At 42.6% G+C, this 72,089-nt stretch overlaps 1 protein-coding gene across 1 annotated transcript; it reads right to left on the bottom strand.

Moving 5' to 3' along the window:
• Nucleotides 1-40,035: 40,035 nt before the first annotated feature.
• On the bottom strand, nt 40,036-47,611 carry LOC134577288 (fish-egg lectin-like). The gene is made up of 4 exons (XM_063435981.1): nt 47,536-47,611; nt 43,325-43,552; nt 40,598-40,931; nt 40,036-40,219 (listed from the first exon to the last, which is right to left on the bottom strand). Exons 1-4 carry the CDS (start codon nt 47,582-47,584, stop codon nt 40,066-40,068), a joined length of 765 nt encoding a protein of 254 aa, XP_063292051.1. The 5' UTR covers nt 47,585-47,611; the 3' UTR covers nt 40,036-40,065.
• Between the last annotated feature and the right edge of the window lie 24,478 nt (nt 47,612-72,089).

Raw genomic sequence — 72,089 nt, 5'->3', positions numbered from 1 at the left:
GTTGCACCACAGACTGTCCAGGAGTTGGCAGATGCTTTAGTTCAGGTCTGGGAGGAGATCCCTCAGGAGACCATCCGCCACCTCATCAGGAGCATGCACAGGCATTGTAGGGAGGCACTGTGTACAGGCACATGGAGGCCACACACACTACTGAGCCTCATTTTGACATGTTTTAAGGACATTACATCAAAGTTGGATCAGCCTGTAGTGTGTTTTACCACTTTAATTTTGAGTTTGACTCCAAATCCAGACCTCCATGGGTTGAAAAATGTAATTTCCATTTTTTAATTTTTGTGTGATTTTGTTGTCAGCACATTCAACTGAAGTATTTCAGAAGAATATTTAATTCATTCAGATCTAGGATGTGTTATTTGTGTGTTCCCTTTATTTTTTTTGAGCAGTATATATATATATATATATATAAATTGTTTCATACTTACCATAATTTTCTTTTCCTGATAATTTTTCATGGCAGCATTTACTCATTGGTTAGCTCCTCCCCTCACAGCAGAAAGGACAGGAAATAGAACTCTGAAGTTGGGATAAATTGTTCCTCCCCCTTCCCATCAGGCAGTCTATGAAACTAGCTGCACAACTCTTATAGTAGATGAGTGGGAACGTAATGCTGCCATGAATAATTATCAGGAAAAACTATTTTCCATATTCCTGATCAATCATGGCAGCATTTACTCATGGGAAATACCCAAGCGATATATAGATAGAGACAGAGTTCAAATACAGCTAAAACTTGTAAAAATCATTATTGAGCTGCATAAACCTTAAAATACTTAAAAAGCCAAACAGTAATCAATAGACTATTGACATAAAATCTGTTCAGATAAGTAAATTTACTCTAGGGGCTGCTAGGTCAGACACCGCATGGTATTCAAAAGTCAGAAATATCCTGGAGAAACATAGAGCCATATAAGCATTAATGTCATGATAACCAAACCTATTGAAGAAACAAGGTTAGACTAATACAAGACAAACTCCTGTAAGAAAAAGACACCCGTCCTGTTATGGATAAAAAAAAAAAAAAATTGCTAAACTCCATCAAACCAAGACACGGTCTAGAATTGTAGACCTATAATGTCCTTCTCAAATATAAAATTAAATACTAAATGGATGGTGGTATCAAACATAACCTTGACAAAGACATTACTTCCAGAAATCAGACTGGAACAATCCATAACATTTTAGAAAGTGTTGGATGAAAACAGTAACCCCCTGTTTTATAGCAGGGTGAGAACTGAAAATCCTACTATTTTCTGGAGGTTTTTATTGAAGACAATTCACACCACTTTGTCTTTCTTAGTGAACTACTTACCTGTAGATACAGGAAACACAATAATATCTACCTGTAAGAGAAAGGCAGAGCCTAGTAGAGAAAGAAGAGAGTCTTATTAAAATACAGCAATAATGATAAATCAGACTCTAAACAATACCTCGCACTGTGAATGAATTGTTTGATACAATAATGAACCGTTCCAGGAGAGGAAGAAACCAATAACAGAAGTAGATATTACTAGGCAAAGTCGTGAAAAATCGCATCATTCAGATTAGTTAAAAAAATATCGGCATGAACCATAGAAATTGTGGCAACTACTAAATTTTAAGTAGGCAATGTAGGTCAACAACGCCAGGACCTACATGCAAAGTTAAAAATATTCTAATATAAATAGTATAGATTATGCCAAACAGTAGAATCAAATTGATTAGAGACTGTTGTGCAATGACAGTAGGAGATAGGCAATAGCCAGGACACCGATTAAAAGATGGTAACCAGAGGCACAGTATCCATTGTGGCAACAGACATGTAATAAGCAGGATAGTAGAAGATATTCAGTTGTCCTTATGAGAACAAGCAACCACATACTTACACTGGCCTTATACTCAGATAGTGATGAAGTACTTAAGGCAGTGCTTATGGTTATAATAAGATCATTCTGCAGTTTGTTTTATCTGCAAAGAGATCAGCACCAGTCCAAGCATATAATCCACAAGAATTACAACAATGCAATGTTAGGAATGACCATCGCAGATCACATATATACGGATCTAGGTACAGAGACCATGTGAAACATATCAGCCAAATGTTTGTCACAAACAAGCTACGATATTATATTATGCAGGATGACTCAACAGCTTAAAGCCATACATTGGTTGCGAAGTCCAGATAGTAGTACGTCCAAAAGAATCTCCATGAATATCAGAACAGAGGTCCGTAATGGGACTTCATGTTCAGCAATTTCCCTTATTGTTCTGGTAGCAGGTAAATTTTTGGTAGAATAGTCTGGTGACTGAAGGACCTTCCAATGTTATTTAAAATACTTGCAATAACCAGCATCAAAATTACATGGATCATATGAGCCCAAAATAATACCCCTTATTGTAGAAAGACAATTATAATGTTCACCTTCACAACAGGGGAATCTGTGGGAAAGTCTGATGCATAACCCCTTAAGAACAAAACAAATGCCAGCACTGACATTAAATGGATTGCCAAACTCAAGATACCCGAGGGATAAAATAGCAGAATTCTGAATATAACAAATAGCACATTCTTCAACTTATAAAGATTATGCGTTAAGGAAGTTAACTCAGTTCTAAAGAATATTCTAAACCCTCCAGAGCATGGAGTTAAAGTCTGAATAAAAATTATAAACCAGACCACGATTAGTGAATCTTTCAAAGTATAATTTTGTAAAAATAAAACATGATCTCTAAAGTTTTGACCAGGTGAAATAAAAGAACAATATCAATAGATTTAAAATCATAGTTAAATTAGATTAGAGATAGCAAAGCATACCAGAAAAAACAGGTAATTGCTTAAAAGTTACCAACTCATGGGAGCAATAAATAGCCCAATAAGTGTACCTGCAAACAGCAGGGTCTACTAAGCTGTGCATCCTAAATCAGGAATACATATTAAGGTTAAACACTGCCACCAAACATTCAGTATCCTGATCAGTGGTACCTGGCAAGATAAATACTTTGGTAACACAATATCTCATGGTGTTTACACATAAAGCACTATTAACGGTTATTGAATATTACCAGCCTCCATTTTGTAAATCTGGACTGCTTCTCTCCAGTGGGAGGGATACTCAGACAGGTTTAGTAACACCTGCAGTCCAACTAAAGTGGTTGATTACTAATCCTGAAACATACATGTGGGAGGAGAACACTAATGCAAAAGCAAAAAACAGCATGTTTCTCTTATCTCCTTCATGTAGAAAATTGAAGTAGAAAAAACAGTTTGTAATAGGTACTTACCCATCTTTGTTTTGGTGGAACTAGGCAAAATGACTCTGTTCAAACACAGATCTTAGATCCAATGCCTATATTAAATATACTAAGGAAGTGTATATATTGGAGTTGCACAATAACAGCAACTTGCATACAGAATGTAGCCCATGGTGCAGGGCAGCTAAAGGGAATGGGCCTTGACATTGCTAGGAGACATGCAAAGGAGGGGTGTAGAATAGCTGGAGGTGGGTTTTTGGGTTAGAGGAGTATATAAAGTGGCCATTTTTGGTCAGTGGCCATCTTAATTAATCCTCACTTACCTGTTTTTTGTAGGCTGTGTGGTGTCTCTGTCTTGTGTCTTGCAGGTGCTGCAGTTTGAAGAATGGAAGACTGGTGTTTGTGCTGCTTTCCAGCAGAGGGGTGTTTCCTGGCTCCAGGAGCATTTGGGAGAGGCCCTTTTCCCTTCTTCTCCTGTGTCCACGGCAATGGGTATTGTGTCCCCTGATCGCCCCGCGAGGAGAACCCGACCTTCGCAATGATTGAGCCCCAGCGCTGGCTCCACCGGGAGGACGAGGGTGAGCCCGTCCCTGGATCCGAGGCTGGAGGCTGCACGATTGGGCCGTGATCAGGTATCGGCGGGAGGTGGTGCACGTTTGGGCCATGAACAGGCAAACACGGCGGTTGGCATACGTTCAGGCTGCGAACAAGCAAGTACAGGATCTATAGAACATTCGGCTGTGAAGTCGGATCAGGCCACGAACAGGAAGGTCGAAAAACTTTTGCACGTATAGGCCGCGACCAGGAGGTCGGTTCGTGCCGTGGACAGGAAGGTGGGAAAACTGGTAGAGGCGGCCCTAGGAGAGAGCCTACGGAAGAAGACCTGAGTTGGGCAATGAGTAGGCGGGCTTCCACACCCTTTAGATCCCAATCACGGGTGGGCACGGAGCGCCGCACTCAGGAATATCAGGTCAGGCCCCCCAGGGGTGCTGGGCGACAAAAGTCATGCTATAGATCCGGACTGGCCACTACAGTTTGGGCAACGAGGCAGGAGAGTACGGGGTGGCGGCTGTGGAGGTTCCGGATGCGAATAGCAGTTCTGCCAGGGACATGGGGTTCTGGCAGCGGCGGCCGCAGGTGATTTAGGGACAGAGAGGGCGGAACTGGTCAGGGATATCCAGGATGCAACTAGGCAGTATGTTCACGTCTCCTTCGCAGGGCCGTTGGGGTGTCACCTTAAACCAGAAGTGAAGGAGAGGATATGGAAAGTTGAATTTCTGGAGATCTTTCCTCTTCTACATCTGGACGAATACTTGGACATGAAGGAAGAGGATAAGAAAGATGTCAAGAAGGAGGAAGTAGAGAAAAGGCAAATCGGAAAATACACCAAACTTTTGGGAATTGGTTAAGGGCTTTCTGCATTCTGGCGAGTGTTGTGGGGGAGAAATCCAATGAGTGATGCTCGCAACTGTTCTGCTACTTGGATGGGATTTGGGAGGCATACCGCACTTACGGAGGCTTGACATGGTGGCGGTACGATGAACAGTTTCAGCACACGCATTTGGCTATTCAGGGCATGTGGTGGGACTAGATGGACCTGCCGCTGTGGATGAAGCTTCTGATGGCACAGAAGGCGTCCCACTTTCAGCCCGGGGCTGGTGCGGGATCTTCCTCCACCTCGTCAGCTGTCCACATAAAAGGGTTCTGCTGGTCGTATAATGAAGGACAGTGTAATTGGGGTGCGGCATGCCGATTCAAATATGAGTGCTCCGGGTGTGGAGGCGCGCATGGTTACAACCGCTGCTTCAAGAAGGGTAAGTCCTCATCCACGGGAGATACTGGTTTGGGTGCACTAGCTGCTGCTGCGGCGATCACCAGTGAAGATTGTTCGATGCTACCATGGCTGAACAGCTACCATAACCAGGAGGATGCCATGTTGTTAAGGGACGGGTTCATGAGGAGGTTTGTGATTCCGTTTTGGCATCGGGAGGGGGTTCGTAACTTGCGGAGTCGGTGTGGGAGGAGCTATTTAAGAAAGGTGTAGTTAGGCAAGATGGTGGGGCCATTCAGGGAGCCCCTTTTGAGCGATTGGCGGATTTCACCATTGGAGAACGTGCCGAAAAGGAGCCCGGTAAGAACAGGCTTATTCATCATTTATCATACCCACATGGAGCTTTGGCGAATGATGATATTGACAAGGCCCTCTGCTCTGTGTCGTATGCATCATCCGACCAAGCGGTCGAGTTGGTTCGGCGCGCAGACAAGGGGGCATTGGTGACCAAGACGGAAGTGGAAGCAGCTTTTCGATTATTGCCCATCCACGCCGACTGTCATCATTTACTGGGCTGTTTTTTCAAGGGGCAGTATTTTGTCGATCTGTGTTTGCCGATGGGTTGTTCCATCTCGTGTGCGTACTTCGAGAAGTTCAGTACCTTTCTGGAGTGGGTGGGTCAAGTACGAGGCGGACACTAGATGTGTGGTCCATTACCTCGATGATTAATTTGTGTCGGGCCGGTGGGTTCGGAGGTGTGCGGCATAGGGTTGAGAACTTTGGAACGAGTCGCAAATGTCTTCGGGAATACCGCTGGCGGGCGACAACCTTATGCGGCACACCTCCGAACCCACTGACTATTTGCTTGAAGATAGATTCTGTCTTGAAGATGAAGATAGGTCCAGGGGGAATGTCGGTTGCCAGAGGACAAGTTGAGGGCGTTGCGGCAGGCAGTAGAGGAGGTCCGGGAAGCTAAGAAGGTTACTTTGCGGGCGCTTCAGTCTTTGGTGGGCTGGCTCAATTTTACATGTCGGGTGATCCCGGTAGAGAGGGTGTTCAACAGGTTCCTCTCTGTCAGGAATAGTATCAGACGCTAGAACTAAGGGTGACGTCTTACCGGACCTTAGACTGGCCGGACTTAATGTACCCGAGAATAGTCAGAAAACTAGCCAAGGTCAGGGACACAGAACAGGACACAGCGATAAGGAAAAGTCAAGGGTACCAGAAATCAGGGAAGTCAAAATGAAGCCAAAGTCAAAAACCAGAAAAACACAATCAGGAATACACTCTCCGATACCCAGCTAGTGGAAACCACAACAGTGCACTGACCAACAGGTCATTTGGGCTTAAATACTGGCTTCAATACCCTCTTGAGGCTGTAATTGGTTGTCTCTGGCCTCTGACCTCAAAACGTGCGTGCGTGTCTATGACGTGATGTTGCACGCACGTTGGTGCTATCTTTGATATGCTTTGTTCTCTCTTGCATGCAATTTAATGTTGTGTTTTGGGCACGTCACATGCCTGGGTTGTTGACCGTGTCGGCTGATTCGCTCTACCGTTTTCAGTGGTAACAGTTTTGGGCGGCAGCTCCGGGCGCTCAGGTGTAGGGAGTGCCTTGTCCGGCAGAAGTGTGGCAGCTCAGGACCTCTTGCTTAGCGGACTCACAAGGGGGTCATTGGCGCCGTCCACATGTGTGCTCTATGTTAAGGATTGGCAAGAATGGGATGCTGCAATGGTGTGTGCGAGAGGCCAGGACTCTGCTGCGGCTTGGTTCGACACGTTGTTATGGTTCATTTACAGGTTGTTTGCTTCTGGGGCATCTCCGTCTGCCATAGGGCACAACATGCTGGCCATGGCATTCTTATTTAAGCTTAATGGATGGGAGGCTTTAACCAAACATTTCCTAGTGCGTCAGACTGTCAAGGGGTTTTGGAAAGGCAGGTCATCGCAGGATTCGCGAATTTCCTTAGAAATTCTGCAACGTTTACTCGGCGAGCTCCCAGAGGTTTGTTTTTCGGAGTACGAGGTTTTGCTGTTTTCTGTAGTGTTTAGTTGGGCCTTTTTTGGGGTGTTTAGGATAAGTGAGTTGGTGAGCAGCAGCCGCCTGGGCGGAGGCAGGTTACAGTGTTTGGACGTGGAACTGTGGCAGAATCAGGTGGTGCTACATCTCCACCGGTCGAAAACGGACGCTTTTGCGGTACCGGATATGGCAGAATGTCCAGTGGGATGTACAATGGCTTTCTGGGCAGTTCGTTCCGGGATAGGGGGTTCATTTTTGTTGCATGCTGATGGTTCATCATTGTCGAAATTTCAGTTCCTTAGGGTTTTTCGGATGGCCTTTGTGTGGTTGGGCTTGGGACTGTTACAGTGCGGGACACATTCATTCAGGATTGGGGTTGCAACAGTTGCAGCTCATTTGGGTTTGGGGGATGAACTGGTCAAGAAGATCGGGAGGTTGGAATCGGTGAAATGCAGGTCATATGAGAGGCCCTACCATTTAGATTAAGTTTGGTTGCAATGATTATAATTGTTCTGTGTTGGTAACGTGTTTTTCTTCCACAGGTTGGATTGCGTGAGTGATATGACACTCATATGCTTACTGGGCACAACAGAGAGCTGCAGCTCGTCAAGGCATACAGCTGTGCTTTCTGTGCTTGATGGTGCAGATTAAGTGGTTTGGTTTCAGGGATTTTAGTTGGCAAGGAGTGTGCTTAGAACTGTTCAAAAGGATTGGTGAGGGTAGAGTTTTATGCCAGGGGGAATGATTTAGGTATGGTATCACAAAGGGCTTTGGACAGGTTGAGACGGTTGGTCCCTGACGTGGTGGTCATTTGGTTGGAGATGGTACCGCGATTGCAGTGGCGCTACACTAGAGACCACCAGGCATTGGCGAAAAGTAGGGGGAAGGTGAATAAAATAAAATCATGGCAACTTATGTTAGGCGTTTGGGGGGGTGGTTGTAAGGCATAGGGAGTTGGAACTCAGTTGGCGGATTATTACAGGCAAGATGGAGTACATTTGTCAAAAGTGGGTATGGATTTCTTGTTGTTAGGGTTTCAGGAAGGTTTGAAAAGAGCGGTTTTTTTTTTGGTGGGGGCGCTCAGGTAGCTCAAGGTGTCAAGCTCTGAGCTGTGGCGGGGGATGGATAGAGAAGTTAGGGTGTAGGTGGTTTGTCCTGATGTAAAATAGTTTGGTTCACTAAGAATAGTTAGGTTTGGAAGAGTATTTGTAGGTTCGAGCTTGTCGGCAGCTCCCAACCTGGTGTGTGTAGGCTGTATCTCTGAATGCCCCTACATGAAAGAAAACTGGAAATCATGCCCACGGTGACAATGGTTTTGTTATGCCCTCGGTGGCAATGTTTATATGTTAATTATATGTTAGAACATGGTTTTAATTATTGTGTTGTGTCTCATTGTCTGGGGTAGTATTGTTAATGGAGTTGGTGGAGGATATGGTATGTTAGAGGACCACTATAGTGTCTGGAAAACAAACTTGTTTTCCTGGCACGTTATAATCCTTAGCTTCTCCCCACCCTCAGGTACCCCTTGATGCTGGTGTCCTCTCCTCCCTCTCCGACATCGGCATTTCTTAATGCTTTCCTATGGAAGTTCTGCGTGTTCAATGCGATTTACGCATTAAGTGTCGGGGAAGCGCCTCTAGCGGCTGTCAGGAAGACAACCACTAGAGGCTGGATTAACCCTGTAATGTAAACATAGCAGTTTCTCTGAAACTGCTGTGTTTATATCTGAAGGGTTAAAACCTGGGCGACCTGGCACCCAGGCCACTTCATTGAGCTGAAGCGGTCTGGGTGACTATAGTGGTCCTTTAATACGTGACAATGACCTTAAATTATTATTATTATTATTATTTTCTATTAATATATTTCAGACATGTACCTGCCTCGCATATTTTTAGCTGCTGCTTCTGTATTTCAGGCCTTGGTACTCATGTCATCATAAATATCGCCTCACTATCTCCTTCTCCTCTTAGCCCTCAGGTCTCTTATCCTTTCCTAATCTTCTCCATTCTTTACTTCTTAAATTTATAGATGGTAAGAGACGAAATGAAACAGAAGGGATTAACTTAATTATTCATATACTATTAAACTCCCCAATCCTTCCCACCCAAATACCCCCCTACCCTGAATCTTAAATCCTATTGTAAATTCTTGTTTGTAATTCTGTCATTCCCTGCCTATCCTTGGAGAGAGAGAGCAGAAAATTCCCCAAATCACTAATTTACTTACAATACCTTGACGTGGCAGGTGAACCATTGGAAGGAAACTAAAGAGCCTTTATTTTGTGTTTGTATATGATTTTTGTATTACACAGCTATGTTACATTGCTGCCAGTCACCCCATGTTTGCTCTATTAAGAGTTTATAAGTATGTAGGGGCAGCACCCCTTCCTGTCTCAACAGAGAAATTTGCCTTTTAGCTGATTTCAACAAGGTGATTTGCATGTGTTATAGCCCTTTGTAGGGTTAATAAGTATGTAGGGGTTTATAAAACACCCCTTCATGCCTCATTAGAGACGTTTACCTTTGATACCAGCAAAGTTTATTGTATGTGTAGAAGCCATATAAAGGGTTTAATGTGAAAGGGTTTTTAAAATGCCACTTCCTGTCTCATTGGAGATTCTTGTCTGATATCAGCAAATCTAATGGCTAGAGTAGGACTCACCTTTTGGGCTTAAATGGCCGTTGGAATAAAACTAAAGAGCCTACATTTTGTTTAGGCCAGAGCGCAGGTAACTTTATCTTTCTTTTTACTATGTATTTTGAGCTGTCAGATACTAAGTCACTGCTGCTGTAAGAGTGGTGCTTTATTTTGTGTTTGTATAAAATACTAACAATGTTTTGGCAGTGTGTGTATATACTGTCTGGATGAGTACGTGTGGACACACATGCAGACTGCTAAATACGTACACACACACATAGACTGCTGAATACACACACACATGTACCTGCTCTCAGGACTCAGGTCCTTCTGCCAATCTTTCATATTCTTGTCCTGTAGCTCCTGCTGCTCCCACTCCTCCCATGCGGACTCTATTATTGGAGAGAGCAAGGACATGCAGTGACATCATATTTCAGCCCTCTCCACACAGCTCTTGCACCAACAAGTTTTCCTAGCATGGCCTTAGAGCACTGCACACACTGGTCGCCGGTGCAGATATTGCAGCACATTATCTTCAAAGAAAAATACCGGCAATTGTATTGTCAGTATTTTTGCAATACCGGCATTGGCCACAAGCACCAAATACCAGCTGTGCCGGTACAATACAGGCAAGGTGGCAACCCAATATACATAGAACGTGTACACATTTACTGAGGCTGTGCTTCACACTGAAATGATGTCCCTCATATCAGCTCACATACAGAGATAATATCAACAACACATATGTGGTGGACCGTCTGCCAATCGATGCTCCTAGCGCTTACCAAGGACCATCAGCACCGCACCCGACACCATAGCCACCGCAGACTCCACGAACTGCCATAGCTTTGTTGGGGTCTCGCCATCTTCCTCGCACCCTGGACAACCTCTGGACCCAGGACCGTGTGGGAAGGACCTCTCTTCCAGGAGGGTATAGCAGAGGGAAGGACCTCTCCTCCAGGAGAGTATAGCTGTATAGCTGAAGAGAGCTCTTACAAGCTATTACAAGACCTAGCAGTGAAATAGAAGACGAGGCTCCAAGTTGAGGGTAAGAAGGTCTGGTTTATTGAGTGCAAGGGCATTTCTTTTATACATATTTTCAGGCAAGAGGAACACCCCTTGGACCTGATGGTAAACTGGGACAAAAGGGACACAAACCAATAGGAACAATAATTAGTACAGTAACACTCTCACATACAGTCAGCAATCCCTCCCCTCTGCCTGTGATATAATTAAGCTAGCTAATGGAATAACCTAATTATCCAGAGGCAGAAAATAATCCCGAAACACCCCAAAACACAAACATATCCCCATAAATTATACATCCCTGTATTGCCCTGATGTGGGTGAGTGTTGTGGACAAAAATATTAACCCAATTTATGTTAGTAAAATGCCTATTTACTTAACCTAATAACAATCAGCAGTATTCAGTTCTATATGTGATTTACTTAAAATGGCCGCTAGGGAGTTTCCTTCGACATCGACTAACACCCTTATCAACAAGATGGCGCTGGAATCTGGGGGAGACCTCCAAAATACCAGTGACATCACACCCGGTAGGAAGAGCAATAAATGAACCACTTAACACCTAACCAATTATTGATGTATTATTTCATGTTATCTCTGACAAAGCATTTGATGTGATTTTGCTTTATAAGGGGCATGCCGGACCCTCTGAATAATAATTCCTCAAGCTTTTCATTAACCCGAAACCTGTGTCTGGTGTGAATTGCTTCAGGAGCGTGCATGCATTATTTCTTTAATTTGGCCGGGGGCAGATACACAAAATGATCAATTGATTGATTGATTTCCACTTCAGTGAGCAACATCTAAAAAAATCACCCAGATCAGAGCAGGGGTTCAAAAGTATTGTGAAAGTCATATTTTACCGACCGCATGCACATTTTAATGCCCAAAACAGTTCCAGAGAATTTGGCTGTGCGGTCAGTCTATTTACAATAGTTCAAATACTAAGTTCCGTTCGAATACTCAAAGTTAAAGTGACTTTCGAATAGTCGAACACACTTCGATTTCCGTCGAAGTGTTGAAGTCTGGAGAAGGTAAAGTTCAGTGGTGTTTGTGCCATCGCGTATCCGATTTGAGTTCCATGAACTCGACGACCAAACCCCGCTGAACGCGTTCGACTGAATTAAAATGGCTGCTGCCACGTGTTCGTATGTCGAATGGCGGCCACTTCGACTACTTCGGCACTTCCGCTGTATCCGAAGTGCCACTTCGAAAGTGCAAATCCTTCCCAATAGTGCCTTCACTGTCTTAAGGACTGTGGTGTTTAGGCATACTTTATACAGCCAGGATATCATTATCAGCACTCTTTTGGAACATGCATCCTTGCATTATCTGCTTTCATTTGCACAATGCATCATTGCCAGGGCCGTCTTTAATGCGGGGCAAAAGGGACAGCTGCCCCGGGCCGAGTCATTCCTAGAGGCCCAAAGCAGCTGCCCCTTGAGCCTGCCGGCCACCGTGGTGCATGTGGCCTGCGTGGTACTACCACCATGGGCCACACAATGAGGGGGGCCCACTGGGTGGCCCATTCTCTTAGGGCCACCTGATAGCAATGAGTCTGCTGGGGCCCAGTCAGCGCTGCGATGCAACATGAGGGAGGAAGAGAGGAGGAGCGCAGACTGGGAGAGAGCCCAACTCCCCACAGATTCAGACAGCCATAGGACCGCGGGTAAGTCACCCTCCTGCACCCAAAAGGTAGGAAACAGGAGGGTGACTAAAATTTTATATTTTCCATGTATTTCTGTTTGTGTGTGTATATATGTCTGTGTATCAGTTTGTGTGTGTATCTGACTTTGTGTGTATCTGTGTGTGTGTATCTGTGTGTGTGTATCTGTGTGTGTATCTGTATGTGTATATGCATGTGTCTGTGTATCTGTGTGTGTATCTGTGTGTCTGTATGTGTCTTTGTATGTGTATATGTACGTGTGAGTGTGTCTGTGTAACTGCATGTATATCAGGGTGTGTTTGTCTGTTTATCTGTGTGTAACATGTGTGTCTGCATGTTTGTCAGTGAGTGTCGCCAAACAAAAATGTAGAGGATATAGCTGGCTATCTATAGAACAAACAAAAATAATACAATAGTGTAATACAGTTAATATAAAATAATTTGCGCCAGATTTGACTGCACTCACAAGATTGAGAAGTAAAAGTCGCCTTAGGGTGCCTCCCCTTGGATAATTGGAGGATATATCAGAATTGCTTCTCCCTTTATGATGTCATCACCACGGAATGGAAGACTGGACTCAACAAATTTCAAGAACTATGAACTATGCTTTATTGTGCAAGTAAAAAAAAATACGAATTAAGGTTTTACGCGTTTCGTCTTTACAAAAGCCTTCCTCAGGGTACCAATATAACAAATAAATCCCACAGTGAGGATCAAAGCAGCGAGTCAGTGAATGTATCTGTATGTGTGACAGTGTGTATCTGTGTATGCACCTGTATGTCTGTGTATCTGTCTTTGTATTCAGTAAGCCTGCTCAAAGAAATGTGATTACATCTCCTCTACAGATATTTATTTTTATAATTATTTGATACAGTGAGCACTATATTTGCTATTTTTCTCCTTTCCCGGTCTGGAGTTGTTACCACTGGAAATATTTGGAGAAACTATCTACCACACTATCCTAGGAGTGGGGATCATTCCACTTCACGCTATACACAACAGAGCTGGGCATAGCTCTGGTAAATGTGAGTAGAATAATACCCATTCAGCATTATTTACATACCTCATATACTGAGGCATTGGAGTCTTTCCCCTTATGTCTTGCATGTACTCCTGGAACTACAAGAACCAAACGTCAAGAACATCTGATTTTATCAAGCGTGGTTGTTCTTTCTAATACTTTATTTTTTAATTTGTATCCACTTTTTTCTTTGCATTCTTTTGCACATGCATACAAAGACACCTACATACAAACAGACAGGCACACATACATACAGACAAGACACACATACATACAAACAGACAGGCACACATACATACAGACAGGCACACATACATACAAAGACACATACATACATAAAAACAGACAGGCACACACATACATACAGACACACACACACACACACAAGACCTACATACAGACAGATAGACAAACACAGACAGACACACACACACTCACACGACACACATGACATACACGACATACAAACAAAGACACATACATACAAACAGACAGACACATACATACAAACAAACACACACACACATAATATTTAAGCCACCCTCCTGTTTCACCAGCTCAGGTTGGTGGGAGTCAGAGTTGACGTGCAGTCACTTCCTCCCAGCAGTGATGATCTCATCACAGGAGGCCCGGTCACGCTGTTAAAGCGCCCAGCGCTGACCGGGCCCCCTGACAATCCATATCCATCGGGTGTCCCTGACAGCTTGGATGGAGCCCCGGTGGTTTGTCGTGCGGGCCGGGGCCGCAAATGATGATAGCGGGCACCTGGTCGCAGGGGTCTACAGGCTGGCTGGGCCCTCTGGAGTGACAGGCCCGGTCGCAGCTGCGACCCCTGCGACCGCGGTATGTACGCCAGTGTCAGTGTGTGTATTTTCTCTAGGTGAAAAATAGGTGTGGCTAAGTCTATGATCTATGTGTGTGTGTTTTCTTTATCTGTGTCTTTGGGTAGAAGGCGTGTTTGCATGATAGAATGTGGGAGGGAGGGGACCAGGGGGCCTAATCAACATTAAAGACAGCCCTGATTATTGCAATATCAGCACTTTTGGAACATGCATTATTGCATCATTGCATTTATAAACTTACCTAAATGCTCACCACACAAACCTCCTAAATGTGACCTAATGTAAGCAACTGGGAGGAACTGAAAGAACAGAAACCCAGGTGCCTATACTAGTTTTTCATTTAAATTACTAATGCACTCACATGAGAAGGGAAAACATACTAAACAGCCATAGTGACAGATAAACAGCTGCAGGCCCGAATTTGAGCGGCACATGGGGATTTTAACAACTGACAGCCTAAACGGTTTTAACTGAACCTATGCTAGAGCGTCCCTGGACGTCCTCACTGCTGTGTGAGGACCTTCAGCGTTGCTCAAATCCCCATAGGAAAGCATTGAAAATCGTTTTCCTATGGGGTGCGCTAATGCGCATGCGCGGCATTGCCGCGCATGCGCATTAGGTCTCCTCGGCCGGTGGGCGGGATCAGACTCGGAGTCAGAAGGAGGAGCGGTGGGGGAGAAGGAGGAGCGGCGGGGGGAGGAGCAGGCAGCAACGTGGGACATGGGTTTTCACCCCTTCAGCAACTGGCGATTGGGGGGTGGGAGGGAGAGGAATCCTGCAGTGCCAGGAAAATTGATCGTTTTCCTGGCACTGGATATTCCCTTTAAGCAGACTCCTTCCAAATTGCTGTGAAGGACAGGAAAAAAGTCTGCCTGATGGGAAGGTGGAGGATCTATATATACCAGTCTCAGAGTTCTATTTCCAGTCCTTTCTGCTATGAGGGGAGAAGCTAACCCATGAGTAAATGCTGCCATGATTGATCAGGAAATGTATCTACAGTTTAGTAGATATACACCCAATAAAATAACATGCATGCATTTGTTTATGCATTTCTTTTTCATTTGGGGTATATCTAAAAAACAACTTGCAAAAGCTGCAAGTTTCAAGAACTTGTCTTTTTATGGCTGTCCAATCACTGCTTACAAATGTTTTGATAACTTACATGGCCGCTGTCAGTCACCAGTCACCTCTTCCAGGTGAGACAATCTGAATGCAGTAAAATAGCTCAGTGCAGTGTTTAGCTCAGATTGATAGAGATATTCTCAGCTAGTGAGCCAGCTGTTTAGCTCAGGGTAGCTAATGGAAGCTCCTTGCAGAAGCTCCCGGCTCTGTGGAGGCTGTGACAGATGCCCACAGATCCCGGGTAAGTTGTCAAACTGTTCGACTTCTTACCCTGAAAGAGGACCAGGACACTCCTGAAGCCATAACACTACAGCACAATATTGTTTAGGATGTTTGAAGTGTTTCTTCAACTTTGCCATGCTTTTTTTGTTTTTTGTGTTTACTGGGAAAAGTGGAAGGGACATCTATGTTTTCCATAAGCAATCAAAGTCATTTGTTTGAGTAATCTGTAAAATGTTTGTAGCAGAAATGGTTGTTTGCATTTTGTGCAGATATTGCTTGACACAGAAAAGGAATAACTAACTGTGCACGCAATTGGTTTTTCAAAAATATCTACTCAACTTTTGCATGCTCCGTGCTCAACCCATGCATTTTTCTTCAAACTCTAAATAGGCCTAAAAGTATCTAATGATCTCAAAACAAATACACCTGTTTCTATAAGGCCCTGTTTGTTAGATAGTCTATTGAAACAAAGAGGTTCTTTGGTAATTGAAAACATGACACTTGTTCCACAGTCAGTTTTACCATACCAGTTAGCAAACATTCCTAAGCATGAAGTAATCCTTTTATTACAACTTAAGGAAAAAACGTTTTACATAAACATATCTTTACATTTGCAGTGACCTTTTAAGATATGTATATGTAAAACTAGGAAAGGACAGCGCTGGCTAGAGAAGGAACAAGTCCATCCGCCAGAGATGTAATGGTTGACAGATACTGTGGGGCTTAACCCCTAAATAAGTAGAGAAAAAATGGACTAATAGGTGGCAGATGTAAAAACAAACTGCCTCCCAAAAAGACCTAGTATCTAGATATAAAAAAAAGCTCCTCTGTGAGTGTCTAATATAGAAGTAGAACACAGAGAGCTTAAAAAACAAAAAAAACTCTTTAATAAACCCTCATAAGGGAGAAACTCAAAACAAAACAAACATAAATAAATAAAATAGGATTAGATCGATGGTTGTAGCAAATCTAAGATGGTAAGTCACTGCAGTAGATACAAAGTTAAATGCAGAGTTGCTGAAGTATTGTTACAATAACAGTGATCAGGCAAATTAGAGATAGTAGTAACAGGGTGCTAAACAGTCCTTAGATACACAATCTATAAATTGAAGGACAAATGCCCCAAATACCGAGAGAGTAGAGAAACAACCAAAAAAGCTATGCAGTAAACCAATAGATGCAGTAGCAAATGTAAATGCACCTAATCAAACCTATAGTACTATAGGAGATTTGGGGGAAGGAGTCCCTATCACAGTATTCGTCATAGGCTAATCTCTAATCCTCAATGTAATGAAGACACCAACGAAATCCTAAATTAAAATCATCCGCAGGAGGTAAACGCTCAACGCGCGTTTCGGCGAAACAGGTCGCCTTTCTCAAGAGCAGTTTGCACCGTGGATGGGCGCCTCTTTTTAAATGTGCTATAACTCCGCCCATAGGTGTGACGTAGGTAAGTGTCGGCAAATCATCAGGCTCCATGAAATTAGTGGGCGGAGGAACCGATACAACTCCGTAAGTGTAGAGGAAAATTAACCCTCACACACTGAGGGTCTAGCGAGGAATATTGCTCTCGCGTATAGACTGGATATAGTAAGACTGTGGCCAAACAAAAGTAGGTCACGCATATAAAGAGTATATCGGCTGAAAGTCTAACGGAGAGTATTTCTCACGCATATAGACTGGATATAGTGAAACTGTGACCAAGACAGAAAATAGGTCACACATATATAAATATCGGCACATAAATACCCAGATAAATAGAGAATATATCTTAAATTCAAAGTGAATGTGAACATATCTCGATCAGTATCATATAGTGCAGCACATACTGTCATTAAATATCACAAATTGCCAAATTACGGCCAAATAGGGGTAAAATTAACCCTAAGGGTGCCAGTCTATGATCTAAATAGTGCATTGAGCACATCTTAAAGAGGCAGCATATAATGTTGAAAAATAAAAATGAGTATAAACGAATAGATGGAACATATAAACATATGCCCCATCCTACAACTCCAAACAAAGAGGGAGGATAGTTATTGATTCATAGAGAATTTTTTGTAGTAAATTGTGATGACATAACCAGAAAATGGAGGAGTACTCCATTAGACGTATCAAGGCATAAAGGTAGTAATAAGGTGATGCTAGGCAATAAATAGTGTTGCCATATTGCAAGGACTATAAAGGTAGATATAAATATATAGAATAGACCTGCTAAGTGATAGAGAACAAAAAACAAAAAGTAAAGAACAAACAGCAAAAGGGGAAGGTTACTGATAGGAATATGCTGATAAACATTAAGGGAGAATATTTAGATAAAGGTAGCAAACGAGAAACCTTCATTGAGGCCTTTAGATTGGAGCTTTTTAAGTTGATAGATCCATGAGCTTTCCCTTTGTCTCAGGAATCTATCATAGTTGCCCCTGCGTTTGTCCCTTCTCACTAATTCCAGTCCACAGAATCGAAGACCTTGTGGATTGCCCGCATGGCATTCTTTTAAATGGCGACCAATGGGGGTATCGATGGGCAGTTTGGGAGATCTTACATGCTCCTTGATGCGCTCCTTAAAAGGTCTAAAGGTTTTCCCTACATACTGTAGTTTGCAGGCGCATGTAAGGAGGTAAACTATACCAGCGGTGTTGCAGTTAAAGAAGGATTTAATCCTAAAGGTCTTTTTTCCATCACTGTCCATGATGATCTTGGAGTCACGTCTGATAAATTTACATGCAACACAATGGCCACTTTGATACGATCCCACCGTAGGGGTATGAAGCCAGGTACGTACAGGTGGGAGATGAAAATGACTAGGAACTAGTAGGTTCCTAAGATTTTTGCCTCTGCGTGCGGTTATATCCACTCGTGGACCTAAAACCTTTTTAAGATGAATATCCTCCAACAGAAAAGGCCAAAATTTTTGAATATCTGATTTAACAGCCTCCCATTCTGAATCATATGTGGCAATCATTTGTGGAGTCTGTGGTTTTGTAGGGGTATCCAATTGTTTTGGAGACAAGAGGGTACCTCTATCTACCTCAAGGGCTCTCTTGTAGGCTTTTTTCAAGCATTTATTAGGATAGCCCTTTGATTTAAACTGTTGTTGAAGTATGTTGGCTTGAAATTTAAACTCTTCAATGTCACTACAGTTCCTACGGGCTCTAAGGTATTGCCCAGTTGGAATACCACGTTTAAGAGGTGGAGGATGGAAACTATCCCAACGAAGGAGACTGTTGGAGGAAGTAGGCTTTTTGTACCGAGTGGTAGTGATGGAATTGTCTTGAACCGTAATAGTGAGGTCTAAAAAATTGAGTTTATTTCCCCCAAACTCTGAGGTGAAATGTAAATTGCACTCATTGATATTAAGTGCAGATACAAAATTCTCAAACAGATCCCTGGTGCCCGTCCACAGGATCAAGATGTCATCTATATACCGGGCCCAATGATGAATAAAGGGCCTATATAGTGAAAGGGCATCGGATGCCACAACTACCTCCTCCCACCAACCTAAATGGAGGTTGGCATACGATGGGCCACAAGCCGTCCCCATCGCAGTGCCTTGTACCTGGTGATAAAATTTCTCATTGAAGAGGAAGTAGTTGTGGTGGAGAATGAACTCTAGCAACTCCAAAACGAAAGTAGAGTGGTCATTAAAGTCAGGGCTCCTTTTATCAAGATAAAATTTGGCGTGTTGAATCCCCACCTCATGTGGTATGGAAGAATATAGTGCCTCCACATCAAGGCGGACCGGACTAAGGTTTGCTTGGTGTCCTGTATATAGGAGGGTAGAGATTCAACAAATGGGCATAAAACTTTATCAAGATATATGCTACCATTCTGGGTAAGGTTGTCGACCCCAGAAACAATGGGACGTCCGGGAGGATTAGTCAGACTTTTATGGACTTCGGGCAAGCAGTAGAAGGTAGCTATCCTGGGATGCCTATTGAGAATAAACTCATATTCATCCCCGGATAGCACCCCTCCACTGCGGCCCCTGTCCAGAATTACCTTGTAGTCATATAAAAAGGTATTAGTAGGGTCCGTTCTAAGGAGGTGATATGTTTCCCTATCTTCAAGGATCTTTAGGGTCATTTTTATATAGTCAGATGAATCTAAAATGACTATATTCCCTCCTTTTTCAGCTGGTTTGATCATGATTGTGGTATCCAGTTTCAAAGACTGGAGGGCTTTATTCTCGGATTTTGTCAAGTTAATTTTGGGGAAAAAAAATCGAGATTCTTATAATCAATGTTCTCAATTGCGAATTTGACTGACTCTAGAAAGAACTCAATAATTTTGAAACTCCCCAGATTGGATGTAAACCGACTTTGGGGTTTCAAGTTTGTTTGGTAGGGAGTGATATTAGTGTCACTCTCATCCAAAAGAGATATTAGGGTCACGAGACAATCGTAGTCTTTGTCAAGAAGCCCCAAATCTTTAAGCTTTTTGTCAGTTCTAATTTGATGATATTTACACAACGCTAGTTTCCTAACGAACAAGTGCAGATCCTTGACTCACATGAACTTATTAAAAGCCGGAACCGGCACAAAGGACAGACCCTTAGAGAGCACACTTGTCTCATGAATAGACAGGGAATGAGTTGAAAGATTAATGATTTGCGGAGTATTATTTAAAATCGCCTTCTCCTTGTTACACTTCTCCCGCGGCCCATGTTGCGAGTGTGATAAGGTAGTTGACGTGGTAAGGGGTCGTCCAGATGGCCTATTTCTAAAAAATTCACGCCCTTCTTTAGAATACCCCTGGAGTTACCTTGATTGGGTGTGCTCAGATCAGAACTTGGAGGACAGGTTTGTGTTGACAGTTGCCTATTATCTGAATCATTGTCACATGAGTCGTACTCTGAAGTTAGAACATTCTCAGAGTTAGTCCTCATACGACATTTAAATGTACTATAGACACTGCCAGTTTCATAGTCCTTTAAATCTCTAATGAACTTTTGATGTTTTCTGGTGTAACGGACCGTTTCAGCATACGAGGGGTTAAATCGGTTTAGGCGATAATCCCCTTTTCCAAACAGGCACAGCTACTGCAGAACATCAAAACTCACGAACTGGATATAGATGAATAAGGTAGCACTCCAGCTGGAACCTCACGAATAGCTGCTAGCAGATGAATAGGAAAAGCAGACATCAGCTTACACTCCTTAGCAATCAATCTCCAACAGCATACAGTGAATCCCCCCAAGAACGAGACAAGGCTCCGTGTTGAGGGTCAAGCAGTGGTCTGTTTATTCAGGGCTACCTGCCCCTGTATTTATGCAGGTCTCCCACCTGGTGGACACTCCCCTAGGGGACCAGATGGAAGACTGAAACAGCAGACAGACATGTATCATTTTCGTACACACAGCCACAATACTTTCCCACAATGCATCTTGGTTTCCTCCTCCCTGCCCTGGAGATAATTAATGAAGTAATTCAATTATCTCCTAAGACAAAGGCCAGACTCCATTATGCACATGGTGACACAGAAACAGACTATCACTTTAAAATACATACAGACACATTTTATACACAAAACACAGACATGTAACATATCCCCAGATAGCTCAGGTCTGGGTGCACATTATTAGGTGAATGGCACCCAGACCACACAAATACATTTTAATTGCCATGGAGCCAAAGTCTTTAATTATACGAACAGGCTCTTGCTATCTGGGTTACTACAGTTCACATAAAACATAAAATACCGAATTTCCCTGCATTCACCAAATCCATACGAATTAGAACCAGGGGCTGGAGGTTCAGCGGTGCCTGCACGTAAAAGTGTCCGATTTTGGTGCATGAAAGCCGGGCAGAAAAGTGTTGGCTGCCCGGGGAGCTCCAGAACAGCGCCACCTAGCGGCCGCTAAGTGTAACAGCGGCCACACAGTTAACAGGCAATTAACCGCAGCTTCAGGGAGGTAAATTGGCAGCACACTCCAGCTTCTGGGTGGACAATTAACAACGCCAGCCGGCTTCCCACGGCTCTGGGGAGGTTGGTGAAAGGCTGTTTGTTCGGTAGATGAAATCTACCGAACTGCTGTGCAGAAAGGGAGAAATAAATCCTTCTGCACAGTAAAATTAACCCTTTAGCTGCCGGTCCATAATCCAAAGGCAGCAGGCGGGCAACCAGGCTCCTCCAATACAATGTGGCGAGATTGGTTTCGTCACATCTCTCCCCCTTTCCAAAAAGACTAACAGGGTACCTGACCTCCTGCCGGTCAGTGCCCTTGTTAGTCCAGCAGCCCACCCACAAAGCAGAAAAAACAGTACAGCCCACCCACAATAAATGGTTACTAGACCTGGGTAGAGGAGAATCTTGTCCATGTCCAGGTGCCTCACCACAGCTGTGTGGGGGACCGGTAGGCTGCCTTGGTGGGTTGCTGAGTGGGCAGAGACCAGCGGTACTCTGTCCTGGTGCCAGTACTACCACCGGAGTAGTCTGGTTGGAGCCTGGTTGCTGGAGACGGACTGTCTCCCCCTTGAATACACAGCTCTGTCGTGGGGGGGTAGGACCGACCGTCCCTACCCCCTGTGTGGTGAGTGCAGAGACCACGGTCCCATCTGCACCGGTGGGGGGTTTACAGTCTCCCCCTGGTACATTAAGCTGCCGCTGGGGAGAGGGGGTAACAAGCTCCTCTCCCGATAGAACACTCTGCCCATTAATGATCCGCCGCTGGGGAGAGGTGGTAACAAGCTCCTCTCCCATACATATTCCTAGTCTTTGCGGAGGGAGACCGACTGTCTCTCCTCCCAATACAGAGTCCTGCCGCTGGGGAAAGGAGACAGGGCTCTCTATTCCCTGCTGGATACTCTGCCACTGGAGAATGGAGACTGGGCTCCCAATTCCCGAAAACTCACGCTGCCGCTGGGGAGGGAGGACGCTGCTCTCCTCTCCCTGTATTCCACATTGCCCTCCTGGCATATCACTCTGCTGCTGGGGGGCAGGAACAACTACCTCTGCCCCCTGTAACTCAGCCTGCCGCTGGGGAGGGAGGCCACTGCTCTCCTCTCCCTGTACTTCACATTGCCCTCCTGGCATATCACTCTGCTGCTGGGGGGCAGGAACAACTACCTCTGCCCCCTGTAACTCAGCCTGCCGCTGGGGAGGGAGGACGCTGCTCTCCTCTCCCTGCACTTCACATTGCCCTCCTGGCATATCACTCTGCTGCTGGGGGGCAGGAACAACTACCTCTGCCCCCTGTAACTCAGCCTGCTGCTGGGGAGGGAGGACGCTGCTCTCCTCTCCCTGCACTTTACACTGCCGCTGGGGAATGGAGACTGGGCTCCCAATTCCCTGCAGGCTCGGTGGAGAGACCTCGGTCCCATCTCCACTGGCCACCTGGGGTTCTTCCCAGTAAAATTGTACAATATCTTCCCAGCTGAAGGGGTCTGGATCTGGGTCTGCGCTTCCCTGTTGAGCCTTCTCACTGGAGTGGAACAGATTTTGGTAGTCCTGTTCCAGCTCCATCTCTCGGGTTACTAGGTGGACCAGGTCTTGCTCAATTTCATGAGTGTCGTCCCAGTCATACCTGCTCTCCCTCCACTCAAAGAGATCACTGAACCGGGCTTGTGTGGGGCTCCCAAATTCAGGCTCTGAGAAAGACTCCCATAACAAGCCAGGACCATCAAACTCCTCTCCCTCTGGCGTGTCATGCTCGGCTGTCCAGGGCAGGTGCTGTGCAACATACCACCAAAGCGCCTGGTAGGCATCCTCCAGCCACATCTCCTGCCATACCCGGAGCTCCAGTTCTTTTACCCATTCCTCCCTGGGCTGCTCTCCCAGGAAGGACATCCGCAGGGCTAGTCGCTCCTGCAAACGCTGATCTTCCTTGGGAAGTCTCTAACCTCGTTGGTATTCCACAATGTCCAGTGCCTGGTACCAGATGCCTTTCCTTAATGCCTCCCGGTCATCCATGTCACCCTCATCGTACTCCACTGCTGGTTCCATGCTGTTGCTTTTAGGGTCGCTGTCCTGGGACATGCGTTGCCCTCAAATTGTAAAATCCAGAGTAATGGTGTCTCCTGTAGCTGTCCTTCTGGCTGTAGGAACGATCCCGCCGCTTGCCACCAATTGTAACGGACCGTTTCAGCATACGAGGGGTTAAATCGGTTTAGGCGATAATCCCCTTTTCCAAACAGGCACAGCTACTGCAGAACATCAAAACTCACGAACTGGATATAGATGAATAAGGTAGCACTCCAGCTGGAACCTCACGAATAGCTGCTAGCAGATGAATAGGAAAAGCAGACACCAGCTTACACTCCTTAGCAATCAATCTCCAACAGCATACAGTGAATCCCCCCAAGAACGAGACAAGGCTCCGTGTTGGGGGTCAAGCAGTGGTCTGTTTATTCAGGGCTACCTGCCCCTGTATTTATGCAGGTCTCCCACCTGGTGGACACTCCCCTAGGGGACCAGATGGAAGACTGAAACAGCAGACAGACATGTATCATTTTCGTACACACAGCCACAATACTTTCCCACAATGCATCTTGGTTTCCTCCTCCCTGCCCTGGAGATAATTAATGAAGTAATTCAATTATCTCCTAAGACAAAGGCCAGACTCCATTATGCACATGGTGACACAGAAACAGACTATCACTTTAAAATACATACAGACACATTTTATACACAAAACACAGACATGTAACATATCCCCAGATAGCTCAGGTCTGGGTGCACATTATTAGGTGAATGGCACCCAGACCACACAAATACATTTTAATTGCCATGGAGCCAAAGTCTTTAATTATACGAACAGGCTCCATGGCATTGCTATCTGGGTTACTACAGTTCACATAAAACATAAAATACAGAATTTCCCTGCATTCACCAAATCCATACGAATTAGAACCAGGGGCTGTAGGTTCAGCGGTGCCTGCACGTAAAAGTGTCCGATTTTGGTGCATGAAAGCCGGGCAGAAAAGTGTTGGCTGCCCGGGGAGCTCCAGAACAGTGCCACCTAGCGGCCGCTAAGTGTAACAGCGGCCACACAGTTAACAGGCAATTAACCGCAGCTTCAGGGAGGTAAATTGGCAGCACACTCCAGCTTCTGGGTGGACAATTAACAACGCCAGCCGGCTTCCCACGGCTCTGGGGAGGTTGGTGAACGGCTGTTTGTTCGGTAGATGAAATCTACCGAACTGCTGTGCAGAAAGGGAGAAATAAATCCTTCTGCACAGTAAAATTAACCCATTAGCTGCCGGTCCATAATCCAAAGGCAGCAGGCGGGCAACCAGGCTCCTCCAATACAATGTGGCGAGATTGGTTTCGTCACATCTGGTTTTTATTGATTGTTGGTATTTGTCAAGATTCTGTTTCAACTTTAATTCTAATTGATTGAACAAAGGGTCGTTTTGGAATCGATTGGTATTGCTCAGTTCAAGCTCAAGCTGTTTATCAGTTTCCTGAAGTTTGATTTTTTCAAATTTACAGATGATCTGCATGAATGTGTTAGAGCATAGACCCGCTGCCAATTCCCATTCTTTAACCATATCAGGATTATCAGAGTGAGAGGAGGGAATAGTATGAACTCTAAGACCTCGTGGGATCATATTTCTCTTTAAGTAGTTGTCAAGGGAGGAAATCTCCCAACTAGCCCTGATCTGTTGTCTATATGTTTTATTAAGTTTGTTAAAGCATTGGTTAATATCAGACAGAATGTCAATATTGGTCAGTTGGTCATTAGAAAAAACCTTGTCCGCGTCCTTGCACCACATAGTGCTGTCTGGTTTATTAGCCAAAAAGCCTGCCATAATTATAACTGGATATTGTCAAACACAAAAGCAACCTAGGTATTAAAACCTGAAAACGAAAATAGGAAAGGACAGCGCTGGCTAGAGAAGGAACAAGTCCATCCGCCAGAGATGTAATGGTTGACAGATACTGTGGGGCTTAACCCCTAAATAAGTAGAGAAAAAATGGACTAATAGGTGGCAGATGTAAAAACAAACTGCCTCCCAAAAAGACCTAGTATCTAGATATAAAAAAGCTCCTCTGTGAGTGTCTAATATAGAAGTAGAACACAGAGAGCTTAAAAAACAAAAAAACTCTTTAATAAACCCTCATAAGGGAGAAACTCAAAACAAAACAAACATAAATAAATAAAAATAGGATTAGATCGATGGTTGTAGCAAATCTAAGATGGTAAGTCACTGCAGTAGATACAAAGTTAAATGCAGAGTTGCTGAAGTATTGTTACAATAACAACTACAGCTTATTGAATTTGTTCTGGTGAGTAGAATCATTATCTTCAGGCTTTTTGCTATAAACACTGTCTTTTCAGAGAAAATGCAGTGTTTACATTACAGCCTAGTGATAACTTCCCTGGCTACTCCTCAGATGGCTGTTAGAGATCCTTCCTGGGTCATGGCTGCCTAAAATGCATCCAAACATTCAGTATCTCCTCCCTCTGCATGCAGACACTGAACTTTCGTCATAGAGATTCATTGATTCAATTCATCTCTATGAGGAGATGCTGATTGGCCAGGGCTGTGTTTCAATTGTGCTGGCTCTGCCTCTGATCTGCCTCCTTGTCAGTCTCAGCCAATCCTATAGGGAAGCATTGTGATTGGATCAGGCTACCACTTCTGATACCAGGCAGTGGGCAGGTCAAAGGAAACAGTGACAAAGCCAGAAGCTTCAGGCTTGAATACAATTAAGATTTTACTATATTCAGGGAGGCATGAGGGGGCCAGGGTGGCTAGATGGTGGTTTTAACCCTATACATGTTTGTGTTCCTGACCCTATGGTGCTCCTTTAAAAAGGCCGATTAAGTAGAAAGCGTAGCAGGGATTGTTCGGGTGTTATTATAAGTAGGAAGGAGGGAGGGGTGATGCAGGCCTCACCTTGCTGATGCTGCTTGCAAAGGTAGACTTATTGCATGTCAAATGCCATACAGAGCTACAAGAAGTAACTGACATGGTTAACAGAAGCAACAATTACTTCAGATTGAAACATTTGAATAAAGAATAAGCTCAGTACTCAGTCCCAGTCCCAGTTATACAGTTTATTAGTGATAAAAAGCACAGCGCTGTGTGTGAAGAATGTCTTCCATTTTCCTCCCTTCCTTGTTCTCCCTGGGATTCCATGGCTTAATATTTATCAATTATATATTAGACATTAAGGCTTTTGTGAGAGAGAGAAAGATAATATTAGGCAGGTCCAGATGCTATGCTACCCTGTGCTTTTTCCAAAATTGCTTCTTGCATCTCACTCCTGTGGGAACTGCAACCCTTGGGGCTATCAGCCAATGATGACCAATGAATAGAAAAGGTCAATAGCATGTCTTCCCTCGTGGGCAGCAGGCTCTGATGCCCAGATGGCAACTCAATGGGAGACCCCTGAAATTCCTTTGTTTTTAAAGAGACTAGGCATGTGCAAAACCTGCTGAAACCGGACAAATTTAAATTGTCCTAATTTTGTCCTAATTTATCTGCCTGTTTGTGGGTGTGCTTCACATCTCTATAGCCACTCCATTGAACCCAGTTGTCTAAGGTCAACTAAAACACCTACCGTATATACTCGAGTATAAGCCGACCCGAATATAAGCCGAGGCCCCTAATTTTACCCCAAAAAACTGGGAAAACGTATTGACTCGAGTATAAGACTAGGGTGGGAAATGCAGCAGCTACTGGTAAATTTCTAAATAAAATTAGATCCTAAAAAAATTACATGAATTGAATATTTATTTACAGTGTGTGTGTGTGAATGCAGTGTGTGTGTATGAATGCAGTGTGTGTGTATGAGTGCAGTGTGTGTATGAATGCAGTGTGTGTGTATGAGTGCAGTGTGTGTGTATGAGTGCAGTGTGTGTGTATGAATTCAGTGTGTGTGAGTGCAGTGTGTGTATGAGCGCAGTGTGTGTGTGAATGCAGTGTGTGTGTGTAAGAGTGCAGTGTGTGTATGAATGCAGTGTGTGTGTATGAGTGCAGTGTGTGTGTATGAATGCAGTGTGTGTATGAATGCAGTGTGTGTGTGTGATGCAGAGTGTGATGCAGAGCCTTGGTGGGGGGTGGGCATTTTTATTATTTTTTTATTATTCTTTTAATATTAATAGTTTTTTTGTTACATTAATTTTTTTTTTAAATCCCCAAAACGGCGTGTTTTGTAGTTGTGAATACTTTAGCTATAGTTGCGGGCAAAAAAGAGCCTTTACAGAAATTGCAAAATTAAGCCCTATAAATCCAGAGTGTATTAAGAAATAAATAAGACCATTTGAAACTGGTGAATTGAAGGGGACAAGAGATTTTTGCTACCAGGATCTTGTGTATTGGGACATTTTATGGTTTATAACGGAATAAAAAATATAAAATAACCACAATAATCAGCTAAAAAATGGCTGATAAAGCAAAGAGATAAAGATTATAAGGAGAAAACATAACAAGGAAAAAAGATTGGGGAAGGGAGAAGAAAAGCAAAAATAAAGTTAATAGCAATAAGAGATATAAGTTGCTCTATCTTTTGAGGTCTATTACCCACATTGGATAGGAAGAGGAGGAGGAGAGAGAAAAGAGGAAAGGAAAAAAGGGATAGTAAAGAAGAAGAATGGCTATGCCAAGGATACCAAAAAAAAAACCAAGGAGACCAAAAAAGATAAAGTAAATGAAAAATATTCAACCAATTTTTTTTCCCCCTTTAAAGTAAACAAGGAGGAGAAATGTCCTTTTTAGATGAATCTTTACCTGAAGATAAAAGAAGTTCTATAACCAATTTTCAAGAGTTTATAAAAGTGAGTCTTGACAGTCAAACTGAAATCTTTAAAAAGGAGTTGGAAAATAGCACGATCCAAATGACAAAAAGCATGGAAGAAATTAATAAAAGGATAATTAAAGTAGAAGAAATGCAAGAACAAGTAGCCAACTATTGTAAATCAATTAAAGAGGAACAAAATAAGATGAAATTGGAAATGGAGAAATTGGAAGAACGATTAAACCTGATGGAAGAAAAAGCGAGAGTTAAAAACATTAGGATAAAGAATATTCCAGAAATAATTACCCAGGATAAAATAAAAGCTTATTTAAATGACCTGTTCCTAACATTGAACTTACAAGAGATATGATCACAAATATGGAAAACATATATAGAATCAAAAAACCTCAAGCAATTCAGAATGCTTTTCCTAGAGACACAATAGTATCTTTTCATTCACTGATCTTCAAGCAACAACTAATACAAGCCATGAGAAATAAAAAATTTCCAGAAGATGATAAATTCAAGGACATTCAAATTTATCAAGATCTTTCTAAAGCTGTAAGAATGGAGAGAAAAAATTATTTCGATGCGTTGAAACCACTTAAAGAAAGAAAAATTGCTTACAGATGGGGTCCAGGCAAAGCCATCACAATAAATTGGAATGATATGAAGAAAGTTTTTTTAAATCCAAAAGAATTACAAGAATGGGCGACTCATTCCCTGAGATAAGAGTTTAAGAAAAAAGTTGTGTTTTTTTTGTTTTTTGTTTTTGTGTTTCCCTCTCTCTCTGATTAGCGGAGAGGAGTAGAAAATTTAGATGATGGGTAATCTGAAGATGTATATTTATTGCAATTTTCTGGTGGGCATCTGACAAATTGACATGATATGGTTAAGAAACTTTTTTGTGACAAAAATGTGGTATGTTTATGATAATTCTGAACATGGTGTAGTGGGAAAGTAATGGTAAATAATAGGAGGTAATTTAGAATAATTACAAAATATGGTTAAAAGTAGGAAAACTAACTTTGTTCAATAGTATGGAGATATTGATTTTGTTTAGATTTGAACGAATTGAATAGACGGAGGAGAGATCTCACTGATTTAAAATATGAAGTATAACTAAGCACCAAGTTGTAGTTAGATTAAAAGGTTAATAATAGAAATGGTTTAGAACATTGGTGAATATTAATTTTGGAAAATTGTTGATATTTTTTGAAAGTATGAGGTGATTGGATAATGCAAGGTTAATATTGCACATCATATTTAAGAAAGAACACTGTAAGTTAAATAATATATATTATAATTGATTTTTTTTTCCTCTCTCTCTGATTAGCGGAGAGGAGTAGAAAATTTAATTGATGGTCAAATTGAAGATGTTTACTTATTGCAATTTGCTGGTGGGCATTTGACAAATTGAATTATTATATGGTAGAGAAATTTTTTTTGTAAAAAAAAATCTGTGAAGGTTATGATAATTTTGAACACGGTGTTGTGGGAAAGTAAGGTAAATAACAGGAGGCAATGTAGAACAATGATAAATGATGGTTAAATGAAGGAAAACTAATTTAGTACAATAGTATGGAGATATTGATTTTGTTTAAATCTAAACGAACTTAATATATGGAGTCGAGATTTCACTGATTTAAAATATGAAGTATAACTAAGCACTAAGCGGTAGTTAGATTAAAAGGTTAATAATAGAAAATGTTTAGAACATTGGTGAATATTTATTTTTGGAAAACTGTTGATGATTGGAAAATACAAGGTTGATATTGCACATTAGATTTAAGAAGGAACACTGTGAATGGTTGATACACAAGATAACTTTGATAAAGACCAAAGGGGAAGAATAAGAAATATAAATAGATAATAGATGAATAAATCACTTATTCACAAAAGTAGGTAAAAATGTATATTCTAATTGTTTTTTTTTTCTCTTTCTCTTCTTCCCCTTCTCCTTCTCCTGGGTTTTCTTGCTCTTCTCTCCCCTCTGGCTAATATATAATATGTCTGGGGGATAAGGGGAGAAGAGGAGGAAGGGGGGGAGACCGGAGGATAGCAGAGGGGAGGGAATAGATAAACATAATCTCAGTTTCGCAAGCCCCCCTTACGAGCTTCCACTTTAGGGTCTGGTTAGACCTTAGCCCTAGATATCTCATGAGAGATTCTCTAGGTTTACAGACTGAAGAGACATTTTTTTTATATACTGTCATATCAGCATGTAAGAATGAGTGTTTATGGGTTTCTCTGTATTATGAGAACTCAGATGTGTGTGAATGATGTGGGAAGGATGACAGCAGAGAAAGGAGTTAATTGACACGGGAAAATATATGAAGTGCATTTCACTTAATGTACAGGGGCTTAATACCCCATATAAAAGAATTATGATGAAGGAACTACTTAAGAAAAAACAAATAGATCTAGCGATGTTGCAAGAAACACATTGGAATAAAGTAGATAGGAGGTGGGCATATGAAGGATATGAGATAATTTCACAAGCGTCCTTGAATAAAAAAAAGAAAAGAGGAGTGGCTATAATTCTATCGAAAAAAATAAACAAATAAATAATACATGAGGAAATAGATAAAGAAGGGAGATTTCAAATACTAATATGTAAGTTGGAAGAGAAGATATACACTCTGGTAAATATATATCTCCCGAATATACTCCCAACCAAATACTTCAAAATGATAATGGGAAAAGTAGATAAGATTAAGGTGGGACTGTTAGTAGTTTTGGGAGATTTTAATTGTGTAATGGATCCCGTCCTAGATAAAAAAATTAGAAATAATAAACCAATAACCAAGCATCTGACAAATCAAGCCAGGATATTAAGAAATATACTATTAGAACACAACTTACTAGATATATGGAGGGTATATAATCCAGAAGAAAGAGAATACACACATATATCAAAAGCACATTCTTCTCTTGCTAGAATAGACTTTATCTTAGGAGAAGCAAAACTTGTAGAACAAATAATAAACATTTGTATAGAAGATAATATATGGTCAGATCATAGCTATATTGTTTTTAATATAAAAACAGAAATTAAAAAAAGATCTAATACGACATGGCGGCTAGATGATTATATTTTGAACAATAAAAATGACCAATTACAAATAAGACAACTGATTACATTGTATTTTAGAGAGAACTGTTCAGAAGAACTCTCTCTAGCCGCAATATGGTGCGCCTTTAAAGTGGTCGTACGGGGGTATTTGATTAAACTAAAAAAAAAAGATCCAGAGGGAAAAAGGTCAGAGCAGGGAAAGACTATATATTGAATATTATCAATTAGCAAGAAAAAGTACAAGTGTATTAAATATAGAGTCATTTAAACAACTATCAGAGCTTAGAATGAAGATAGAAAAAATAGAAAGAGAAAGAATAGAAAAAAAACTAGAACGGATGAAAGCAAATTTCTATTATGAAAATAATAAGACCAATAAATGGCTAACTAGAAAACTGAAAAAAAAACAGATGGAAAAAATAGGATTAATAGTATTAGGAAGGAAACAATACTACTAAAGAAACCAGAAGATATAGTGAAGGCTATTCAACTATATTATGAAGAACTGTATAATATACCTAATCAACCAAAATATCAAATAATAAATGAATATCTGAAGGAAATACACTTTCCCAGGATATCAGAAGAGCAAAAAGGAAAGCTTAACGCTCCCTTGCAAGAAATGGAATTTCAAGTAGCTATAAAAAAATTAGTGAGTTATAAAACTCCTGGTCCGGATGGACTGACTAATAGATTTTATAAACTATATGGTGATATTTTGGTGGAACATATGGTTAAAACATATAATGAAATAACAACGAATGGAACGGGTCCTAAAGAACTTTTACAAGCAAACATAATCCCAATTTATAAAAAGGATAAAGATCCCTAAGAATTAAAAAACTATCGTCCCATTTCTCTTATCAATGTGGACTCTAACTTATTTTCTTCTATACTGGCAGAAAGGTTGAAAGGGATAGTCAGAGATCTAGTACATAGCGATCAGATAGGATTTGTCCCCACCAAACAGGCGAGTACTAATATAAGGAGAATGATTGATGTCTTGGACTGTAGTGATGGTTCTGGGATTCCCCTTCTGACCCTGTCATTGGATGCAGAAAAGGCCTTTGACAGGGTCGGGTGGGGATTTATGTTGGGGGTTTTGAAGGCAATGGGAATAGACGGTTGGATGTTCTCAGCAATTGGCTCTATTTATCAAAGCCCGATGGCAAGAGTGGTGGGAATAGATATGTGTTCAGAGTGGTTTTATTTAAAAAATGGCACTCGTCAAGGGTGCCCATTGTCACCCATCCTATACATACTATCCATGGAAGCCTTAGCTATTAGAATAAGAAATAACCCCAACATTCGGGGGTACCTTCCCCTGAAAGAGACTTGAAAATCAGTATGTATGCCAATGGCAATATTCTGACCCTCACAGATCCAGCCGAGTCAATTAAGAACCTGATGAAAGAAATAGAACAATATAATATTGTCTCAAACTATAAGATAAATATAGAAAAAAACATAGTGATGTTCAAAAACTGTAACAAAAAATGGATAAATGAATTAAAACGTATGGCTTTTTGGATGCTAATGGCAGCTTCGAATATCTAGGCATACTTATATCGGATGATATTGATAAAATAGTGGAGATTAATTATAAGAAGCTGTTGAAGTCCACTGGAATAACATTAAAAAAATGGAATTGTCTGTTTTTTAGTTGGATGGGAAGGATAAATATAATTACTTCGTATATAATCCCAAGATGGGCCTACTTTTTTAGAATGGTCCCTTTAAAAATTCCCTTACCTTGGTTAGAGATTGTACAAAGGTCAATTAAGAATTTTATCTGGAAAGGGAAAAGACCGCGGATCAGTGTAGATCAACTAACTAATACTATAGGGCATGGAGGTGTAAATTTCCCAAATATAATAAGCCACTATGAAGCCACTATTATATATCATACCCAGTTACTGGCAAAAAAAGAGTCCGGAAAATTGGGTTGGTACGGATTAGAGACCCAAACATTGAATGGGTTAAAATTAACAAAGTCCATACGGCAACCAAAGAAGTATGGAGAGGTAATTGGCAACAAAATTCTCTCCCATTTATTGAATGAATGGTTTTTGTGAAAAAAAAAACTAAAAATTGTGGGAAATCTTTTTGGGTTTATGGAGATAGAGCTACTAGAGGTATTTATACCCGATTTAAAAATAGACTCATGGAGGGGAAGCAATATTCAAATACTAGAAGACATATTATTAAGAGATAAAATGAAAGATTTCCCAACTTTGTCGAAAGGATTTGGTCTTCCTCAAACTGAGATTTTTCGATATTTAAGAATAAAGTCCTCAATAGGGAAGTGTCTTGCAACTAGCAATACTAATAGGAACAGTCTCATAATACAGATTTTTGGAAATGAAAACCCAAATAAAAATATGGCTAAATGTTATGCTTTGATAAGATCATCTCCTAAAAATATAACATCCAAACAGATAAAGAGTTGGGAAAAAGAATGCAATTTAAAAATAGATCTCTCAGAATGGGGCAACATGTTGACACAGGCAAAAAAAAAAATATCCACAATACGATCCTGTTTGAGACACACTATAAAATATGCTATCGGTGGTACTTAGTACCTAGCAGATTAAACAGAATCGATCAAAGGGAGTCCAACTTATGCTGGAGATGTGGAACTGAAGTTGGTAGTCTTATCCATATATGGTGGAACTGTAAGATAATTAAGAAAATATGGGAGGAAGTTTTTAGAAAATTATATATTTGGGACAAAATCTGGATAGAACAATCCCCAATTACGGCCCAACTACATCTACACTGGCCTGATCTTTGTTTATACCAACAATTTTTAGTAAACCATGCTTTCATAGCGGTAAAAATATTGATCGCCAGAAGATGGAAAAATCCCATGGTAATTGAGTATAAAAACTGGGAAAATCAACTGGCTTTACAGCTTAAGAATGAGATAGCATTATTTAGAACCAAGGAGAATTTATGAAAATATGAAATGAGTAAAAAGTGTTTACAACTGTGAGAAATGAATCAGTAGCTCCTACAGACCACTGCTTATGGCTTTATCATAATTAATTGTTAATATAAGTTAATACTTATAACTAAAGTAATATATATATGCTGTTTTCTTATCCCACTATGTCTTTGTTTTTGTCTTTGTGTGATGATTGCAAGTATGTATAATTAGGAATTTGTATGTTATGTCAGAAGAATTATATTTCTATTTTTATACGAGATATTTCTATGTTATATGTCTAAAATCAAATAAAGATTTATAATAAAAAAAATAATAATAATACACTTTGACTGGTCATATATATCATACTTATATAATCCTTGGTGTACAAAAACCCTCTGAACATATGACCTTTGGCAGCAATTGCACAGAAGAGAGCGAAGGAAATAGCTCTTGTTGCAGATTCTAATATGGGTTGAAATAATGCAAAATTCTGTTAGTTGAAATAATGGCAAAAAAAATTTAGTTGGTACGCGCAGAAATTTTCTCTTGTGCAAAATTTTATACTGATCCAAAATTTTGTTCGTACTGAATGTATATTCGTGAATGCCCCTGAAATGTTTTTTATAATTACGGTACAGCCTCTATCACATGGTTTATAACACTACATTACAGTATTACTTATAATGTGGCATATAATGTATTATTAGTAGTTACAGAACAGTAGAACTGCAATGCCAGCCATTCAGTCTCTCTGCAAATGCCCTTTTTGGTAATTCAGACAATCCATAGAAAGCAAAAGCAGCAGGACCGGACTGGGGACACGAAGCAGCCCTGGAAAAAAATCTATGGCAGCCCCATAAGAAGAGATGGATTAAGAGCCCACAGGGCCTGGTGCTGACAATTACGATGGGGCCTAATTACAGAATCTTATCGACCAAAAACACTAAAACAGTCATACATCTCAAGCGTCATGTATCTGATGGAGTTGGTGTTGGAGGGAAACTCAAAGGATGCAGCTATAGGAAAACACATACTCTATGCTAATCCCTTTATCTAATTTATGCTTTCATCTTTCAAGTAAATCCATACCAACAAAAGAGTAAGCCACTGATGCGAATCACATGACCAGAACTGCCAAAAGGGGTGAACATGCCCAAAAAGGGTGTATGTCTGTCTAAAGAATTGGAAGGCCAGCCTGGCATCAGTGTCCCTATGCCTCATATTGTCAGTGTCCTCATGTCGCCCAGTCCCCTAGTCTTCCAGTGTCTGTGTCCCCATTTCTCCCAGTGTCCCCATGTCTCAGTGTGTCCCGTGTCACTAGGATACTAGGGGACACAGAGACATGGGGACACAGAGACACGGGGACACTGAGACACTTGGGGACACTGGGAGACATGAGGGCACTTGGAGACATGGAGACACAGACATTTGGGGACACTGGGAGAAATGGGGTCACAGACACTAGGGACATAGAGACATGGGGACGCAGACACTGGGAGACATGGGGGCACAGAGATATGGGGACACAGACACTGGGAGACATGGGGACACTAGGGACACTGGGAGACATGGGGACACAGACACTGGCTGGGAGACATAGGGACACTGGGAGACATGGGGACACAGACATATGGGGGCACAGATATTTGGGGACACTGGGAGCAATGGGGATACTGGGACACTGGCTGGGAGGCATGAAGACCCTGGGAGCCATGGGGACACTGAGACACTAGGGACACTGGCGTGGAGGCATGGGGACACTGGGAGACATGGAAACACTGTGTCCCTAGTGTCTCAGTGTCCCCATGTGTCTACCTATGTCTCACAGCGTCCCCGTGTGTCTTAGTGTCCCCATTTCTCACAGTGTCCCCTAGTGTTTCAGTGTCCCCATGTGTCTCAGTGTCCCATTTCTCACAGTGTCCCCTAGTGTTTCAGTGTCCCAATGTGTCTCAGTGTCCCCATGTGTCTTAGTGTCACTTCTCCCAATGTCCCCTAGTGTCTCAGTGTTACCATGTGTCCCCTAGTGTCTCAGTGTCCCCATGTCTCCCTGATACCTTTCCCTTATCCCTTACTTCCCTGAGCTGTAGTCTGTCTCTGCAGGCTGGGAGCTGCTGTCTGAATGCTCTGTGCTGTGTAGCTGCTCCCCTGCGTATCAGTGAGTAGAGAGAGGCAGGGAGGGATATGCTGTAACTTCCTATCCCTGTCTCTCTCCATACACAGTGACCCCTACTGGCCGGTGCTGGTATTGCAGAGTAATCTCTGAGAAAAGTAATCTCTGAGAAAAATATTTGCATTTGTATTGCCGGTATTACTGTAATACCATCACTGCCAGGCAGCCTCAAATACAGGCTGTGCCTTAAAATACCAGTCAGGTGGCAAACCTAAGAGTAGTGTGTAAAAAAAAAAGAAAAAAGTATTTATTTTTTTTTAATGGGCCTATTCCATGTGCCTGGGCCTGCAGCTCCATCAGGCCTTATGTTAATCCGGCCCTGGCTGCTCTGCATTCCTAGTCTGGCCCTATTTGTTATTAAACACTCAGGAAGAAATTGAGAATTTTGAAAGGGAGGAGTTCTTTAAATAAAAAAAAATAAAATAGAAAATAGTTATAATAACTACAATTTTGCCTTTTTAACCAAGTATAACAACAAGGCAAATAAGATTGAAAGTCATTTATGTAACATTGTCCAATTTTAAAAGAGATCAATTTTTTAAAAATATTTAATCCAAAAAAACAACAAATTCATATATAAAAAAATTGATTATTTAAAAATGATTTTAGCTCCAAGTGTTCTTCCCACACGTAAACCAAAAGTAAGAATTAATGGACCAATTAAACATTTTTTTTTAAATGTGTTGTTAAATTGTAGTACGTGCAATCATCAAAATAGAAGAACTATGAGTTTTAAAAGGTTTACCACAGGATAATAATTTATCCTCCCTTTCTTTGTAAATAACACAAATTTAGAACAATGTCTCATGTTCCATGTATTTTATTTACTGTATATGCATTTTTAATTCAATTCATACATTTTAGTATTCCATATCTGCTTAGGTGTACAGATTGTGAGGTCCACCACTGATGTCAATACATCCATTTGAATTTTCACCTTTAGATATGAGGTCAATAAAAATAAAAATAAAAAAAAATTCAATAAATTGGGCCAGTTGGCTTCTTATCCACATTCCATCAGTGAGTCTGCCGAGTGATGATTTCAAATTATATCCATTAGCGCAAACACGATCAGTGTCTCTACAACATGTTGAACAATACTGTTGCATGTGTACGCAATGGATGTCTATAATGTTATTTTGTTTTTTATAGTTGAAAGCACATGCTCATCAGACTTACCGAACATCATCACTGTGGTAAAAGTGACCTCACCACTGTTTTTTGGATGGGCTTGTTTGCCAGCCTCCTACCCTGGGACTATGGCCCTGTGGTTAACTGGGGGTTACTGTTTCTGCCTCTTGGACTTATACTGGAACAGATTTGAACTTTCAAAGTGGCACTTCGGCTACAGTCGAAGTAGTCGAAGTGGCTGACATTCAACATTTGAACACGTGGCGTCGGCCATCTTATTTGGTCGAACGTGTTCAGCGGTGTTTTGTTGTTGAGTTCATGGAACTTAAATCAGACACGCGACGGCACGAACAACGCTGAAAAGTTACCTGGGAACTTTGGCAATTTGAATGGGAGTCGAACAGTGTTCGGTGAGTCGAAGCCCACGAACAAACGACACACATTGACTATGTTCATTCACCATTTCATTCAGTAATTCGAACAGCACTTCAATTGTTTAAAATAGACTGGCCGCACAGCCTAATGCTCTGGAACTATTTTGGGCATGAAACCATGCATGCGGTCAGTGAATTTCCTGAACCCCTGCTCTGATCTGGGTGATTTTTGGATGTTGTTCATCCAGATCAGGGCTATCAGGGGATGTGTTTTATGGGGATATGTTGTATTTTTGAGGCACGTATGAGACTTTGTAAAATATGTGTTTTTTATGCTTGGGGACAATTACATTAATGCCTTATCTGCCTTAAGTATATCACAGGCAGAGGGGTGGGTTTGTGTGCTGTATGTGGGAGTGTCATTCATTGTCACATTGTTTTTATTGGCTTGTACACTTTGCGTGCCTGTGCCCAACAAGGTCCACCTGGGCGTCACCTTTGTTGGGAACCTTGCATAAAAGACCAGTGTGCCTCCATTAAAATTAAGTTCCTGTTTTACCCTCAACATTGTGCCTCATCTCATGTGTGGGGGAAAAGGATGCATCTACCCTGGGGATTTCTATATCACTATACTCCCCTGGGATTATAATCACTAAGCTCTGTTATGCTCTCTTGCTCACTGGAAGCTGGATCCTGGTCTTGGGTCCAGTGTGGATGGAGGATGGTGAGTTCTCAGCCAAGCTGTAACGCTGGACGTGGGGACTGCGGTGCTGATGGTGTCTGGTGGAGTGCTTAGGAGCATACGTTGGCGGAGATACCCAAATAAGGTACAGGAAGCACCGTTACAATCACGGACGGTGCCACAGGGAGGAAGTGGTTATGCGTGCAAGCCCGCAAGCCCCACTTCTCCCCCTGTCCCCCACTACAACCCCATGTCACATACTACAACCCCTAAAACCTGAGATTAGGTTCTGGACCTGCCCTTGCCACTGATAAGCTATTTGGGCACAAAGGTGATACTGTTTAGTTATGCCTAGACAAAGATTGATCTGATTAGCTATTTTGAGACACAAGTAGCTGTTTGGGGACAGATGCCACTGGGAAGCTGGGCACAAAGATGGCACTGATAAGCTTTTTGAGTGCAAAACTGGCACTGCAGGAAGTGGGTGGCATGCAACCTGGTAAAGTTGGAGGGCCCAAGGAGTTAGAGTAATTACCATAGGAAATGGAAGTGGGAAAAAGGGTTATGTTTGAAGGGGAGGAGTTAGCAATATAACCACGCCCACATGGTGACGCCAAAAATAATATTGCACCTAAGCGTCAGTGACCCTAGGAACAGCCCTGATTATAGGAGATATAGTCCACAATATCTGGAGTGGAATGTAGCCTACCATTGCCCTTAATCCCAATTTAACATTTGCAAGATACTAACATTTGAGTTAGCATATCCACTGCAGTGAGGAATGGAAACATATAGATCTCTGATAAAGCACTGGCAGCTACATATTGATATCACACTAATCTACAGACCATGTAGATAACAAACACCCCTTTAGGAACGTGCTGTTACTGAAGGGAGAGAATTTTCTCCAATTGCATTTCTAACTGCTCACCAATGGCATTTTTTTATTTTTAGATAATTGACCAATTGCCTGCAATTCTGATGATGTCACCAGTGCTGGCGGACCCGTGGAGAGCTGAAAATAAGGTGACTTTTCTGAAGGGTCTAAGGGGGGGGGGACAAGCCACCTAAATTGTGGGTTTTCACTATAGGGTCAGGAATACATGTTTGTGTTCCTGACCCTATAGTGTTCCTTTAATGTTTTAGGTTAATGACTGTTTGGTGACAAATTTCTTGCTTTTTCATGTGTGTGTGTACAAAAATTGTTCTCATACATTTTATTGATGCTGATTTTTTTTTTTTTACATTTATTGATAGCAATGTTCTACTGATTATTTGAAAATCATAGACATTATAAAAGTTTTACAATAGTTTTATTTGAGAACCCGCACACACCAAAGCAGACACATATCTCATCACTGCTACTAAAAGTTCACAACGAAGATGGACTCACAGAGGATTTACTTCAGTGATAGTAGTAGAAAGGTGTTAATTGATGCTTATGCATAATCGTTGATGTCACATTTGAAGATATTTCCCTCTGAATTAAGAAGCCATAGCAATCCGCTATCATATGAGACATGCTTAAAGGGACCATATACATTCAACAGAGACCACTCAGTCCCACCTGGGTTTGAAAAAGAAACTCCGTTTCTGTGGGGAAAAGACAGGTACAATTATTAATTATAATTTTCCTTGTCTAGACTCCTACTCCATCATGCCTGGATTACCTTTTAGGTGACACACTAAACCTACAACCAATCCTGATACGTCCAGAATACAATGAACAAATTTGTATCTAGCTATGAATATACATTGATGATGTTTTTTGTTTGTTTGTTTTTTAATCTATGCTTGAAAAACAAATGAATTTCCGATTTTGTTAATATATGTTACATTTTTTTTAAAATGAATTTAAGCTCCTGAATGGAATTAATCCATAGGTACTTGGGGGACTTAGTTCACTAATTGATACATAATTATATTTAATGTATATATTCCCTATTTCATTATTGCTACTAAATGATTTACCTTTTGTAAACGTTGCCAATGGTGTTGATTCCATACACTGATCCATCTGTGGCAACTTCCACCATAATCATGTTCCCATCCACCTGTCTCCATTCACTGCCTTTGCAATCATTTGGACTCACGTTCAGACGATAAAATATATCATTGTTGCTGTTCACTCCCCAGCAACTATAACGACCACAGCTATAATACTTTAATCTTCCATCAAGTTGTATGAAAGGGAGAGATGTCCCCTTGGAAAGAGTGAGATCCTGGCTTAGGCAATAAATGTTATCAGCGTTGTTCACACCTCCTAGAAATACATTACCCCCTGCATCCACCTGTTTAAGGGCTCCTATGAAAAAACAGCAGCAGATAACATGATTAATGATAATTGGTTCATTTGTACACTTCCTGGATTGAAGTTTTAGTAATATTAAAAGGGTAACACCCTGCATGCCCTGAAACAAACCACACTGCAAATGGTGTCAGCAAATCTGCACAAATCACATGGCCACTCACAACAGTAAAACATATAACATGACGGAATCGTTCTCCTCTTCATCAAGAGATGTTCTATACATGACTGAATACAGGAACTGTGACCAGGGATGTTACATTGGTGAAATCATCTATCAAATAATTATAGAAATGAACACACACACAGACACTCTAGAACACACCATGAAGAAGATAATTACTGCATGCCAGTTGGACACCATACCACACAGAAAGACCATTCTGTTCAGGATCTTACACGCAAAATACTCAAGGGAAACTTAAAAAATATGAAGGAGAAGAAAGCAAAGGTTCAGAATGATACATTTTTTCAACACTAAAGATAATGGACTAAATTGGATTGGGGATTCTTGACACAGTACAGATGTTTTATATCAGTACTTTGCTCATTTTCATCAAGTTGGTATATCGTTTTCACACTACAGACAAAATGTGTATTTATAATATAAAACACAGGCTTGTGTATTGGTTTGTTTCAAGTTACCACACTCTGCCCTTTATAACTCTCTTCATTTAAAGGAAGACTCCACATGAAAATTGAAAAAAATAAAATAAATTGCTATTCAGTAGATATACCCGCAAAGAAAACATGTGCACATTTAGTTATACATGTTGCCACGGCTGAGGAGGGAGCGCGTGGCTAGCAGGACTCCGATCCGGTGAGTGGCTACCCATCTCAGCTGTGCATGGGGTGGGGAGCCGCCGGTATGTGAAGTCCCAGTGCCCTGTTGTTGGAGGGGGGGAAGCTGGTGAAGCCGGTATGTGAAGTCCCAGTGCCATGTTGTTGGGGGAGAGCCGGCGAAGCCGGTATGTAAAATTCCAGTGCCCCCATTGTTGGAGGGGGTGGGGGGGGAGCCAGCGAAGCCGGTATGTGAAATACCAGCGCCCCCATTATTGGAGGGGAGGGGGGCAGACCTGTAGGTGCTCTCCGTGCCCCTGGCGATACTGTGGGGGGACAGGGGGTACGGTGCAATGCTGGAGACCCGGTGGTATGCTTGATCCCTAGTAAACGATACAGACGGTGTACAGTGTACTCATCTGTACTCGCTGTTAAGCGCGGTAAACAGCCGTTCGTTCTGGACGGCAGCTAGGCCGACAGCCTGAGTTCCGACCGGTGGGGATCCAGAGGAGCCTTCCAGTGTGTGCTCCTGTTCTCTTGTAGGCGTTCAGCAGTATGAGTCCCCAGCAGTAGTCAGTTCGTCTGACCAATCACCAAACGTACGTCTCGCCCAGTAGGTAAGTTAGGTAGGAGGGGGAGTCCCTTTTAAAGGGAAATAGCCCCTCCCACAACTTCAGGCCCCGCCTTCCAATATATAATATATATTTATTTTTTCATATATATGTGGAAGTCTCCCAAGTATTTCCCAGATTAGTTATGTTGCCTTTGAGAGTGTATGGTAGCCCAGGAATGAGAATTACCCCCATGATGGAATACTGGAATACCATTTGAAAAGCAGATGACCCAAGGTATTTCAAATGGGGTATGTCCAGTCTGTTTTTGTAACTACTTAGTCACAAACACTGGCTGGCCAAACGTAGCGCTCATATTTTTTTTTTTGTTTTGCATTTTTCACAAACAAACAAATATGAATGCCAACTTTGACCAGTGTTTGTGACCAAGTGGCTTCTAAAAAAAAAAAAAAAAAAAAAGACTAGCCATACCACATACTGAATACTGTGGGTTGTCTACCTTTTCAAATGGTATGCCATGATGTGGGTAATTCTCATTTCTGGGCTGCCATATGATCTCAAAGACAACATAGGCCCCACAAACCAATCTGGCAAACTCAATCTGCCTTAATTTTGTCCCTGTAACTTTCCAAAACACTGCAAACCTGAACATGGGGGGTACTGCTGTACCTGTGAGACATCTCTGAATATAAATATGTGTATTTTATTGCCATAAAATGTAACAGTATTATGATATTCACAGTTAAAATGCCATGCAGAACTAAAAAAGAAATCTTAATATATCACACTTTTCAGAGTTTTTTCTTAATTATGTTTCATATATGAATAGATGATGTGAAATTAAAGCCATGTTTCTCTTGAACAAAATGATATGTAATAAGTGTGGGTACACTTAATTAAAATGAAAGAGCTGAATTATGGTTGAACAGACATATAGCTCTAATTCTGGGCTTTTGTTTACATTTTGTTTTTGATCAGAATCTGTACAATTGCTTCCATCCTTAAGGGGTTATATTTTATATATCAGTATACTCTTACCTGCTACCTGCACCCAGGTGCCATCTTGAATCTTGAAGATGCCATTTTGTCTGTTTGCACCCCAAACACCAGATGGACCCACACTGACATGTATCAGTTTTCCTGGAACCTGTACCCAGGTATTACCATTCAAACGGAATATGTCATCGGCATCGTTGACCCCATAAATTTGTCCGGCTCCAGCATCTATCTGCTTCAGTTTTCCAGGAACCAGAGTACACTGCAGGCCTGGGTATAAACAGAAAGAGCTGTGAGTGTTTAGGTTGAGGGATATTTATCAAACTTTTACCAAAATGTTTCAATTTAATTATTGCTTTTCCATCTAATTGCCGTTATGTGATTGCTTGGATTTTTGCCTTCCAGAAAACTGGTAAACGCTCTAGACACACACACACACACACACACACACATTATTATTTCTTTATAAATTATATGTATTTTTTTTCTAAATATAATGTATATGAGGGGATTATTGGAGGTTAGAAATATATGTTTGGAAATTAAATTACCGTGACTGTTAAAATGGAATTCGGTAAAACGATCTGTGATATTTACTATGATAGTTTGCTAGCTGACTTCGAAGCATAAATTAACGTAATCATCAGAACTAGTTTCTTGATGTATGCGCAAATTTTGGACTTTGATTGGAAGGAACATGACAAAACTGTTAAATTATATTTTTGTACCGCCTTGATAAAGTTCTTTGAAGGATGAAACGCGTAGATTGTGATGTTAGTATGCAATTATGCCCACCCATAACTGCGTTGCACTTAATTGTCAGAGTGGAATATACAAAGGTGCCAAATCTAGTTAATAATGAAGGACTTTAGTGGAGCCCTCTAAGAGGCATTGTGGCGGACTGCCTGGTACCCCGACTGGGTAGCTCCGCCAAACACGCTCCTTAACTATCAGGACCAGGACACCAGCAGTGCTCCATCCCCGAGCCACTGCAGTTTGTCTGGGGTCTCGCTGTTGCTTCCCACCCTGAAACAGGGTGGGGGAATACAGCTTCAAGTGATTAAGCCCTCCTGCATAGAGTATAGCTGTATAGCTGGTCCACCCAAATACTAGTCGAGACTGAGTGAAGGGTGAAAAGGATTTGGTTTATTCAGGCAAGGCACACAATTTATATACAGACCTTCTGTATGAGGACTTCATTCAATGCAAGCCCCTCCTAGAGATATCTGTGCCTGGGAGATAATTTAATTAACGACCGGTAAGCCTATTATGTCCTAGGAACAGAGAGCCAAACACAAAAACATAAAAGTATCCCAAAACATAATAAAAATACACAATAAGACCACATGTCCTATGGTAGGAATGCTGGTATTTCAGATACCCATTTGCTTTCGGTTCCTCCCGAACTGCTAAAGGCTGAGTTATTATAGCTTGCAGTTCGAGTGTTGATTTGGATGTTTAACAGAAGAAAATGCAGTATCCCAGTAACTTCCCCAAGCAATCACCGGTACATTTATCTACCCAAACACTTATCTACCCGTACATTTATCTACATTTATCTACCCAAACATCAGCCTAAACTAGATGAAAGGTACAACAGGAGTGAATTTATGGCCGGTTTATATGGAAGTGGTTTACTGTGACATATTTCAGGGGCATTCACCACTGGACCTTTGAGTAACTACATTGGCTCTCAGATTCAGGACACTCCCACACAAAACAAGATAATCCCTCCCCTGTGCCTGTGAGATAATTGAGTCAGGAACTGTACTAAACTCAATTATCTCCATGCACAAAAAACATACATTTTAATAACACCCCAAAAGTACCCCCAAAACACATAGAAACCCCACAACAGTCACATCCCTCGATAGCCCCGATCTGGGGGACCAACATATCCAAAAATCACCCAGATCAGTTCAGGGGTTTGGGATTTCCATGGGAGTCATAATTTGACCAATCGCACATGAAATCTTATGCCTAAAACAGTTCCAAAGTTTCAAAGGCAGTGATCGGTCTATTTCGGGGCGTTTTAAAACCGAACAAATCCACAAACATTTCCCCTGGCTCATGGGTAGCATTTGTTCTCCTAGTTCGTGGAAAAAAAACTACTGAATAGCGCTCTACTGGCTGGTTGGTGAAAAGAAGCAGGAGTTTGCAAAGTTGACCGGCGTTCGGGAAGTCAAGTGTCCGATTTTAGTTCCAGACACTTGACGACCAAGTCCTGCTGCCTCTTTTTGTGTGGCAATATGGTCACCGTTTTCTCCAACATGTGTCGTTCGGCCATATGAACAGTGGCCACTCAGGGAGAGCCCTTAATCTGCAGTTTGCTTTGTAGTTAATGAGCCAGGGGGGTGGTCAGTGTTCGGTAGTTTTATCTACCTAACGAGAAAAATTAAAGTTAACGAAACAAAAGGTGTAGTTTCTTCACATCCTACATCCCTGAACAGCCCTGATCGGAGCGCCCAAGTTGTCCAAATAGAAACATTGAATGTGTTAGCAGATAAGAACCATTTGGCCCATCTAGTCTGCCCAATTTTCGAAATACTTTCATTAGTCCCTGGCCTTATCTTATATCTAGGATAGCCTTATGCCTATCCCATGCATGATTAAACTCCTTCACTGTGTTAACCTCTACCATTTCAGCTAGTAGGCTATTTTATGCAAGTAATACTTCCTGAAATTATTTTTAAACCTTGCCCCTCTAATTTAAAGGGTGCCTTTGCACGGCACTCGAGGCTACCAGAGTCAAACAGGGTCTGGCCCATCAGAAGTCCCATTGAAACTTCAGATATCTGCTAATACGAAAAGGTGGTGAAGGAACATCCTCAATTTATGCATTGCAGCACTTGTGAATGGGAATCCACACTGGAGTACAGCAGCCTGCAGCTGCTGTTGCAGCTCCTGTCCTTGACCTGTACCTGGGCTTCATGGTCCCCACTGGACTCAAGGGAACCCACCCACATTGCTAGATATACACAGAAATGCACAATAACCCTCCCCTCATACAAATAATACGAACAGCCCACACACAAACATACACACAATCTGCACAAACACAACACAACTAACAATCCACATACATGCAAACAACCCCACATGCAGGCTCTTACATACTATACCCCAAAAGGCCCCGCACATACTCACACCACCAAACACACTATGTGACATTTACATCCACACACACACACACACACAATTCCACAAGCAGCCCCCATACACAGCTTATATTCATAGGGACATGATACCAAAAACTACTCATGAACATATACAAAATAATAGCTCATAAACGCACAAATACATAATAAATAAATTAATAATAATAAATAACACAAGCAGAATACGGCAACATACACACACCTCAATTTAAAAATCACAATCTTATTTCGGCACAGTGCTGCTAAAAGGTTGCCTACCCCTCTGCTAGCATTTCCTGCTGCTCTGTTACATTGTCTGCCTAGCTTTAAGTCATCTGAAATAATTACTCCTAAATCTCTTTCCTCATAGGTTGAGGTTAGTAGGGTATCAAATATTCTATACTCTGCCCTTGGATTTTTACACCTAAGATCAGCGCTCCGATCCATGCAGTGTAGGGGAAACGCCACCAGGGCCAACTTCTGACTGTCCGCACACGTGGTTCTAGAGCAATGTGCCACACTCTTCCAGGAGTTCAAGGCAAACGTTCGTGGGAGGGAGCGTTTGTCACAGGCATATATTCCACATAAGAAAGTATTGTGGAGAGCTCTTTAGCAGCAATTGATTGAGAAATAATCTGGACTCTATTGTATGAGGAATTTTTATACGAGTGGAGCTTTTCATTATATTGTGTGCATTAAGGAAGCCCAGCAGTTCCTAATTTCATCACACAGGTATCATTCACACCTGCTAATAGTGGACACTTAGAGTTTGGGAGTATAGGGGTGCTTTATGTCAAGAGGGTGTGCTTTTTGTGCAAAATTTATAAAGATGTGAGCATGCAAAATATACAGCATATTAACGAGGCCAAAACCTACCAAATGCAATAAAGTTGTATTGGGCCAGGAGTGTCCTTTTAATTAATGCATAATAACTCACAAATCTGTATTTGTAAATTATAAGGAAAGTTTACCTAACATTCAATTTGGAAAGTGAGAGTTCCTGTTGAAATAATGGGAATTCTGAGTTTAGGGATCATTATGCTGGTAAAAGAATAGGGGGACAGCAGGGGAAGGTGCATCTGGAAATGGGATGAGAAGCAAAGGAAAAAAGGTTACCTGCAGCAACATCCAGCATCATCAAGGTCAGGCAGATGTAGAACTTCATCTTAGAGGAAAGATCAGCCAAGAGAGGAGTAAACCTTGTCTGAAATCACTTCTTATTTATACACTTCTCCAACCACAAAGAATATGTCACATGGCTTGATTGACAGGTAAGACACCTGCTTCAGGATGTAAAAGTTCTTAGCAATAGCCTAAGGGAATAACTCTGAATTTTATAAGAATGTGCTTCAAATTCCATTTTTAAACAGGTTCTCCTAGAAACAGGTCCTCCTAGTCCTAAAATTCATTGCTGAATATCTGACAAAATGTGCTCTGAATGAATAACGCAGTAAACAATTAATCAACTATTAAATATAAGCATGTGATTAATATACATAAGGGGTTCCTCAGACCCCTTAAATAACCCGAAGAATGCCCCAAATACTATAGTTTCTTGTTTGATGGTTACAGAAAAATCCTGAGGGTGGTTTTAGTTATCACACAGTGCACAAATGTTTTTCAACGTGTATGAAAAATTCAAATGCCATTTAATCTGTAATTTATTGTTTTACTCATTCTGATTGATACTTTTTATGGGTACAACCTTTAATGTTTCATTGAAGTGGAAATATTGCAAAGGACTAGTAAGAAGAACTCTACACTGTATTTGATGGTTATCCTAACTTAATTATTTTTTTTAACGTATTATATTTATTTCAATATTTTTTATTTTAGCACTGACTTTACTTTATATTATTTCATAGAATTATTGGGAAAATCTTGTATAGGTTTTAACTGTTTTTTATAATTTAGAATGATATGTGAATTCGTTTTGTGCTTTTTTTTTTATTACCGGTAATTATTTTATTTTCCTTTTAATCTGCGCCTGAACTGATCTGGTTCACTCTTTTCCTAACCTTCTTACTAGCAGGCAGAAACTCCAGTTATACAGTCTGGGACAGAGAAAAGTGTGTGTAGAAGAAAGGGAACATGACACAGTGCTAGCTTGACTGAAGCAGCAAGAGTATTTGCATGGTGCGCAAAGTCAGTGTGAGGAACTGACTCTGCTGGGTTTCGAACCCTGGTTTACATGCTGCTAAACCTCTTCCTTACCAGTACACCAGCCTGCCTTTTGCAAATTTACCTTAGATCTGGTAACCTTGACTCTACAAGCGTTGGTATCAGTGACAAGTCTCTTCAGCTGTGTCTGGTCATGTGTCTGGTTCTTGGCCTATAAAAGCCACTTCCTGTCTCTGTACCTTTGCCAGATTATTGTGGTTCCTGTACTCTCTAATCAAGCTTGTTCCTGTTTATCCTACCTGTTGCTGATTTTGGACCGTTTTGACTTTGCTGCTTCTCCTTCCCACTGACCTCGGCTTGCCTCACTACGATTATCATCTCTCTGTTCCAGTCTCCCATCTCTGCTTAAGACCAGAAGGCCACTCAAGGCTCAGGGGCTCAACCACCTGGGTAACGAGTGGCTACCTCTGGCAGAAAACATTGCTGATCTGGCTACTGGACTCCAAAACTTTGTAACATCAATATCATTACAGAATAATCTGGCCCATTCATGGAGACCGTCGGATCAGATTCTGCATTGGCCCAGCAGGTTGCTTTTAATGCAAGAACTATGCAGACCCAGGCACAGACCATTCAAGTGCTGCAAGATCAGGTAGCTGAACTGCAAAATGAAGTTCGAGCAATGCATAGTGAGCTTACCAGCTACAGGGCACATGATGTTGCGGCTGCTGCTGCTACTACTGTTACACCTGCACAAGATGCCCGCTTGCCTCTACCAGAAAAATTTGGAGGAGACCGCAAAAAATTTAGGGGTTTCCTAAATCAATGCCGTTTGCATATCATGATGTTACCTAACCGTTTTCCATCTGAAAGAGAGAAGGTGGGATTTATTTTCTCCCTATGCAAAGATGAAGCCCTGGCTTGGGGCTCCCCTTTTCTGGAACAGGACAGTCCAGTCTTGGGAAATTTAAAAGACTTTCTTAAGGCCATGTGCCTAGTTTTTGATGACCCCAATCGCTGTGCTACAGCAGAAGCCACTCTCCTTCATTTACATCAAGGGAGGTGCTCTGTGGCTGAATATGCTGCTGAATTCAGACAGTGGGTTGCTGATACTACTTGGAACCAATCAGCCCAGAGGTTCCACTTCAGAAGGGGTCTCTCAGAAGCTATAAAAGATGAGCTAGCTCGTGTTGATCTTCCTGTTGAGTTTGATGCATTTGTGCGGTTGGCTATCCGTATTGATCGGAGACTTTCAGAAAGAAGATTGGAAAGACAGGGCTCTTTTAAACCAAGTGCTACTCCTACTTTCTATTCAAGAATTTCTACTCCGACCCCACAAACACCTACAGACTCTGAACCTGAGGCTATGCAGGTAGATCTAATAAGAGGGTCATTATCCAATGAAGAAAAACAGTGGCGACGCACTCACAATTTATGCCTGTATTGTGGTAGTGCAGGGCAATATGCCATCAATTGCCCTAGCAAGTCTAAAAGAACAATAGCTATGACTGCTGAGGGTGCACAGATTCAACACCAATCCCAGATTTCAGACCAACTGGATTCTGTCACACAACCCTTGTTTTCTCTGGCTCAGGGTGAAGAGGGTATGATGACTCAACATCCTCATTTGGTGGTGCCTATCACTTTGCAATATGGTGATAATAAAATTTCAACTACAGCTATGATAGATTCTGGAGCAGGCGGAAACTTTATGGATATTAAATTTGCAGCAGGAAATAAAATTCAGTCTATCCCTAAATCTTCACCTGTGTTAATGGAAACAGTAGACGGTTCTCCACTTACGTCAGGCCCGGTTACACATGAGACTGTGCCCTTAAAATTGATTCTGGAAGTGAATCACCATGAGTCTATATCTTTCCACCTAATTTCTTCAACACAGTTTCCAGTGATTTTGGGTATACCCTGGCTTGCTCTGCATAACCCACAGATTGATTGGAAGACTAGAACTTTGTCCTTTCCTTCAGAACACTGCTTAATGAATTGTCAACTCTCTAAGGCAACACCTGTTGCCACAACAATTAATGAAATGGTTGATACAAACTTAACCAAGCTTCCTCTACAATATCGGGATTTTGCAGATGTCTGTGATAAGAAGAATGCTGATCAGCTTCCACCTCACAGGCCTTATGATTGCCCCATAGAGCTGCTACCTGGAGCTGCTATCCCATTTGGCCGTATATACTCCCTTTCTGAGCCTGAATTGAAAGCACTTCGTGAATACATGCAAGAAAATCTTGCCAAAGGCTTTATTCGACCATCTACTTCTCCAGCAGGAGCTCCTATATTCTTTGTAGAAAAGAAAGATGGCAGTCTACGGCCATGTGTCGATTACAGGGACATTAATAAAATCACTGTTAAAAACCGCTATTCCTTGCCTCTCATTCCTGAACTTCTGGAGAGACTTCGCTCAGCTAAAATATTTACAAAGCTTGATCTACGGGGGGCATATAATCTGGTTCGGATAAGACCAAATGATGAATGGAAAACAGCTTTCAGAACCAGGTACGGACATTACGAATATCTAGTAATGCCATTTGGGCTTTGTAATGCCCCTGCAACTTTTCAGCATCTAATCAATGATGTACTACGGGATCTCCTGGATCAGTTTGTTGTGGCATATTTGGATGATATCCTGATATTTTCTGATAATCTTGAAAATCACAGAAAACAGGTCTGCATTGTTCTTGAGCGCCTTCGTACCCACCACCTATAAATTAAACTGGAAAAATGTGAGTTTGAACAAACAGAAATTCAATTCCTGGGATATGTAATAACTCCTAAAGGTTTAAGTATGGACGCAAGTAACATTAAAGCTGTGCTGGACTGGCCCATTCCCAAGAATGAAAAAGATATTCAGAGATTTGTGGGGTTTGCCAATTTTTACAGGCGTTTCATTAAGAATTTCTCTGCCATTATTACACCGATCACTGAACTTACACGTAAAGGGACCAATAAGGCTGACACTGCATTTTCCAGACTAAAGACTCTGTTTACATCTGCCCCTATCCTGGTACATCCTCAGCCAGAATTGCCATTTACTGTAGAGGTAGATGCTTCTGATTCAGCTGTTGGGGCTATACTGTCTCAAAGGACTGGACCTAAGATGTTGTTACATCCATGTGCCTTCTATTCCCGCCAGATGTTACCAGCAGAACGAAATGATGACATAGGGAATAAAGAACTTTTGGCTATAAAAGCTGCCTTTGCCGAATGGAGACATCTCTTGGAGGGAGCCACCCATCCAATTACTGTCCTCACAGATCACAAAAATCTGGAATGTATTCAATCAGCTAAGAGACTGTCAGCCAGACAAGCACGCTGGTCCCTATTTTTCTCAAGGTTTAATTTTTTGATTTCATACCGCCCTGGTTCCAGAAATGGCAAGGCAGATGGGCCTTGTCTAGGATAGCTGACCCCCTCCATACTACAGTAACCAAAGCCACCATCTTGCCTGAGAGTAGATTTTTAGGAGTTACCTTTCCTTCTGATCTAATGTCTCGCATTAAAAAGGGCTACGCTGATGATCCAGTTTTTCGTGATCCTCCTCGTGATCTTCATATGACCATGCTTAATGGGTTTTGGATTTTTCAACAACGTCTGTTTGTTCCAGAATCAGTGCGACTGGACGTTTTATGTCTCTATAATGACTCAAAACCAGCAGGTCATCCAGGAATCCGAAAGACACAAGAACTACTTACCCGATCCTTTTGGTGGCCTAAATATTATGAGGATGTTAAGAAGTATGTGTCCTCTTGTGATGTATGTGCCAGACATAAGACTCCTCGCTCATCCCCTGTTGGCATGCTTCAGCCTCTTCCTATTCCTCATCGTCCCTGGGGATCTATATCCATGGATTTTATTGTGGAACTACCTCCCTCTAAGGAACACACTACCATTCTTGTTGTTGTGGACCGGTTAACTAAGATGAGTCATTTCATACCAGCTTGTGGTCTCCCTTCAGCTAAACAGACTGCTGACCTAGTTATTCGGGAAATATTTCGCTTGCATGGAGTGCCTGATGAAGTAATTTCTGACAGGGGAGTGCAGTTTACATCTCATTTTTGGAAATATTTTTGTTCTATTCTAGGTATTAATGTAAATCTGTCGTCAGCTTTTCATCCACAAAGTAATGGACAGACTGAGCGAACCAACCAGACTTTAGAACAATATTTGCGGTGCTATATTAGTTACCTGCAGGATGACTGGCTGGATTTTCTACCCACGGCGGAATTTGCCTATAACAATGCCCAACACTGCTCCAATTCTCTGAGCCCATTTTTTGCTAATTATGGTTACCATCCAACCTTTCTAGTGAGTCTCCCAATTACTACTTCCATTCCTGCAGTCACTGACCGGCTAACCGCCTTATGAGATTCCCAAGAACTGTTGAAGAAGACTCTCTCGGAGGCTCAGGAATGTTACAAAAGAGCTGCTGATAGGCATAGAAAGGAGGCCCCAGTTTATCATGTTGGTGACAAGGTTTGGCTGTCAACAAAGAATCTTAAGCTTAGGATTCCTTCTCATAAATTGGGTCAAAAGTTCATGGGACCTTTTGAGATCATCGCTCAGATCAATGCTGTCACCTTCCGTCTGCAACTTCCAGATTCCATGAAAATACATCCAGTGTTTCACGTTGCACTGCTTAAACCTTTTCATGAAAATACTTTCCCTGGTCGAGCCTTGCCTGCCCCACCACCAGTCCGCGTGGATGGTGAAGATGAGGTGGAAAAAATTCTTGACTCCAGGATATTCCGCAACAAACTTCAATATTTGGTTCATTGGAAAGGCTATGGTGAAGAGGATAGATCGTAGGAACCAGTGGACTATATTCATGCTCCTGATCTTCTTCAGTCTTTCCATGCACAGTACCCTGCTAAACCAGGAAATAGGGCATCCAGAGGCTGCGCCTATAGAGGTGGGAGTAATGTGAGGAACTGACTCTGCTGGGTTTCGAACCCTGGTTTACATGCTGCTAAACCTCTTCCTTACCAGTACACCAGCCTGCCTTTTGCAAATGTACCTGAGATCTGGTAACCTTGACTCTACAAGCATTGGTATCAGTGACAAGTCTCTTCAGCTGTGTCTGGTTCTTGGCCTATAAAAGCCACTTCCTGTCTCTGTACCTTTGCCAGATTATTGTGGTTCCTGTACTCTCTAATCAAGCTTGTTCCTGTTTATCCTACCTGTTGCTGATTTTGGACCGTTTTGACTTTGATGCTTCTCCTTCCCACTGACCTCGGCTTGCCTCACTACGATTATCATCTCTCTGTTCCAGTCTCCCATCTCTGTTTAAGACCAGAAGGCCACTCAAGGCTCAGGGGCTCAACCACCTGGGTAACGAGTGGCTACCTCTGGCAGAAAACATTGCTGATCTGGCTACTGGACTCCAAAACTTTGTAACATCAATATCATTACAGTCAGCTTTACCTTAACTAATTTCATTGTCAGCCAGTCCACACCAGTTTTGTTCCCCTACATCCCTCTTAAGTTTCTACACTTAAGGAAGAGCATTTGAAGAGCAGTAAAAAAAAAAAAAAAATATATATATATATATATATACACTGTATATATATTATTTTTTTTTTAAATCAATGGGCCTATTCAATAGGCATGGGCCTGGAGCTACAGCTCCATCAGCCCCTATGTTAATCTGGCTCTGAGTCTACTACTTCAGCTGCTATAAACAAATCAAATTCCTTTTACTCTACGCCCACATTTATTGATCTCTTCAGGAATTAACTGTGGAGTCTTGTTATTTGAATAAGAATCCTAATTTAAATCCCTGATGGATTGATTTGTTCCTGTGTACTTTAAATGGAATTTGATTAGATCTTACCAGTTGAAGTGCAAATAGTGGCATTGTTTTACGGATCGACAATAAGAGTTATCCACTAAAGAAAAAATTTGCATTTACTCTGCAAAAATCTGGTAGCTGGCAAACTCTGTGCTCTTGTGAGTTATTTTATGTCCATGTGGATGTAATGCGAACTGAGAGAGACACTCCACTGTCCATTGCCCAAATACACTGCTCAAAAAAAATAAAGGGAACACTTAAACAACACAAAGTAACTCCAAGTCAATCACACTGTCCACTTAGGAAGCAACACTGAGTGACAATCAATTTCACATGCTGTTGTGCAAATGGGATAGACAACAGGTGGAAATTATAGACAATTAGCAAGACACCCCCAATTAAGGAGTGGTTCTGCAGGCGGTGACCACAGACCACTTCTCAGTTCCTATGCTTTCTGGCTGATGGTTTGGTCACTTTTGAATGCTGGCAGTGCTTTCACTCTAGTGGTAGCATGAGACGGAGTCTACAACCCGCACAAGTGGCTCAGGTAGTGCAGCTCATCCAGGATGGCACATCAATGCGAGCTGTGGCAAGAAGGTTTGTTGTGTCTGTCAGCGTAGTGTCCAGAGCATGGAGGCGCTACCAGGAGACAGACCAGTACATCAGGAAACGTGGAGAAGGCTGTAGGAGGGCAACAACCCAGCAGCAGGACTGCTACCTCCGCCTTTGTGCAAGGAGGAACAGGAGGAGCACTGCCAGAGCCCTGCAAAATGACCTCCAGCAGGCCACAAATGTGCATGTGTCTGCTCAAATGGTCAGAAACAGACTCCATGAGGGTGGGATGAGGGCCAGACGTCCACAGGTGGGGGTTGTGCTTACAGCCCACCACCGTGCAGGACGTTTGGCATTTGCCAGAGAACACCAAGATTGGCAAATTCGCCACTGGCGCCCTGTGCTCTTCACAGATGAAAGCAGGATCACATGAGCACATGTCACAGACGTGACACAGTCTGGAGACGCCATGGAGAATGTTCTGCTGCCTGCAACATCCTCCAGCATGACCGGTTTGGCAGTGGGTCAGTAATGGTGTGGGGTGGCATGTCTTTTGGGGGCCACACAGCCCTCCATGTGCTCGCCAGAGGTAGCCTGACTGCCATTAGGTACCGAGATGAGATCCTCAGACCCCTTGTGAGACCATATGCTGGTGCCTCCTAATGTAAGACAATGCTAGATCTCATGTTGCTGGACTGGCCAGCCCATTCCCCAGACCTGAATCCAATAGCACATCATGTATCACTCCATCCACCAATGTCACGTTGCACCACAGACTGTCCAGGAGTTGGCAGATGCTTTAGTCCAGGTCTGGGAGCAGATCCCTCAGGAGACCATCCGCCACCTCATCAGGAGCATGCACATGCATTGTAGGGAGGTCATACTGGCACATGGAGGCCACACACACTACTGAGCCTCATTTTGACTTGTTTTAAGGACATTACATCAAAGTTGGATCAGCCTGTAGTGTGTTTTACCACTTTAATTTTGAGTTTGACTCCAAATCCAGACCTCCATGGGTTGAAAAATTTAATTTCCATTTTTTAATTTTTGTGTGATTTTGTTGTCAGCACATTCAACTATGTAAAGAACAACGTATTTCAGAAGAATATTTAATTCATTCAGACCTAGGATGTGTTATTTGTGTGTTCCCTTTATTTTTTATATTTTTGATATATATAAATTGTTTCATACTTACCATAATTTTATTTTCCTGATAATTTTTCATGGCAGCATTTACTCATTGGTTAACTCCTCCCCTCACAGCAGAAAGGACAGGAAATAGAACTCTGAAGTTGGGATAAATTGTTCCTCCCCCTTCCCATCAGGCAGTCTATGAAACTAGCTTCACAACTCTTATAGTAGATGGGTGGGAACGTAATGCTGCCATGAATAATTATCAGGAAAAACTATTTTCCATATTCCTGATCAATCATGGCAGCATTTACTCACGGGAAATACCCAAGTGATAGATAGAGACAGAGTTCAAATACAGCTAAAACTATGCACTATGTAAAAATATGCACAAACCTTAGAATACTTAAAAAGCCAAACAGTAATCAATAGACTATTGACATAAAATATGGTATTCAAAAGTCAGAAATATCCTGGAGAAACATAGAGCCATATAGGCATTAAGGTCATGATAACCAAACCTATTGAAGAAACAAGGTTAGACTAATACAAGACAAACTCCTGTAAGAAAAAGATACCCGTCCTGTTATGGAAAAAAAAAATAAAAAAAAATTGCTAAACTCCATCAAACCAAGACATGGTCTAGAATTGTAGACCTATAATTTCCTTCTCAAATATAAAATTAAATACTAAATGGATGGCGGTATCAAACATAACCTTGACAAAGCCATTACTTCCAGAAATCAGACTGGAACAATCCATAACATTTTACAAAGTGTTGGATGAAAACAGTAACCCCCTGTTTTATAGCAGGGTGAGAACTGAAAATCCTACTATTTTCTGGAGGTATTTATTGAAGACAATTCACACCACTTTGTCTTTCTTAGTGAACTATTTACCTGTAGATACAAGAAACAAAATAATATCTACCTGTAAGAGAAAGGCAGAGCCTAGTAGAGAAAGAAGAGAGTCTTATTAAAATACAGCAATAATGATAAATCAGACTCTAAACAATACCTCACACTGTGAATGAATAGTTTGATACAATAATGAACCGTTCCAGGAGAGGAAGAAACCAATAACACAAGTAGATATTACTAGGCAAAAATTGCATCATTCAGATTAGTTAAAAAAATTTCGGCATGAACCATAGAAATTGTGGCAGCTACTAAATTTTAGGTAGGCAATGTAGGCCAACAACGCCAGGAACTACATGCAAAGTTTAAAATATTCTAATATAAATAGTATAGATTATGCCAAACAGTAGAATCAAATTGATTAGAGACTGTTGTGCAATGACAGTAGGAGATAGGCAATAGCCAGGACACCGATTAAAAGAAGGTAACCAGAGGCACAGTATCCATTGTGGCAACAGACATGTAATAAGCAGGATAGTAGAAGATATTCAGTTGTCCTTATGAGAACAAGCAACCACATACTTACACTGGCCTTATACTCAGATAGTGATGAAGTACTTAAGGCAGTGCTTATGGTTATAATAAGATCATTCTGCAGTTTGTTTTATCTGCAAAGAGATCAGCACCAGTCCAAGCATATAATCCACAAGAATTACAACAATGCAATGTTAGGAATGACCATCGCAGATCACATATATACGGATCTAGGTACAGAGACCATGTGAAACATATCAGCCAAATGTTTGTCACAAACAAGCTACGATATTATATTATGCAGGATGACTCAACAGCTTAAAGCCATACATTGGTTGCGAAGTCCAGATAGTAGTACGTCCAAAAGAATCTCCATGAATATCAGAACAGAGGTCCGTAATGGGACTTCATGTTCAGCAATTCCCCTTATTGTTCTGGTAGCAGGTAAATTTTTGGTAGAATAGTCTGGTGACTGAAGGACCTTCCAATGTTATTTAAAATACTTGCAATAACCAGCATCAAAATTACATGGATCATATGAGCCCAAAATAATACCCCTTATTGTAGAAAGAAAATTATAATGTTCACCTTCACAACAGGGGAATCTGTGGGAAAGTCTGATGCATAACCCCTTAAGAACAAAACAAATGCCAGCACTGACATTAAATGGATTGCCAAACTCAAGATACCCGAGGGATAAAATAGCAGAATTCTGAATATAACAAATAGCACATTCTTCAACTTATAAAGATTATGCGTTAAGGAAGTTAACTCAGTTCTAAAGAATATTCTAAACCCTCCAGAGCATGGAGTTGAAATCTGAATACAAATTATAAACCAGACCAGGATTAGTGAATCTTTCAAAGTATAATTTTGTAAAAATAAAACATGATCTCTAAAGTTATGACCAGGTGAATTAAAAGACCGATATCAATAGATTTAAAATCATAGTTAAATTAGATTAGAGATAGCAAAGCATACCAGAAAAAACAGGTAATTGCTTCAAAGTTACCAACTCGTGGGAGCAATAAATAGCCCAATAAGTGTACCTGCAAACAGCAGGGTCTACTAAGCTGTGCATCCTAAATCAGGAATACATATTAAGGTTAAACACTGCCACCAAACATTCAGTATCCTGGTACCTAGCAAGATAAATATTTTGGTAACACTATATCTCATGTATATGCATAGGTGTTTACACATAAAGCACTATTAACGGTTATTGAATATTACCAGCCTCCATTTTGTAAATCTGGACTGCTTCTCTCCAGTGGGAGGCAGGGGCGTATTAGCCGCGAGGCAAACAAGGCATTTGCCTTGGGCGGCATTTTCCAGGGGGCGGCAAAAAAAAGCCGCCCCCAAACGCCCAGGGCAAATGCCTTGTTAGCCTTGCAGCTAACAGACATGCCAAATGGGCTGCTGGGCTGGCTGTTAGGCGCGGGCGGCACTGGCGAGGGAGCACTTTCCCCTGAGCTCTCTGCTCAGCTCCCTCGCGCGCCGCCCGCAGAGTGAGGCTGGGAGCCGGAATATGATGTCATATTCTGGCTCCGCCTCCCAGCCTCACTCTGCGGGCGGCGCGCGAGGGAGCTGAGCAGAGAGCTCAGGGGAAAGTGCTCCCTCGCCAGTGCCGCCCGCGCCTAACAGCCAGCCCAGCAGCCCGACCGGCAGCCCCAGGAAGAGAGAGATGCCTCCCCCCTCCCAGCATTCCTAGAGGTAAGGAGGCTGGGGGGGGTTGTTAAATAAATACAATTAAAAAAAGGGAGTGTTAATGTGAGTGAGTGTGTCTGTCTCTTAGTGTGTGTGTCTGTCTCTTAGTGTATGTCTCTTAGTGTGTGTGTGTCTGTCTGTTAGTGTCTGTCTGTTAGTGTCTGTCTGTTAGTGTGCGTCTCTTAGTGTTAGTGTCTGTCTCTTAGTGTCTGTCTCTTAGTGTGTGTCTCTTAGTGTGTGTCTCTTAGTGTGTGTCTCTTAGTGTGTGTCTCTTAGTGTGTGTCTCTTAGTGTCTGTCTCTTAGTGTCTGTCTCTTAGTGTCTGTCTCTTAGTGTCTGTCTCTTAGCGTGTGTCTGTCTCTTAGCGTGTGTCTGTCTCTTAGCGTGTGTCTGTCTCTTAGCGTGTGTCTGTCTCTTAGCGTGTGTCTGTCTGTCTGTCAGTGTGTGTCTGTTAGTGAGTGTGAGTGTGTTAGTGAGTATGTGTTTCTTTCAGTGAATGTGTGTGTGTGTGTGTATTTAGAATGCGGGGCAGGGTGGAAGGGTTGGGTGGGGGTGGCGCGTGGAAGGGTTGGGTGGGGATGGGGGGGCGCCTGAGTTTTGTCCTGCCTAGGGCAGCACAAAACCAGGATACACCACTGGTGGGAGGGATACTCAGACAGGTTTAGTAACACCTGCAGTCCAACTAAAGTGGTTGATTACTAATCCTGAAACATACATGTGGGAGGAGAACACTAATGCAAAAGCAAAAAAACAGTATGTTTCTCTTATCTCCTTCATGTAGAAAATTGAAGTAGAAAAAACAGTTTGTAATAGGTACTTACCCATCTTTGTTTTGGTGGAACTAGGCAAAATGACTCTGTTCAAACACAGATCTTAGATCCAATGCATATATTAAATATACTAAGGAAGTGTATATATTGGGGTTGCACAATAACAACAACTTGCATACAGAATGTAGCCCATAGTGCAGGGCAGCTAAAGGGAATGGGCCTTGACATTGCTAGGAGACATGCAAAGGAGGGGTGTAGAATAGCTGGAGGTGGGTTTTTGGGTTAGAGGAGTATATAAAGTGGCCATTTTTGCTCAGTGGCCATCTTAATTAATCCTCACTTACCTGTTTTTTGTAGGCTGTGTGGTGTCTCTGTCTTGTGTCTTGCAGGTGTTGCAGTTTGAAGAATGGAAGACTGGCTGGCTGGTGTTTGTGCTGCTATCCAGCAGAGGGGTGTTTCCTGGCTCCAGGAGCATTTGGGAGAGGCCCTATTCCCTTCTTCTTCTGGGTCCACGGCAATGGGTATTGTGTCCCCTGATCGCCCCGCGAGGAGAACCCGACCTTTGCAACGATTGAGCCCCAGCGCTGGCTCCACCGGGAGGAAGAGGGTGAGCCCGTCCCTGGATCCGAGGCTGGAGGCTGCACGTTTGGGCCATGATCAGGTATCGGCGGGAGGTGGTGCACGTTTGGGCCACGAACAGGCAAACACGGCGGTTGGCATACGTTCAGGCTGCGAACAAGCAAGTACAGGATCTATAGAACTTTCGGCTGTGAAGTCGGATCAGGCCGCGAACAGGAAGGTCGAAAAACTTTTGCACGTATAGGCCGTGACCGGGAGGTCGGTTCGGGCCGTGGACAGGAAGGTGGGAAAACTGGTAGAGGTGGCCCAAGGAGAGAGCCTATGGAGGAAGACCTGAGTTGGGCAACGGGTAGGCGGGCTTCCACACCCTTTAGATCCCAATAACGGGTGGGCACGGAGCACCTCACTCAGGAATATCAGGTCAGGCCCCCCAGGGGTGCTGGGCGACAAAAGTCATGCTATAGATCCGGACTGGCCATAGTGATCAAGCAGACCACTACAGTTTGGGCAACGAGGCAGGAGAGTACGGGGTGGCAGCTGTGGAGGTTCCGGATGCGAATAGCAGTTCTGCCAGGGACATGGGGTTCTGGCAGCAGCGGCCGCAGGTGATTTAGGGACAGAGAGGGCGGAACTGGTCAGGGATATCCAGGATGCAACTAGGCAGTATGTTCACGTCTCCTTCGCAGGGCCATTGGGGTGTCACCTTAAACCAGAAGTGAAGGAGAGGATATGGAAAGGGGAATTTCTGGAGATCTTTCATCTTATACATCTGGACGAATACTTGGACATGAAGGAAGAGGATAAGAAAGATGTCAAGAAGGAGGAAGTAGAGAAAAGGCAAATCGGAAAATACACCAAACTTTTGGGAATTGGTTAAGGGCTTTCTGCATTCTGGCGAGTGTTGTGGGGGAGAAATCCAATGAGCGATGCTCGCAACTGTTCTGCTACTTGGATGGGATTTGGGAGGCATACCACACTTACGGAGGCTTGACATGGTGGCGGTATGATGAACAGTTTCAGCACACGCATTTGGCTAATCAGGGCATGTGGTGGGACTAGATGGACCTGCTGCTGTGGATGAAGCTTCTGATGGCACAGAAGGCGTCCCACTTTCAGCCGGGGGCTGGTGCGGGATCTTCCTCCACCTCGTCAGCTGTCCACAAAAAAGGGTTCTGCTGGTCGTATAATGAAGGGCAGTGTAAGTGGGGCGCGGCATGCCGATTCAAATATGAGTGCTCCGGGTGTGGAGGCGTGCATGGTTACAACCGCTGCTTCAAGAAGGGTAAGTCCTCATCCACGGGAGATACTGGTTTGGGGGCACCAGTTGCTGCTGCAGCGATCACCAGTGAAGATTGTTCGATGCTACCATGGCTGAACAGCTACCGTAACCAGGAGGATGCCATGTTGTTAAGGGACGGGTTCATGAGGAGGTTTGTGATTCCGTTTTGGCATCTGGAGGGGGTTCGTAACTTGCGGAGTCGGTGCGGGAGGAGAAGAAAGGTGTAGTTAGGCAAGATGGCAGGGCCATTCAGGGAGCCCCTGTTGAGCGATTGGCGGATTTCACCATTGGAGAATGTGCCGAAAAGGAGCCCGGTAAGAACAGGCTTATTCATCATTTATCATACCCACATGGAGCTTTGGTGAATGATGATATTGACAAGGCCCTCTGCTCTGTGTCGTATGCATCATCCGACCAAGCGGTTGAGTTGGTTCAGCATGCAGACAAGGGGGCATTGGTCGCCAAGATGGAAGTGGAAGCAGCTTTTCGATTATTGCCCATCCACGCCGACTGTCATCATTTACTGGGCTGTTTTTTCAAGGGGCAGTATTTTGTTGATCTGTGTTTGCCGATGGGTTGTTCCATCTCGTGTGCGTACTTCGAGAAGTTCAGTACCTTTCTGGAGTGGGTGGGTCAAGTACGAGGCGGACACTAGATGTGTGGTCCATTACCTCGATGATTAATTTGTGTCAGGCCGGCGGGTTCGGAGGTGTGCGGCATAGGGTTGAGAACTTTGGAACGAGTCGCAAATGTCTTCGGGAATACCGCTGGCGGGCGACAACCTTATGCGGCACCCCTCCGAACCCACTGACTATTTGCTTGAAGATAGATTTGGTCTTGAAGATGAAGATAGGTCCAGGGGGAATGTCGGTTGCCAGAGGACAAGTTGAGGGCATTGCGGCAGGCAGTAGAGGAGGTCCGGGAAGCTAAGAAGGTTACTTTGCGGGCGCTTCAGTCTTTGGTGGGCTGGCTCAATTTTACATGTCGGGTGATCCCGGTAGAGAGGGTGTTCAACAGGTTCCTCTCTGTCAGGAATGGTATCAGACCCTAGAACTAAGGGTGACGTCTTACCGGACCTTAGACTGGCCGGACTTAATGTACCCGAGAATAGTCAGAAAACTAGCCAAGGTCAGGGACACAGAACAGGACACAGCGATAAGGAAAAGTCAAGGGTACCAGAAATCAGGGAATTCAAAATGAAGCCAAAGTCAAAAAACAGAAAAACACAATCAGGAATACACTCTCCGATACCCAGCTAGTGGAAACCACAACAGTGCACTGACCAACAGGTCATTTGGGCTTAAATACTGGCTTCAATACCCTCTTGAGGCTGTAATTGGTTGTCTCTGGCCTCTGACCTCAAAACGTGCGTGCGTGCCTATGACGTGACGTTGCACGCACGTTGGTGCTATCTTTGATATGCTTTGTTCTCTCTTGCATGCAATTTAATGTTGTGTTTCGGGCACGTCACATGCCTGGGTTGTTGAACGTGTCGGCTGATTCGCTCTTCTGTTTTCAGTGGTAACAGTTTTGGGCGGCAGCTCCGGGCGATCAGGTGTAGGGAGTGCCTTGTCTGGCAGAAGTGTGGCAGCTCAGGACCTCTTGCTTAGCGGACTCACAAGGGGGTCATTGGCGCCGTCCACATGTGTGCTCTATGTTAAGGATTGGCAAGAATGGGATGCTGCAATGGTGTGTGCGAGAGGCCAGGACTCTGCTGCGGCTTGGTTCAACACGTTGTTATGGTTAATTTACAGGTTGTTTGCTTCTGGGGCATCTCCGTCTGCCATAGGGCACAACATTCCGGCCATGGCATTCTTATTTAAGCTTAATGGATGGGAGGCTTTAACCAAAAATTTCCTAGTGCGTCAGACTGTCAAGGGGTTTTGGAAAGGCAGGTCATCGCAGGATTCGCTAATTTCCATATAAATTCTGCAACGTTTACTCGGCGTGCTCCCAGAGATTTGTTTTTCGGAGTACGAGGTTTTCTGTAGTGTTTAGTTGGGCCTTTTTTGGGGCGTTTAGGATAAGTGAGTTGGTGAGCAGCAGCCGCCTGGGCGGAGGCAGGTTACAGTGTTTGGACGTGGAACTGTGGCAGAATCAGGTGGTGCTACATCTCCACCGGTCAAAAACGGACGTATTCGAGAAGGGTGTCGTGGTTACGCTTTTTGCGGTACCGGATATGGCAGCATGTCCAGTGGGATGTACAATGGTTTTCTGGGCAGTTCGGTCCGGGATAGGGGGTTCATTTTTGTTGCATGCTGATGGTTCGTCATTGTCGAAATTCGGATGGCCTTTGGGTGGTTGGGCTTGGGGCTGTTACAGTGCGGGACACATTCATTCAGGATTGGGGCTGCAACAGTTGCAGCTCATTTGGGTTTGGGGGATGAACTGGTCAAGAAGATCGGGAGGTTGGAATCGGTGAAATGCAGGTCATATGAGAGGCCCAACCATTTAGTTTAAGTTTGGTTGCAATGATTATAATTGTTCTGTGTTGGTAACGTGTTTTGTTTCCACAGGTTGGATTGCGTGAGTGATATGACACTCATATGTTTACTGGGCACAACAGAGAGCTGCAGCTCATCAAGGCATACAGATGTGCTTTCCGTGCTTGATGGTGCAGATTAAGTGGTTTGGTTTCAGGGATTTTAGTTGGCAAGGGGTGTGCTTAGAACTGTTCAAAAGGATTGGTGAGGGTAGAGTTTTATGCCAGGGGGAATGATTTAGGTATGGTGTCACAAAGGGCTTTGGATAGGTTGAGGCGGTTGGTCCCTGACGTGGTGGTCATTTGGTTGGAGATGGTACCGCGATTGCAGTGGCGCTTCACTAGAGACCACCAGGCATTGGCGAAAAGTAGGGGGAAGGTGAATAAAATAAAATCATGGCAACTTATGTTAGGCATTTGGTGGGGTGGTTGTAAGGCATAGGGAGTTGGAACTCAGTTGGCAGATTATTACAGGCAAGATGGAGTACATTTGTCAGAAGTGGGTATGGATTTCTTGTTGTTAGGGTTTCAGGAAGGTTTGAAAAGAGCGTATTTTTTGGTGGGGGCGCTCAGGTAGCTCAAGGTGTCAAGCTCTGAGCGGGGAATGGATAGAGAAGTTGGGGTGTAGGTGGTTTGCCCTGATGTAAAATAGTTTGGTTCGCTAAGAATAGTTAGGTTTGGAAGAGTATTTGTAGGTTCGAGCTTGTCGGCAGCTCCGAACCTGGTGTGTGTAGGCTGTATCTCTGTATGCCGCTACATGAAAGAAAACTGGAAATCATGCCCACAGTGACAATGGTTTTGTTATGCACTCGGTGGCAATGTTTATATGTTAATTATATGTTAGAACGTGGTTTTAATTATTGTGTTGTGTCTCATTGTCTGGGGTAGTATTGTTAATGGAGTTGGTGGAGGATATGGTATGTTAGAGGACCACTATAGTGTCTGGAAAACAAACTTGTTTTCCTGGCACTTTATAATCCTTAGCTTCTCCGCACCCTCAGGTACCCCTTGATGCTGGTGACGGGCTCCCTTGATGCTGGTGACCTCTCCTCCCTCTCCGACGTCGGCATTTCTTAATGCTTTCCTATGGACGTTCTGCGTGTTCAATGCGATTTTTGCATTAAGTGTCGGGGAAGCGCCTCTAGCGGCTGTCAGGAAGACAACCACTAGAGGCTGGATTAACCCTGTAATGTAAACATAGCAGTTTCTATGAAACTGCTATGTTTATATCTGAAGGGTTAAAACCTGGGCGACCTGGCACCCAGACCACTTCATTGAGCTGAAGTGGTCTGGGTGACTATAGTGGTCCTTTAATACGTGACAATGACCTTAAATTATTATTATTATTTTCTATTTATATATTTCAGACATGTACCTGCCTCGTATATTTTTAGATGCTGCTTCTGTATTTCAGGCCTTGGTACTCATGTCACTGATATAGTAATCGTTTAAGCAAACCAATAAGTTTGAATGACTATCTGTTCCTGACCAAATTAGAAATAATTTAAATTGCGTATACGCAGAAGTAAATTCACACTGACACAAGGTTCAGGTTAAATGAAAGAACTTCAGGAAATTTAATGGCATCTGTTAAAAAGTGGGTACGCAGACCCTTATAAAGGCAAAATTACATCATTGAAAGAAATAAAGATATCAGCAAGAAAACATTGTCAATTGGCTTAGGTGTAAAGTGGTTAGTTAAATGCCCTCCCTGCTGGGTGTTACATCTTATGTCATAGCTGACGTCATGACGGTCTCCTCCAGGTTTCAGCACCATCTTGCTGGCACACGAGGAGCTCACTCGATGGGAGGGGGCTTTTGGCAGCTATCCATTTTGAGCAACTGGCACGTTAGTCTTTCAAGGTTAGTTCTTCAAGGCCTTTCTAGCAATTATACATTTTAATAAGACTATCTGCTACAATATTTCACTTAACAGGATCCTAGCATTTCCTGCTGACACACTATTTCTATGGACAAAGCATTCTTGTAAGATCTAAACTATGAGGCCTATGAAAGGAATATAAGAATATAGTTTATGAGGGGCCTAATAATTCTACAACAGTCCCCCCTATAAAATGTTAATTACTAAAAAGGATAAACTTTATTTGTTAATATCAGAAGATTTGTTAGCCCAAAGACACATAATCCCCATGACCGCTAATTTGGTGTTAATGCAAAGTGCAAGTCTATCCCTTATCTGACCCTAATAGGCTGCAGCTCATCCGTCAGCACGGCTCTCGAACACTTCACTCCATGGGTATCCCGCGGTGGCTTGTCCACCACTTCTCCACATGGTAGACTAACCCATACAGACAGAAGCTGTCCCTTAGCTGTCCCTCCTTAGAATTTCTGCACTTCGTCATCATAGGGAAGAGTTTGTAGCGGAATGCAGGGCGATGTGAGATCTTGATCACCAATCTCCAGATGAGTAAAGGTTGGTGTCGTTTGGTCTACAGTCTTCTGTAGGAATTTTCTGAGGCATGGGAGGACACAACAAACGAGAAGAGCGAGAATAAAAAGAAAAATTAGTAGAGCCATACCAATATGAACTAAAGCTTTCTGCCAACCAGTCATCCAACCAAACCATTTTTCCCAGGGATCTGTCACCCCAGAATTCCTTTTCAACTCTTCTGAGAGTTTATTTAATTTTTCTATGGCCAGGGTGACCTTACCATTAGGGCCTGTGTTTTCTGGAATGTAAGTGCAACAAGTCATGGTGTCGGGTAGTATTTTACATACACCCCCCTTCTCGGCTAGAATCATGTCTAAGGCCAGTCTGTTCTGGAAGGTCATCTGGGATGTGGCTTGTAGTTGTTCGGCTAAACCCTGGAGGGCATCCCTGGTATAGTTAACAAAGCGCTGTTGGTTGTAATAGATATAATTTATCCAGTTAAGGTTCTTATTGGCAGTGACTATAGTGAACAGTGATTCAAAACCCACTGCAACTTCATCTCTAGCTTTAAATTCATTAGGTACACCCCTAGGTACCCCAATGGCATCTATGTAAACATGTGGGTCAAAACTGCCTTTTACTGGGGTTTCTCGTCTGGCTCTGGCTGGTATACGTGGTGGGCCGGGTGTATCAGTATGATTATCGGAAATAATGTGTATGGGCATAATGACTTTAGCTAGGGCACACTCACCCCACCATTCAATCTCCAGTCTAGATCTTATCAGTAGATCCCCACATAACCAGTAAATATCCCCCAGTGACCTGGTATGATGCTGTAGCAGGTGTTTGGGGACAGTTCTGTAGGTGGCACAATAACCTTTTGAAAAGTTACCCACAAATTTACCAGTTCCGTCATAGTTGGTATAGCAAGTATAATTACCTTTGTAAATTGTAACTCCGTCTGGGGGTTTGACATTTCCAACTAAGAGAGGGTATTCTGCTGTCCATGCTTTGCAGAGGGACTGGTTTGAACCATAATTAAAGGCAAAAAGACTTAGAAAACAGGTTTCTATTTCTAAAGGGATAGTTAAACGGACAGTGCCAAGATGGGGTCGGGCACCTCCACATACATAACAGGCAGTTTTATTGTGTTTATTGGCATTATATCTCATCCATTCTAACCACAAATTTATATCATTAAAGCCTGTTTCAGCGGCCATAGTATCTTCATGTCCCTAAAGGACTGGATATGTGGTTTTAGCGGATTTGGGACCATATGTTCAGCCCCTTGCCACTCTGGAGAGTGACACATGTCTTTGAGGTAGAAATGGCCTAATTTATTATAGGAACTTCTTCTCCAATACATTCCCATCACATATTGATCAGCATCTTCTGGGCCAGGATGTTCAATATTCAACATTAATTTCATAGGTGTACCTCCTCCAGGTTTTCCTAAAGTCATTCTTTGAAGGAGGGATCTACCATGGTCATCTACCTTTGATAAGGCACTTTTTGGTTTGTAACCCCAGGCAGACCCGGCATTCCATCCCGCCGCCCCCCAATGGTTACAGTTGTGCCCCCATTGTTTGTCAACTACACAAACATTGGGGTCTTTTGCTTGTGGTATATCTTTATAAATGACTTGGATCTGTGATTTGGGGAATGGGCAATCTACAATATCACAGTAATCAAAAGTAAAGGAGGCTACACGGGTACATGATGAATTATACCAGAAGGTGTACCCGCTAGCATCTTTAGTAATGGCCACTTGCTGGGCTTTAAGGAGGCCAATCAAGGAGACTAGGTACCAGAAGTACATGGTTGTGCAGAATCAGCTTCCTCTGGAGCGGGTGTCTTTTTGCAATGGGAGGCGTGAATCCAATGTGGCCTACCAGCCAGCTTGACAGAGGTAGCGGTGATCAGGAGAACCTGGAATGGTCCCTCAAATCTTGGTTCCAGAGTGTGTTTTCGCACAAACTTCTTGACTAGGACCCAATCACCAGGAAGCAGACTGTGGTTGCCTTTGTCAGAATCAGGATCTGGAATTGAAGAGAAAACTTGGGCATGGATTTTGTTTAAGGCACTTGCAAGTTCCATCACATAATCTACTAAAACATCAGTCTGAAGCTGCAGTTGTTGGGGAAAATAGCAACCTAGTCTGGGTGCAGTCCCAAATAGAATCTCATACGGGGATAATGAGGGCTTTCCTCTGGGTGTATGTCTGACACTGAACAGGGCTATTGACAAGCTTTCTGGCCAGGGCATTTTTGTTTCTTGTGACATTTTTAACATTCTAGTTTTCAAGGTACCATTCATACGCTCCACCTTACCACTACTCTGTGGCTGGTAAGGGGTGTGAAAAGCAAGAGTCACTCCTAGAGCAGTCCAAATTTCTTTGGTAACTGAAGCTGTGAAGGCCGGACCTTGGTCACTTTCAATAACTTCCGGCAATCCAAATCTACACACAATTTCTGTAAGTAGACGTAGTGCTGTTGTTTTGGCGGTAATGTTAATCACTGGGTAGGCTTCTGGCCAGCCTGAGAACATGTCCACTATTACTAGTGCATATTCATAGTTGCCACTCTTTGGCATCTGGATATGATCTATCTGGATTCTTTGGAATGGATACATGGGCTTAGCCAGGTGTTTCAAGGGGACTTTAGCTGTTTTCCCAGGATTACATTTGGCACAGATGACACACGCTTTGCAGTAATTATTGATTAGCGTGGTAATTCCAGGAGCTTCATAGTACTTCTGTACAAGGGCATTCATCAGATCTTTTGATAAGTGTGCAGGGCCATGTGCCCATTGAACAACTGCTGGGTACAAACTCTTAGGGAGACAGAATCTGAGATTGTTGTAATACACTCCATCTTTTAGAACAGCTCCTTTCTGTTTCATTTTTGTATTTCCTCGGGGGCTACTGTAGCTTGTTGTTCTCGTAAGATCTTTAGGTCAGTTGGAAGAGTCTGCAAAGTGAATATTGGAGTTTCTTCATTTCCGGACACTCTTCTCTCCACTTCCTGTGGTTCTCTTGCAGCTTGCTTTGCAGCTTGATCAGCTAGATGGTTGCCCTTTGCTTCGTCCGAGTCCAACTTCCCATGTGCTTTTATCTTCAAAACAGCCACTTCTTCTGGAAGTAGGAGGGCATCCATCAACTCCTTGATTGCAAAACTGCTTGACTGGTGTACCGGCAGTAGTAAGAAATCCTCTTGTTTTCCAAATCAGTCCGAAGTCATGAGCCACGCCCAGTGCATATCTTGAATCTGTATAGATATTGGCGCGTTTTCCTTCAGAGATCTTGCATGCTGAAGTTAGAGCTTGTAATTCAGCTTCTTGTGCAGACTTTGTTGATGGTAGCGATGATGACTCAATAATTTCATCTGTTTTGGTGACGGCATATCCTGTATGATATTTTCCTTCTTCATCAGCATACCTGGAGCCGTCCACAAACAGGGTGATGTCAGGATCTGTTAGTGGATCCTCATGCACGGTTGGTAGGTGTGTGGTTTCCATTTTCATCTGTTCAAAGCAGTCATGGGGGGTTTCTGGATCATAGTCATGCTGTATGACCAGGTCTTCAAATTCTTCTTCCAGAAACTAACGTGGCCATGCTCTTATATGTTCAAGTTCAGTTGATGGATACTTGGCAACGCCTCTTTCTTGAAGCTGTGAAGTATCCATGACTTAGTCTTTGACTTGGTTACAGGGACATGTGGAATGGCTGTGTCCCAGTGATGGTACATATGTTCAAGTTCATGTGGCAGTTGGACTAAAGCTATGCTGTTATGCTATGCTATGCTATGCCTTCAGTATCATAGTAGAAGTCCTGTAAGGTGAATGTTACCTCAACCAATTGAAAAAGTTAATCTTCATAGCGAGGGTCAGGGTTGATGGTTGGTTTGTACCACATGGTGCAAAAAGCATATTCAGGCAGGCAAATTGGGGAGCAGTTTTGCAAGGGTGTGCGTGAGGAGTAGGACATATCCTTCATCCATGATGAATCCATAATAAGTACCCCCCTCAGGGAGTGGCAGAAGAGTGGACGGGTTTAAAACCTGGCATCTTTGGAGGGTGATGTTGTCAGGTAGTAGAAGATGACACTGGAGTCGAAGGTGTCTGGCAGCTGTGACATGTTTGATTTGGACCTGGTTAATAATTGCAGAAATATCATGAGGTGCCAAAACAGTAAGAGGGTGACCAAGTACCAGGTCCCCAGTACATTCAATAAGTTCTTGAGCTGCAAAGATAGCACGAAGGCAAGAGGGGGTACCCCTGGCAACAATATCCAGTTGACAGGAGAAGAATCCAATAGGTCTCTGACATCCGCCAGGACCATGTGGTTGAGTGAGGACGCCTGTAGCATGGCCTTTTCTTTCAGACACAAATAATTTGAAAGGCTTGTCGTAATTTGGTAGGCCAAGAGCAGGGGCAGAGGCACTTGCACGCTGAAGAGTATAGAAGTTGTCAAATGCTTCTGGTGACAGGCAGAAGGGGTCTGATTTGAGAGCGTCATACAAGGGTTGCATGAGCAGAGAGGCCTCAGGGATCCAGGCTCTGCAGTATGAGATGAGGCCTAGGAAAGCATGTAGGGATTTTGTGGTCTTTGGAGGCGGAATGGCCAACACTGCTCTGACACGATCACGTGTGAGATGTCTGGTGCCATGTGACAGGCAGTGGCCTAGGAAGATTACAGTAGGCTGGCAGAATTGAAGTTTTATGAGAGACGCCTTACATCCTTGATCTGCAAGATAACAGAGGAGATCCAGAGAACATTTTTCTGTTGTGGGGACATCATCTCGACAAAGGAGCAGGTCATCTACATATTGAAGTAGGACAACCTCCGGATGGCCAGACTGCCAGGGGTCAAGGATGGTACTCATTGCTTTTGCAAACTGGCTCGGGGAATTCTGTGCCCCCTGGGGCATAACAGTCCATGTATATTGTTGTTTGTCATGTGTGAAGGCAAACAGGTATTGACAGCTTGGTTCCAAGGGAACACTGAAGAATGCATTGGCCAGGTCAATCACTGTGAAGTATCGAGCAGAAGGTGGAACGCCAGAGAGGAGCGTGTGTGGATTTGGCACAAGTGGGGTGTCCAGAACTGTTGCCTCATTTACTGCTCTGAGGTCCTGGACCATTCCGTACTTCTCTGGTTCACCCTTGGTTGTCTTCTTTTTCACAGGAAACAAAGGAGTATTACATGGAGATTCACATTTAACAAGAGCCCCTTTTTCCAGTAGTGCTTGGACTTGCTTGGTAATGGCTGCAGCTTGGGCAGGTTTCAATGGGTATTGGGACTTTCTTGGTAGCTTTGCCCCTGGAATGAGCTTGACCAATACTGGTGGGACTTTAAGATGGCCAATGTCCTCCGGGCCTGAGGACCACAAAGTCTTAGGGACACTGTTCATCAGAGATTCAGGGAAATTGTCCCTCATGCCCTCTGCAT

Source organism: Pelobates fuscus, chromosome 11 (genome assembly GCF_036172605.1).
Source record: "Pelobates fuscus isolate aPelFus1 chromosome 11, aPelFus1.pri, whole genome shotgun sequence".
Classification (NCBI taxonomy): Eukaryota; Metazoa; Chordata; class Amphibia; order Anura; family Pelobatidae; genus Pelobates; species Pelobates fuscus.
Note: the sequence above shows the minus strand (reverse complement) of the source record. Positions and strands in the feature narration are given on the sequence as shown.

Coding starts and splice junctions, on each gene's coding strand:
- LOC134577288 (XM_063435981.1), bottom strand. CDS start 47,584: ATGAAGTTCTACATCTGCCTGACCTTGATGATGCTGGATGTTGCTGCA. Junction 43,553..47,535: donor GATGCTGGATGTTGCTGCAG/GTAACCTTTTTT, acceptor GTTTATACCCAG/GCCTGCAGTGTACTCTGGTT. Junction 40,932..43,324: donor CACCTGGGTGCAGGTAGCAG/GTAAGAGTATAC, acceptor GTTTTTTCATAG/GAGCCCTTAAACAGGTGGAT.